This window comes from Vicia villosa, linkage group LG6, assembly GCF_029867415.1.
Source record: "Vicia villosa cultivar HV-30 ecotype Madison, WI linkage group LG6, Vvil1.0, whole genome shotgun sequence".
In the NCBI taxonomy this organism is placed as follows: domain Eukaryota; kingdom Viridiplantae; phylum Streptophyta; class Magnoliopsida; order Fabales; family Fabaceae; genus Vicia; species Vicia villosa.
Genome location: NC_081185.1, coordinates 108,294,763 through 108,366,851, shown reverse-complemented (window position 1 = coordinate 108,366,851; position 72,089 = coordinate 108,294,763). Strand labels below are relative to the sequence as shown.

The 72,089-nt window shown below is 38.7% G+C and overlaps 1 protein-coding gene across 1 annotated transcript; it reads left to right on the top strand.

Moving 5' to 3' along the window:
* Window positions 1–27,108: 27,108 nt before the first annotated feature.
* On the top strand, window positions 27,109–46,679 carry LOC131614320 (uncharacterized). Its single transcript, XM_058885921.1, has 7 exons — window positions 27,109–29,082; window positions 29,185–30,203; window positions 30,470–30,570; window positions 30,778–30,992; window positions 43,657–43,866; window positions 44,041–44,407; window positions 46,591–46,679. Exons 1-7 carry the CDS (start codon window positions 27,109–27,111, stop codon window positions 46,677–46,679), a joined length of 3,975 nt encoding a protein of 1,324 aa, XP_058741904.1.
* The last annotated feature ends 25,410 nt before the right edge of the window (window positions 46,680–72,089 follow it).

The following is a 72,089-nucleotide window of genomic DNA, read 5'->3' as shown; positions in this document are numbered from 1 at the left end:
ATAGAATGAAATGCAAACAGGAAAATATGCAAAGAATTAAAACACGCAAAGATAAACACACAAGCGCTAGGATTGACTCGCTAAGTCCGGACCCGCAATAGGTCAAGACGTCCCAGCAGAGTCGCCAGTTGTCTCTACCACGAAATTCAACAGGGTCGCCACTAACATATTTATCCTGAAAAGGAAGGGAATGCCAGCAAACCACGAAACAAAACAACGGTCTCACGACCAGAGAAAAAGGGTAAGGGAGTCGGTTACGCGGGGAGAAGGTATTAGCACCCCTCGCGCCCATCGTACTCGATCGTATCCAGGCTTGTGTCTAAAACTAAGGGTGTATAACAAATCTACGCCTAAACTGGACTAGTATACATGCCAAATGTAGGGAAAAGAAAGAGTTATACTCGCATGGGCCCTACCCCGCTGCCTACGTATCCTTTTTGAGGAATCAGAGGTTCCGTAGCTTGGCTAACTAGTTTCTGTTTATTTATTTTTTTTAGGTGAACGAGTTACATTCGCACTCCGCTGCTCGACCTTTGGAGGCTTATGCTTGGGAATGGAGCAGAAATAACAGGCTCTTAAGAAAAGAAAATCAAAGAGTTTGGTTTGTGTTTTAAAGAATGCATGAGGAAGACCTAAGCTAAGGGGGGGAAGATTGCTACCTATGTTATCATACAAAGGGTACAAGTCTAAACTAAACTAACAACATACGAGGAGAAAGCGAAAGCAAACAAGAGTATCACACAAACGAGCTCCGCTCGTAAAGCAAACAACCTGCTGGCACTGGCCAAGTAATAGAAAAGCGGTCCCGTCATCGCCAAGGGGAGCGGATCACCCGAGTCAACCAAGCATTAGACCTCGCAAAAATGATCGGGTCATAGACAAGAGGAGCAAGTCCCTCTCAGCAACCAAGCCGTCACGGATCCAAAAGAAAAATGGTGCGTGCGTACGCCGAGCATCAACGTCGAGCGACGTGAGCTATATGAAAGGCGGGAGTCTGATTGCATGAACCCTTTTCCTGACATACTCGATAACAAGATCTTGTGCTGGTTCAGAAGCAAGCAACGCGTAGCGTGCGCATACTGAACGGACTCGATGAGACTGGGCGGGGGTTAATTGCTAACCCTTTGCGCATGCCTTCCATGAGGACTTAACGAAGTGCCATGTAGGTCTTATTACACCGTGACTCCCTACTGTAAAGCACAAATATAAACACACCAACAAAAACAGAGCCTCTTTCGAGGGCTTGGTCAGATGAATGTCTAAGTCCTACTTCTCATGTTAAAGGATGATGCGAAAAAGCAATAAAGTGCAAGAAATATAAAATGAAACGAGATCAATACCAAACGGATTATGATTCGTAAACTGCAGCGAAGAGAGAAAGAAAGCTAGGGATCCCGCGAGCGAGCTAGCAAAGCCAAGAGCAAATGGTCAGCACACTGATTAGCCATGTAAGCAAACAAAGGTCGACGTCGTGAAAATAAATCACACGTCGACGTATGTGTCGAGCATAATCACAATACACCTGCAAGAGGAAACAAACAATCCAGACAAACAAGTATAAAGTGAAAGGCGTGTCTCCGAGATGAGAACACGACACGAGGAAGTGGAGTTGTGTCCCGCAAATAAAGCGGAACACAAATGAAATAAGCATCATCGGTAAGCTCCTTTCCAAATGCCTTGCATACTAGCATACAAGTTAGAGATAACAAAACATCGCAATCGGAATTGCATTATTGCATTCTAATCTAAGAGAAAATGAATAACTAATGCAAACATGAAATGAACAACAAAATGTCAAGAGGAAAACAAAGATGAATAACCCAAAATCAATCAATACCAATCATCTCACAAGATAGCACATTTCACAAGCTTTCCAACAATATAAAGAACGTGCAAATCGGAGTTACGAGTAAAAAGATGTGAAAGATTGAAGTTAGGAAGTAAAAGAAGCAAAAAAAACAACTCTAGGTCGACCTAAATGGCCCAGAAACGAAGGAAACAACTCCAGGTCGACCTAAACTCATCCTGGGTCGACCTAAATTGTCCAGAAACGAACATGAAAGTTTTAGGTCGACCTAAACTCATCCTGGGTCGACCTAAATGGTCCAGAATAAAAAAAAAACAGCTCTAGGTCGACCTAAACTCATCCTGGGTCGACCTAAATGGTCCAAAAGCAAACATGAAGGTTTTAGGTCGACCTAGCTTCAGCCTAGGTCGACCTACACAGGCAAAAACAGCAAAAAAACAGCTTTTCGAGAAAACGAACACAATGCGATCCATCGCCAATGGCCATCAAACGAACAACAATACGACATGCAATTTTAAAATCCAAGAGCATTTACATTATGCAACATGTAGGATTTAATTCATGCATGAACATTAACATCGAATGATACACAAACAATCGACGCGTCGGTGTCGCAACATGAGCATGAATTAGCAATTATGAGCATCGAAAGCAAGATCAAGCATTCACGATTAATCCATGACTTCACATATCAATGAATGCACAATTTAAACACCTTATTAACAAAAATTTCATGCTTTGGCAAATATAAACAATAGCAACGAGTCGACACACGACATGCCAACAAACATGAACAAGTATGGTGCAAGCGATGAAGAGAGATTTCGATCAATTCTAGACTTGATCATTATCAACAAGTAACAACAAATAAGGCTCAATAACAACAAGGCTCCGTGAATTCCCACTCGAAAACCTCAATTAAGCATTTCAACAAACACTTATCATGCAAGAATTGGAGCATAGGCATTATGAACAGAACATCAAGATTAACTCCTCACCGAAACTCAAATTTGTTCAATTAAGCACGATAGTCATGTATCATCAATCAACAACTCATTATCTCATGCTAAAACTCAAAATTAAGCACAAACACTTCACACACTCAAGTTATCAAACACTTAGCATGCGGTTTCTTGTATCATAAGTAACATGCATGTATCATCAACAACAATTCACCGGTAAATCTCGAATTCAATCAAATAATCAAGATCAACACGAATCATTCAATCAACAAACAATTATCATCATCAATTATCATAAATCCATCATCCGTAATTAAAAATCATCATGATCAATGTCGAATTAAGCAACAAAATCAATGAACTAGCAAGATTTGTAGTGAATTTACCGGATCAATCGACGAGAATGAGATCGGATGAACACGAACACGAACGCGAACATGACGCGAACACGAACGAGATCCAAGAGATGAGAGAGAGAGAGAGAGAGAGGCGTGAGATCCTTGGAGAGGGAGAGAGACGCGCGGTACTTCAATCGGAGGAGAAGATCTTGACTTGTGCTTTAATCTTCATTTGTTCTTGAGATTTGATCTTGAATTGATGAAGATTGATGAAGTTTTTATGAGTTTTTGTGGTTTTGATCCTATCACCTTCCAAATAAGACTTGTGAATTTTCTCGTATTTTCACCGTTTAAACCATTCTTCACGTTGCACTTCCTTAAAACCATAAGAAATCTTTATTATTTTTCTTCAATTTTTGAACGACGAAATAGACGTCGTTAATAACTTATAGCTCAAATAAATAGGGCAAATTTTGGGGTGCAACAGCTACATATCCGTAGTACTCTATGGGAACCTTCTCTATGTCTATGTCTATGTGTTTGTGTTGCTGCTTAATTGGGAAAGTTTCTCCTTTGTGTTAGGAGAAAGAATTGAATTGAAAGAGAGATGAACTCACTGTTTTTGGTTTTTGATTAGCTTGTTGAGATTCCTTGTGACTCTCATGCCTACATATCCCTAATGGAAGTCAGAGCTTTTTGTAGTTCGAGGAACTAATTAGGGAAATGAATTGATTTTGGGTGCCTTGTTTGAAGCTCAAGGTTGAAGCTTGAATTAAATCTCTATTTACAGGAAATAGACATGAAGTCATCTTTATAGAGAGGTATTTCTACTATTCCACCACAAACATTTGAAGTGACAGAAAAGGGGGTTCGTTTCATAAGAGAAGGACCCTACTTGTGTGTGTGCAAGTATGTACAGAAAAAAGTGTTGGGTCTTATACTCAGGGAGAGGCCCATGAAGATTTGAATTGATTACTGTTATGAAAACAGTTGATTAAAAAACGAAATTGAAGGTATTTTCAAAAAGAAAATGAAAAGGGTTGGGTCTTACACTCTCTAATATTCAATAGGCCCATTTGATTTATTTATTGTATTAAAAAAGGGTTGGGTCTTACACTCTATTAGAGGCCCATGAGATTTATTTACTGTTTATGAAAAATAGTTGAATAGATGAATGATGAGATGAAGAGAAGAGTTGGGACTTATACTCAAGGAGGCCCATGTGATTTAATGTTTATGAAAAACAGTTTGATGGAAAATGAAATGAGGGATACAAGGTTTTGTTGTTTGAAAACCTTGATCATTTGTTTAATCAAGTATTGAAAACTGTTTTGAAAATGACAACAGTCAACTTAATTAAGGTAAGGGCAAAGCCTACACTTAATTAAGACTTAAATGGTTAGGGTTTTATCACAAAAATATTTACAAGGGATTAGGTTTAGAAAATCAAATGAAAAACTATATTTAAAAGTATTAAAAAACTTATAAACATATGATTTTAAACCTAATTAAAATATGCCAAATAAATAATATTTTTTGTGATTTTTGAATATTCATAAAATAGATATATTAAATGAAACGTGTGTGAAAAATCAAGTGAAAATGATTTAATTTGAAGGGTGAATCAATTGGTTACAGTTGTGAAGAAAATGATGGAAAATAGTGGCAAAAAAAAGGTTTTGTCTCCACCAAGGTTTGAACTCACGCCCTTGTAACCAATGTTCAAAAGCTACACCAACTGAACCACGTGCGTGGTTTGTATAATAAATACAACCAAAACATAATATTTCAAAATGATCTGGGAAATTTAAAAATACGCGTGCACCATAGTCGTCTTCTTCCTTGAGCTCAAGGAAATTTGAATTTCTAACTCTCTAGCTTCTCAACCAAATGGTATGATGTAAACATCAATCTTGCTCATTTTTGGACGAGGAACATGATTATGGGCTCTGAATTTATCTATTCTAAGTGTATCTAAAGAATTTCAGTATGAACACGAAGAACACATAAACCCTAATTTTAAAATTAAATGATGATGAAGATGAATAAATGAATGATGACAGAGGGTTTTTTATCCTCTAATGATGCTGAACAAACTGGTATCGAGATATATTGAAAAGGGTACTTGAATGAGAGTGTTAGAGTTTGAAAAAATACCTCTAAAAATGGAGGTCGATGGCTATGGTGAAGGACTCTCAACAATGAATTGATGATTGTAAAAGCTTCATGGTAGCTCAGTGATGCTAACTGAATTCTTATTTCAACTTGAACACTTCAGGATTGCTCTGCTCGACACCTCTTATTTGAGCTTCAAGTGAACATGGAGAATGATGATTCTTCACTTACAGATGTGTTGCAGGCATCTGGATAGCTCCACTACACCCCTAGGAACATGTTGATGTGCTTAGATTTGATTGACACCCTCTGAATTGTTCTATAGACCTCCAACTGCTTAGGCTCAAAATTGAAAATGGCTATGGTGTTGCTCCACTTCCAGAAGTGTTCCAGGTGCTTGGATCACTTCTAATGGACCTCCTTGAGATGATAGAAGGCTTACTTTCAAAAGAAAAGCTCTGGTTTGAAGAACTCGATTCTTCTTGCCAAAGAACTTTTGAAAAACATAAGTATGAAGGAGAGAAGGAGAAAGCAAGAATTTAATGTTGCTTTGGTGTGATTAATATTGAGGAAGAAACTTCTATTTATAGGCAAATAGCTCAGAGTAATTGAAGGGAGTGAGCTTGCTTAGTGAAGTCATTTTAGTTTCTTGGCCATGAAGAAATTTCAAAAATATCCAAATGCAATGATGAGCAATTCAGATTCCTCTTGGATCAGTCCCTAGCCATTGATCCTTTCTGATCTTAGGGGACATTTATAATGTGTAGAACCATTCCATTGGCTTTGGAGAAGATTCCTTTGGTGAATCGCCACTTGGCCATAAATTCACAAATGTAATCATTACATAATCACATGTTTTGGTTTTTTGGAATATTCTCAAATATTTGTGCAATGATGCAATTGATCCTATCCTATCTCTTATGATATTTTTGAATTTTAGAGGCATCAATTAGTGAAGGCATTTGCATAAAATTGGCAAAATAAAAGTAGGTTATGTCTTGGATTTTCACTTCATGTGCCTTACTTTGATCAATCATAACTTCTAGCTCAAAATGAATTTGAAGATGGTTGAACATAATTTGGAAAGCCCTTGGCATGTAATTCAATCCATATGTTTTGTGTTTTCTCAAAATCCTTAAGGAAATTAGTGAAAATGACCCATAAAATTTGAAGAAAATTAGGGTTTTTTCACCATTTTTGGTTATGCAGCAACTTTGAAGCTCCATATCTCTTCAATGGTTGATTTTTTGCAAAAAAAAATTATACGTCACAAAGATTTTCATTGGATCAAAATCTACAACTTTGATGTTGAAAGTTTTTTTTTTAGTTTGTACTTGAAACTTTGAGATATTCCCTTCCAAAGTTTTGGAAAAAACCTTAAAACACTTAGAAAAATTTTCTAAGTATGAAAAATCAAACTTTGACTTTTTTATTCTTGATTGATTTTCTTGCTTTTTCTTGGTCAGATGACTTCAATAACCATATATTGATGATTTCAATCTTCAAAAGTCCATGTTTGACCAAAAATCCAAAAAGTCAAAGGTGATGTTGTACAATTGACTTTTTCAGGTGAATTGTGATTCTGGATATTTCAGGTGAATCAAGCTATCCTCATCAAAATAATGATATGAGTGGGTAATAGAGGACCTTGAGCCATGGTTTGAGTTGTGGAACCATGTCCTGATGAAAAGTCAACTGCCCAGGTGAATCAGGTCAAAAACCCTAATTGTGGGCCAGATGAAATTGATGATTGTGGCTCCTGAATTGAAGTACAGTTTCCATTGGATATTGACATAGGGATTATTTGAAGATGGTTAGGACCTTTGATTAATGCCCTGGAGCTTTTCAGGGTTTCCCAAATATGGGCCCTGAATTCAGTCCCTGATAGGCTCAAAACCCTAGTTTGGTGACCTGAGCAAGTCTGAGTCCTGATGTCTGATGTTTGAACATCATAGGTGGATGGATGAATCACCCTGAGTCCTATGATTGTGTTGACAATCATTTTCTCACTGATTGATCCTTTGTCTGAACTTCTTGTCCTTTGAAAACCCTAGTCTGAGTACTTGGTGAGCAAGTGACTGCTCTGGGTATTTGTCTTGAGTTGATGAAATAAAATGGAGATGTGACATCTCAGGGGGGTCAAAAATTAGGGTATGACACATTCCATTAATAAAATTTGAGCCTTATCTCATTTCTTGGAATTCTTATATTTATTCTATCTTGCAAAATTTTGCTTTTAAAATTAAAAAGATTTGAAACAAAGACAAAGTTATTTTTCAAAATAAATAAAAAGATAGAATGTTTTCTTAAAACTCTTAAACACAGAGGTAAATGTTGACCCTGAATTCCCAAGAGATTTGGTCCTCGAAACGAGAAACAAGAATACCAAATTTTCCCCACAGAGCAGCTAGGTCTTGACACAAATTGTCTCCAACCAAAGTGACGGATTTTCTTCTCGAAATGTGTTCCCCTGTTCAACGGGATTTCTTCTCGGAATGAATCATTTTGATAATAAAGAGTGATTTGAAGAGTAATCTCTTCCCCAGCAAGATTTGCATCCCCAACAGAAGATGTTATTGACAATTGGTCGAGTATATACTCCGGTGTTGTCATCCCCAGCGTGGTCATCTATATTACATGTTTGTTTCATTAGTATACACATAAAACTCATTCATACATTCATATTTATGCACATCATATGCATCTTGTTAATGTAATAAAATTATTATTCCCTAAGCAATGTCTTTACTCCTTCCATTTAAGCGTCAGCTTTAGGCAGAAAGGCTCATATCCTGGTGTTCCCCAATGAGTTTGTTCCTCATGGGAAGTTCTTGTTTCAAATTATTCATCCATCTATAGATAAGGTGAATCTTCACTTTGAACTTGTTCCTCATTTCGGAGTGTCTTGTTTGGTGTCTCTTTCCAACTCCGCCTTGGATTGAATTTCGTCTCCAACAGATATAATCATTTGGATCAACAAATCCTAGAGTGCATTTATTTTGCACAACTGAAGACTTGGTATCTTCAAGCCAGAACCTACTTATGGTTCCCTAAAGATTTGAATTTATATCCCCGGCATTTGTTATTGCAATCTACATGACGACAAGTAATGGTCTCTTTATTTGAGCAGCTTGTATGTCCCCGACTTCCTTCTTGAAAGAAGATGACAGTTTCTACGGAGCAATCAAAGAAACTTATGAATGGTCGGTCTCTCCAGCGTCGAGACAGTTCATGTTGAAGTTATCATGAATGGTCGGTCTCTTCAGCGTCGAGAAAGTTCATGTTGAAGTTATTAAGAATGGTTAGTCTCTCCGGCGTCGAGACAGTTCATGTTGAAGTTATTATGAATGGTTGGTCTCTCCAGCGTCGAGACAGTTCATGTTGAAGTTATTATGAATGGTTCGTCTCTCCAGCGTCGAGACAGTTCATATTAAAGTTGGTTCTTTCCTTTGTGAATGGTGAGTCTCCCTGGCGTATGAGACAGTTCATTGAGAAAGCCCATTGATTTCCCTTCCCCAGCATGTGAAAGCAGCCCTTGGAGAAGAATGACCTTGTTATGTGTGAACCCATAACATTATCTTTGTCATTGCGAGAGAATCCATAATCGACCCCTTTTGTTCTGAGAGAATCCAGAACCCCTTTTAAACCTTGTTATGTGAGAACCTATAGCTTGGTGACGTGTTGTGTGCGAACCCATAATATCTTTTTGTCATTGCGAGAGAATCCGTAATTGACACTTTTTGTTTTGAGAGAACCCAAAACGCTTTAATATTTGTTATGAGAGAATCCATAACACACCTTTTTCCAAAAAAATCACCAGAATTTTTGTTGTTCTATGAGAATCTAGAACTGTTAAAGCCATAACCCTTTCTTTGTGTTACAAAGATTTCCATTTACACCTGGTTCATTATGTGAGAATCCTGAATTTACCAAAGTATGTTGCATTGTTCATCTCCCCAAGTGTCCGGGACTGTTTATTGTATATCCCCAATAGAGTCGTTTCTCCTAATCTGAAGGAAGGATGCTGTCTATCTGTTTATAAAAAAAAATCAAAAAAATATGTATCTGCATTCAAATCATATCATGCATGTGGTCTCTCAGGGTCCAAAATTGTGCTATCATTTTGTATTTAAGTCCCTCCTATCGTGTTGAGACGAAGATTCTATCTTCTCCTCATTAGGTATCAGGAACTTAAATAGGGGCAACTGTTGTACCCCAAATTTTGACCACTGAGATCCCACCATATTCCTAATAGTAGAATCATCATTATCATCATGCATATATCATTTGCTAACCCAAAATACAAAAAATTGTTGTTTGTTGCCTGTGTCCTAAGACAAGAGACTGATCAAGAGGAGACTCGGCAAATTAGGGTTTTAAGGCCCACAAGGAAGTTCAACATTCTCTTATGATTCAAAGGGTTCTCCCATCAATATCGAATTCCAAGGATCGCCCAACTCAAGATCAACAACTCTCAAGATCACTTGAGGCCCCAAATTAGGGTTTTGACCTAATTCCACTAGAGGGTTGACTTTTAATTAGGACATGGCTCCAAGGCTCAAACCATGATTCAAGGGTATCCAAATAAATATTATAACCCATTCACATCATTCATTTGAAGAGGGTACCTTGATTCATATGGAATCCACAAAACTGCAGTTCATTTGGAAAAAGTCAACTATGTGGGCCAACCTTTGACTTTTGAGAAAAATGGTCAACCATGAACTTTTAAGGATTCAAAGCATCATCATATGATTATAGAAGACATTTGAATAAGAGAAATCAAGAAAACTCATCAAGAATCAAAAAGTCAACAAAAGTCAAAATTAGGATTTTAAGTGATTTTAACCTAATTTTTGGAACTTCAAATTTTGCCTACACACTCAAAAATCTCCCAACATGAAAGTTGTAGATCTTAATCAAATAAGCAACTTTGTCTCTATTCATGGTTTCATCAAAAATGATTATTTTGAGAGATATGGAATTTTGAAGATTATGTTCAAAAAACTTATAGAAATTTTAAGTGTTTTCACTTAGATTTTTCTTAACTTTGTGGCCATCTTTCTCCATGATCCCAAAAGAGTTTGAGAAAACTTTTAAAAAGTGACTTGAAGTATGTTGCAAGGGCTTTCCAAAGAGATCAATAGCATGAAAATCCATGGCTTGACCTAAGAGATATGATTTTGCAAAGAAGGCTCCATGAACACTTGAAAAATGAAGATGAACATGAAGAACAAGTTTGAATTTGGTTCAAGTCTGAAAGAATCTTCAAAGTACGACCCCTTTAACTTGTTTAAGATGCCAAGCTCAGAAGGTTACACAATCTTTTGAGCTATGAACCAAGTGATTTAAGCTTTGTCCAAATTAGAATTCCATTTCAAGATTAAAGGCACCACTTCCATTTTAGAAAAGCATTGCTTTTGCAAAGTCCAATCTCCTTGAGCTTCTCCCATGTTTCCTTTGCAGTAAAAGCAAGTTAAAATCAACAAGCAAAGTCTCTAAGATCAGATCAAATCCTCCCAAGCATGCTTAAAGCTATGTACCTTGCTATGGAAAACCAAAATTCACATAACTTCACAAATAAGCAACCAAGTACATCCTTCACATGGGAGCTCAATTCTCTGAGATTTTTCCCTCCAAAACCCCTAAATTGTGCCTATAAATAGAGGCCTTTGCTTATGAAATGAGACACACAAAAATTCTCAAAGTCACCCTTCATTCCAAATTCATTTTTTTGTGTCATTTGCATTTTTATAGCAATTTTGAGTTAGAGAGATTCTGAGTGAAAACCAACCTTTCTAACAACTTCCATACATCATTTGGAAGTTGTTGATCATCTCCAAACACTTCCCAAACACCCCTAACTCAAAATCACCCTTAAACCTCCATTAAAACTTCATTAAGAGCCTTATCCTTCCAAACTTTGTTCCATAAGCTTACTAACCAAAACAACCATTCAAACACCTTCACTATACCATATGGAAGTTGTTTGAACCATTGAATCATAACTGAAACACTTGGAACATAGTTTTCCACTTTTATTTTTCTATTTTGCAGTTGGAGTCGAGCAAGAGGTTCAAGAAGAATTTAATCAATTACAAGTGCCCAGATAGCTTCCTTGGGAGGTACTGAAGCTATCCAGATCAAGCCAGAAATTTTGTAACACCTCCAGGTTCAGATTCACCTCCATTTTCAGAGGTATCAAACTCACACTCGATCTTACTTGTTTGAGCATCATTTTGTTCAGTTCTTGTCACAATCCACTCAGAAATATGTGAGGAACAATAGCCCTAAGGTTTTAGGGCCTAATTGTGTGTATCCAAAATTTAATTTAAAAAATGAGTTTTGGGGTTCATGCGTGTTTTCCAGAAATTCTCTTGTTTGAAGATGAATAAATTGTTGTTAATAATGTGTCTGGATTCGTGGTTTCATGCTGATCATGTTACTGTCTTGTTTTGTTAAAATTGATTGAGTTTAGAAGGAATTCAAATTTGACGCCATTGATGTTCATGGTTGTTGTTCAGTGAAGAAGATGAAGTCTGAAATTCCATTTAAAACACGTTTTAAAATATAATGTAATGGAGTTGTTTGCTTAACGAATTCATTGTTACAGCTCAATTGGTCATGGTGTGTGTACTTAGCGCGTGTCCCAGGTCTGGGGTTCGAATCCCCCTCGCCCCAGACCTTTTGCTTTTATTTTTTTTCCTATTTTCACTACTTGCTTTGCATTATGTTGAACTGAAGCTATTTCTTGACTGGGCCAAGCGCATGGCCCGGTGGTGTATGTTTTGTGAAATCAGTTAAAGGGCCTGGGTTCAAACCCTAGTAGCAACAAAACCTCTTTTTTTTATCACTAATTTATTTTAATTTCTTCACAACTTTGAAAAATCATAAAAAATAGAAAAATTAATCTTTTTAACTTGTTCTTTTTTGTGTAGTTTATTTAACTTTTGTATTTTCATATCAAGTTTAAAAAAATCAAAAATATTAAATATTTTATCATTTAAAAATTAAAACAAAATATGTCTTTTTATGTATGAAAAATCAACCAAAAATCATTTTATTTTGAATATTTCTTCAAAAGTAGCTTTGTATAATTTCTTATTCTTTCCAAAAAAAAAAAGTAGTTTTGTATCTCTTTGTGAATATTTGTTTAGGATTAGGATATCATATCTTTGACTTTTCCATGTACCCTTAGACCAATCCTCTTTTAAGATTTGGTATTTAATCATTAAAATTAATCCAGTGTAGGTGTTAATTTCAAAACCCTAATTTCAAAAACCCTAGGTTTAAAACCCTAATCCAAAAAGAAACATGTTGATCTTTGCTTATCCATGAACTTGTTAACTTGTACATATACTTGTTGATTTCAATCCTTGTATTTTATACTTATTTGTTTATCTTAACCATTATCCTTTGTACACACTTGTTGATTTTCACCATTGTGTTTATATATTTATCATCCATTGTATTATCATTTGTATATACTTTGCTTATCTAACCCACATGCATGAGTTTCATATTCATCATCCATCATTCATTCGTATATGAATCCATTCAAAAGGTATAACATCTTTGCTCATTATCATTGATGATTGTTATACTTACTTGTTTGTCCTTTTGTGACACATATCATCACACACGCACTTGAGGTATCCATTGTTTGATTGTTTAAGTTGTTTATTGAAAATCCAAAGGAATGGGAATGGTATTGACTAAAATTGTCAAGGTACTCAAACTCTTTTCCAATCTCTTTTATTTTATGTTAAAGTATTTTTAAAGATTTTCACTTGTTTTATAGTTTTGTATTGATAAAGCTTAACCAAACCCTTGTGTTTTTAAAACCTTGGTACTAAGAGGAGAATTATTCCCGGTGAAACTACTCTTAGTCCATTGACCTTGTATTGTTAAAGCTTGGTCCTTTTTTATTGGTTTTGTATTTTTAAAGCTCAATCACCCTTTTTGTTTTAAAACCTTGGTACTAAGAGAAGAATTATTTTCGATGAAACTACTCTTAGTCCATTGACCTTGTATTGTTAAAGCTTGGTCCCTTTTTAAAAAAACTTGTTGAGTATTGTTAAAGCTTAACACCCAAAAAGATTTTGGCCACTTTGGCCCCCTTTTATTTTTTCTTTTTAAGAGGAACTATAAAAGCTCTGACTTCCCTTTGTTTAAGGGGTATGTAGGCCTAAGATGCGATGTTTTATCGAGCTCACTTTCAAAAACTTCTTTTTCACATCCCCACACTTTTTTTAAACAATCTCACATATGTTTTTTCAAATTAATGTACATAAAAACAATAATATTTTCAAAGAGGTTCCCATGGGATACAATGGATATGAAGGGTGCTTAAAACTTTCCCCATGTATAACAAACCCTCCGTACCCAAATCTCTGATAAGCTTATTAGTTGTGATTTTAAAAACTTCTGTGGGTTTTATTCGCTCTTTCTCCCATTCCTTTTGGAAAGAATAAAGCGCGGTGGCGACTCTGTTTAAAATAAATGAGCTAAGCCTTTCCCACGACTTTAGTCTCACCAATTTCACCGCTACAAAAATACCTCAATGAACTTTCGGTAATAATTAGCTAATCCAAGAAATTTTCAATTTTCGGTGACAAAATTCGGAGTCTCCCACTACAACACAGTCTCGACTTTTGAAGGATCAACAACAACACCTCCACAAGAGATCGCATGATCGAGGAAACCCACTTCTCTTAACAAAAACTTACATTTGGACAGCTTAGCATATAATTGCTTCTCTTTCAAGAGTTCCAATATAACTCGTAGTGTTCGACATGCTCTTCATCATTCTTTGAATAAATTAGAATATCATCGATAAACACTACCCCAAACTTATCTAGACACACATGAAAGAATTTATTCATATATTCCATGAACACACTAAACGCATTAGACACACCAAATGACATCACTGGGTACTTATAATGATTATACCTCGTTCTGAATACAGTCTTTGGAATATCCCTAGCCTTCACACGAATTTGATGATATCCCAATCTCAAATCAATCTTGCTGAAGACACAAGCACCTACTAGTTGATCCATCAAATCATCAATCCTCAGAAGTAGATACTTGTTCTTGATAGTGACTTTATTCATTTGTCGATAATCGACACATAAACGCATACTTTCATCCTTCTTTTTTACCAACAACACTAGTGCATCCCACGGTGAGACACTATGTCTAATAAACTTCTTCTCGAGTAAGTCCTCTAGTTGTTTTTCAATTCACTTAACTCTACAACATACATTTGATACAGAGCCGTGGACACCGAACTCGTACTTGGTACTAAGTCAACCGCGAACTCTACCTCACGCTCTGGCAGCAAATCATTGATGTCTTCAAGAAACACTTATGGAAATTCACAAACAACTTGCAACTCACTAACTACTCCTTTACTATCAATATTCAGCGAAGCCAACACCATAAATACCATCATTTCATTCCTCACAGATTCATCTACCTTCTTAGTAGACACAAATAGATCTATCTCACCCACGAACTCTTAAAATGACATTATCTTGTTAAAACAATTAATATGGGCATGGTTGAACTCCAATTAGTTCTTACCAAGGATAAAATCAAGTTTTCTCAAAGGTAGACAGACATACTAGGTCCATCCCAAAGTCCCTACCAAAGACAAATAACAGATGATTCAAGCAAACCCAAGACGTCCTTACCGGTCCTATGGCAGAAGTATCAACAACCATACTCCTATTCATAGAGGTAAATTCAATACTCAAACTCTTAGCACAATCCTCATAAATAAAATAATATGATGCTCATATGTCAATAATAGCAATCAAGTGTGTACTATTAATAAAACACGTACCTCTGATCAACCTGTCCTCACTAGTGGTCTCCGAACCAAACAAAGCAAAGAATTTTACTTCAAACAGAACCTTCTTTGGCTTCTAATAATTAGTATTGATATGTCCATGTTCACCACGATTGAAACAAGTTAGACTGTCGTTCTTGCACTAAAAAACACGGTGACCTATCTTCCCACATTTGAAATATCTCAAAACTTTATTGTTGCATTCATTAGCACAGTGGCCTTACTCGGCACACTTAAAGCACTTGACAGAAATGGGAGTCCCTCCCCCACTTGGCTTTTTCCCATGTGAAGTCTTCTGTTTTCCTTTGTCAACAAGAGTCACATACAACTTCCCTCTAAATTGTCTCTTCCCTTTCTTCTCATTGAGATTCTTATAATAAGAAGATTCTCTACTATCTTCATAAAAAATTCTACACTTGTTCACTAGCACAGGAAACTAGCGAACCTCCTGATACCCAATACCCTGCTTAATCTTAGGACACAATTTGTTTTCAAACTTGATGCACTAAGACACTTTAGCTGCCGAATTATTATAGTGCAAACAAAAATTCACTAATCCCTCAAACCTGGAAGCATATTGAGCAACAACAAAATTCCCTTGTTTCAGCTCAAAGAATTCAATCTCCTTCTTACCACGCACATCCTCAGAAAAGTACTTATCCATAAATACAACTTTGAACAGAGCCCAAGTGGTCTCTGTACCTACAATTTCCATCCTATGGCGTGCATTATCCCACCAGTCCTTAGCTTCTTCTTCCAGCATACGAGTACCAAAATGTACCTCCTGATTCTCTAAGCAAGCCATCGCCCTGAAGATCTTCTTAATCCCTTTGAGCCACATATGTGTGAAGGATAGAAAAACACTTAGAAAGGGGGGGTTTGAATAAGTGTAGTCTAAAAACTTGAACGATAAAAACAATTTGCACAGTTATTTTTATCCTGGTTCGTTGTTAACTAAACTACTCCAGTCCACCCCCACTGAGTGATTTACCTCACCTGAGGATTTAATCCACTAATCGCAACAGATTACAATGGTTTTCCACTTAGCCCACGACTAAGTCTTCTAGAGTATCCTGATCACAACCTGATCACTTTAGGAACAAATGCTTAGACACAAGCTAAGACTTTCTTAGAGTATCCTGACCACCACGTGATCACTCTAATTACAACTGCTTAGACACAAGCTAAGACTTCCTAGAGTATCCTGATCAACACTTGATCACTCTAGTTACTTACAAATTAATGTAATCAATTATAAGAGTATTACAAATGCTTCTGAAAAGCTATAATCACAACAGTGATATTTCTCTTAAAGTTTAAGCTTAATCTCACTAATATATTACAACAACAATGTAGTGAGCTTTGATGAAGATGAAGTTTCTGAGCTTTGAGTTGAACAGCGTTTCAACAAGTTTTTCAGAATAAGTTTGTTCAGAATTGGTAACCTTGCTTCTCATCAGAACTTCATATTTATAGGCACTTGAGAAGATGACCGTTGGGAGCATTTAATGCTTTGCGTATTCCGTACAGCATTGCATTTAATGTTTCACGCTTTTGTCAACTGCCTCGAGCCTTGTTCACGCTGTGTCTACTGACGTTGCCTTTAATAGCTTCCAACGTTCCTTTTGTCAGTCAGCGTAGCCTGCCACCTGTACTTTCTTCTGATCTGATGTTTGTGTATACAACGTTTGAATATCATCAGAGTAAAATAGCTTGGTGCATAGCATCTTCTTGTCTTCTGACCTTGAAGTGCTTCTGAGCGTGATACCATGAGAACTTCAGTGCTTCTGCTTCTGAACTCAAGTTCTTCTGATGCTTCCATAGACCCATGTTCTGATTCTGCCTTGACCATCTTCTGATGTCTTGCCAGACCATGTTCTGATGTTGCATGCTGAACCTTCTGAGTCAAAGCTTCTGAGCGCTGATTTGTGCATACTCTTTATATATTTCCTGAAAAGGAAATTGCAATGTATTAGAGTACCACATTATCTCACACAAAATTCATATCCTTGTTATCATTAAAACTAAGAATATTGATCAGAACAAATCTTGTTCTAACAATCTCCCCCTTTTTGATGATGATAAAAACATATATAAATGATATGAATTTGCGATCAGAAAGAGCAGACGGCTAAAGACAATTTACACAGCTATAGCATAAGCATGTGAATATGTCTCCCCCTGGGATTAACAATCTCCCCCTGAGATGAATAATCTCCCCCTGAAATTAATACTAGAAGAATTTTATAAATAAAAGACTTCCCTGAGTATTTCAGTAGAGACGTTCACAGTGCTTGATCTTCAGAACATTCATGACTTCTGATTTCTGCTTCCATAGGACAGCTTCAGAACATTGAATTTCTTTAGATCCTCAGAACATTCACAGCTTCTGATTCCTGCTTCCATCGGACAGCTTCAGAACTTGAATTTCTTTGATCTTCAGAACATTCACAGCTTTTGACTTCTGCTTCCATCGGACAGCTTCAGAACTTGAATTTCTTTAGATCTTCAGAACATACACAGCTTCTGATTCTTGCTTCCATTGGGACAGCTTCAGAGCTTGAATTTCTTCTTCCATTGGGACAGCTTCAGAGCTTGAATTTCTTCTTTCATCACTTCATGCTAGATTGTATCAGAACATTGTTTAATGTACCAGAGCATCATCAGAGCATCTCTACATCCTGAAATGTTACAGAACAAAACTAAACGACAAAAGTCAGCATGAATGAGTCAGAACATAGAATATGTTTCAGAACACATAATATGTATCAGAGCCATATAAAATGTATCAGAACAAATAGCCATAATGTTTCAGAGCATATTCTATCATTAGAATATCTGAACATTCTTCCTTCTTGCTTCTTGCTTCTGATTCTGAAGCTTCATAGCACTCAGCTTGCTTCAAGAATCCAAGAACTTGATTCATCTTGTTGCTTCTTATATTGATCTTGAATCTTCAATTCCTGCAACAACACAACTTAAAGCATAGAACTTTGCAAGTTCTGTTAGTAATGTGGGGCCTTTTTACCCGGTAACTGATAATATTAATCAGATCATTTATCATATATTTTCTCCCCCTTTTTGTCATAACATCAAAAAGAATATAAAAGATTCAGATGTATAAAACGACAAAGGAAAGAAACTTTTCATTGATTAAGCTAACAGAATTACAAAAGATGTATGCAGAATAACAGATGCAACAAAGAAAGAAAACTACAAAGACTTAAGGACTACAACCCTAGCTTAGACATAATCTTAGCTAACATATCATGAATCCCTGCGGTGTTCTCAGTTTTCTAGCCATGAAAGCTTGAAACTCTGCATGCCTGTCCAGACTAGAACCTCCACTGTAAGAGAATACATGAATTCAAGGAGGAAGTGAGAGACAGTTCACAGGAAGAGAGCTAAAGTCTCAAACGGGGCTTTCCCTTAACATAGAAGTCAAGAACATGATCCTTAACTTCATCCAATATCTCAAGAAAGTCTTCTTCCTTTGGATAAATGTTGATAACAGCATCACAGAAGAGATCTGACTTGAGACTTCTTGGAATCTTGAGAGATCCGTCTTGAAATCAATGTCAGCAATCCCCGAGATTTGTTTCTCAACCTGGAACCAGACAACCCTTCCAACCGTTCTATTCAAATAGATCGACCACCCTTGAGCCTTCGTCTTCGTTTTTGGTTTGAAACCATAAGCACCCAAGTCATCAGAGTCCACAGAATATTTACACAAAACTTCCATTTCTGATGGAGGAATGTAGCGAGTTTTCAGTGGAGAAACCTCTTGAGAGGAACTTGAAGACGGATTCATGGTGAATGCTTGGTTGAAGATGAATAAACTAGGGTTTATGCAAAATGCAGATAAAGAGAGAGAGAGAGAGAGAGAGAGAGAGAGAGAGAGAGAGAGAGAGAGAGAGAGAGAGAGAGAGAGAGAGAGAGAGAGAGAGAGAGAGAGAGAGAAATAAATAGAGGGAAAAGAAACGTTTGAAGAGTATAAAAAGAAAAAGAAATAAACTGAAGTGATGAATGGCATTTAATGTTACGTGACGTGAGGAGAGATAATAATGACACAAGAAGTGATTAGCACAGTTACCTAAGTAGGCGTCCCCTCAATTGCACGCACGCTTGTCCAGAATTAGTGAACACGTGTTTACCATCTGGATAGCCAGTTACAGCTGTTTTACTTTTAAAGAGATTCTGAATCAACTTAGACAATGAAACGTTAGTAATAACAGAATCACTACTTCTAATTGATCACAATCAGAACTTCTTATAAAATACTAATCCAATCTCATTTCAGAAGATACTCATACATAAGATCTTCTCATCTTCTCATTCTGGGCATAAATCCATACTGATATTCTTCAGAATGAACTTAAACCTATCTTCAGCAAGGGGTTTTGTAAAGATATCAGCCCATTGATGGTCTGTATCCACAAAGTTTAAAGATATAACACCCTTCTGAACATAGTCCCTTATGAAATGATGTTTAATCTCAATATGTTTAGCTTTTGAATGTAAGATAGCTGTTGCACCACAAAATTTGCCCACATATTTATTCCTAACTGGCTTCCACGTCACATTCATATGCATACCTCACGTAGGTCATCCACTCAATACATTCATTCATATCATTGTTATTGTTCAAGAAAATTGATAAACAGAGCTCCTATTGAGAAAATTTCTTGGTTCAGAAGAAGGGATTTGAAGTCTGATTACAGAGGATCAATTCCATCAGCATACTCTTAAAGTCAGGGTTTTATTCTCTCCGAGTCAAAGCTCAGGTTAAAGGATACAAATCTCAGGTTCATCAGGGTCGTCAAATTAGGGTTTTTTACCAAAGTCAACCCTGTTGACTTTCTGGTCAAAATTTGGTCAGGAGTTGACTGTGGATACGAAAATATGGTTGCCCGGAAAAATATCATTCACTGGAGCTCCTTTGGTTGAGAGTTGATTGAGAATGGGATCAGTAATAATTTAATCGGGAAATGCGTCTGGAATCGGAGAAAATCAAAACAGTTGACTTTTTAGTCAAAATCAAGGTTAATATTCAGGTGTTGACTTTTGGTGGGAAAATCGGTCAAAGAAAAGTCAAAGAAATAAATGAAATCATGAGATAGCCAAGACTTTCCAAATGTGGAAAGTAGTTAAAAAATGAAATTTCTAAAAGAGGAAACTTTGATACTTAGAGAAATTTTGAAGACTTTGGCAATGGCTGAACAGCTGACTTCATGGCTATTTTACACATGGAACTGGGCATAATTTCATAAAGATTTCAACATGAAAAATCCTCAGATCATAGCATGCTACAACTCTCTAGTTGGAAGTTTTCTCATTTGAGACCTGGTTAGAGAGATAAAAGGATGGGAAGTTGGAAGAAACACATTGAATCTATGTTCAATACTTAGAAAAATTTTGGGGTCTTGAGATTGATTGAACAGTTGACTTTATGGCACATTTACACGTGGCATTTGGCATCATTTCAGAAAAATGTCAACATCAATGTTGTTCATCTCATGGGGATGAACAACTTTGTAGTTGGACATTTCTCCAATTGAGGTTTGGATCAAGAGATATATTCATTAGGAATTTGCAAATTGTCATTGATCATGAGCCATAACCTAAGTCATGTGCCAGGCCCCACGCAGGCAATAGGTCGAGCACATGGTGGGTCATTTTTTAAACTAATTTGTGAGCACTTCAAAAATGCTATAAGTACAAACTTGGTATTCACCTCTTCATCCCCATGTCCTCTATGCACTGAAACGAGAATCAAGCAAATTGGATGTTTATTGAATCATTTGTGGAGCCTTAAAGTCATGATTTCATGAAGTCACATTCTGGCATATGGCTGGGCAGAAAGATGCTGGGCACGCGAAGCATATGATCGAACACATGGTGAGCCATTTTCAAGTCTAATCTTAGAGAGCTACAGGGACTTTTAGAATCCAACCTAAGAATCAAAGTGTTGTATTCCACACCCTCTTTCATTTGACACCAGTATCACTCTTTTTGGTTGGGGGTGGAATAAAATATGAGGCCTCAAAGTCACGCCTCGACCCAGTCATGTCCTCGCTGAAGGTGCAAGCCAAAAAGCTGTGGGCACGTGACACATATGACTGCACGCGTTACTCCAATTGCCCATGCAAAAATGCTGCACACGAAAAAGCCAAGGAAACCATACTACAACTGGCCATACTTGTTCATTAAGCATAGAGAAAGTTATCAAATGCAACACCCTCATCATAAGTCCCACTCCAACAAAACTCACACTATGCACACTCACCTCACCCTATAAAACCCCTCACCCCTCACTCTCAAGAGATCACGATTCATTTCCTTCTCACATTCAACTCTCCCATTCTCTCATCACTCTCTTCTCTATACTCCACCCTCTCTCATCTTCATCTTCAACCAGCCACCATAACCAACTCCGGCGCCACCATAACCAACTCCGGCGCCACCCTAACCGACTACACCGGCAAACTCCGGCCACTTTCAACAACCTTCGTCATCCTCCACCTAATTCTGCAACCGTCACCACCACAATAATCGTTACATTTCGGTCTTCATCAAGAACTCCACATAATCATCATCATCGTCCTTCAATCACCATAGAAACCTCCATTGTTTCTGCATCATCTTTCATCTCCTATATACTCTCAACCTTCAAGCCTCCATTGATCCTTGCCATCGTTTTCAATTGTTCTTGAGAGGAACGCAATATCCAGTGTCAACTTCAAGAGGAGGAGAACGCTGCAACTTGTAGATCGGTTCATCCTCTCCATTAGAAGTTCACCGATTCAGGTATACATTGTGATCCTTCTTTGCATAATCAATTGCATGTTACAAAGTAGTGAACACCGGATGTGGATGTGCATATGCTTGTGTTTGTGCGTGCACCGTTTTGAAGTTAATTGCCTTTCTTGAACTTGATTTCGTTCTACATGAAAGATTTGTTGTCTGGATGTTATGTCATATGTTTGAGTTTGAGACTCGATTCTGAGTAGTTTGAGACATTCGGAAGTAGTTTCGATGAAGGTTACCGAGTTAGAGTTTGTAAAGTGATTCGGTTTGCGTGTTAGGGTTAGAATCGGAGAGATCTAATGGGAGATTCGGATTCGGGGAGAGATTCCGAGTCGAGAGAGGTTATTGTTTTGTTTTTCTGGAAAATTTATTGAAACTCCGCCGTGAGAACGGCCGGAGAAAATGACCGGAGTCCGTCTCCGGTGGCTGATTAAACTTAGGTGTCCGTTATCGTTGATGGGACGTGGCTTAGCGCCATTGGTTCATGACCATGCAGTATTCTTGCTTTTGTCTTATTCAAATGATTAATATGAGATGTGGCGCGTCTTGATTGGCTGTGGATGGTTTTTGTCTTTTAGTCACTTAAATAAAGATGACCAATTGATGCTGATGTATATTAATTCCCATGTCACGTTATCTCAAAACCATAGTCTGAATAATTAATAATCGCACATGCTGAATAAAAAATGGAAAATGGAACAAATTAATGTGATTGATCATTGGGCCTAGCGTTTTCTGGTTCACACCCCCATACTATAATGCCCATGTTTTGTTACTTCTTAGTCTAGTTTATTTTGAATGTTACTGCTGCACCCCTACCAGCTTTCTTTTTTAGTATACAAATTGTTTTCCTTATATTTTAGCTTGTTAATTGATTTTTTTGCTTAAATAAAAAATAATAAAAATGTTTTTTTACTCAATTAGAATTTTAGGAATAATGTTTTTTATTAGAATTTTAATTGGTGTTTTTTTGAATTTTGATCGGTAAATAAAAATAAGTAGTTATTTTAGTCTTAATTCTAAAAATAGTTTTAACATGAATAAAAATAGTATTGTTTGTGAATATTTTCTTTAATAGTTTAGAGTTTTATTCCTCTTATTTTTGTGAGTATCTTTTATATTTGTGAAACGCCAAAAACGCCCTTAGTTGTTAAAACAACTCTTTTTAGTTAATCTCCTTTAGATTTAGTTTAGATTTTAAATAGAAATTAGAATAACTCTAGGTTTAGAAAATAGGCTAGTCCCCCTCTTTTTCATTCTTTTTCTTTTCAACATTAAAACACTAATAAATAGTTGAATAAAATCCCTTTAAAAAATACCAAGAAAACACTTAAAACATTAATAATCAAAGTGAAAATTCTCAAAAAGGGAATGGAAGCTTGAACCTCCCTTGCTTAAGGGAACGTTCGAGTGCTTGGATCTCCCTTGCTTAAGGGTCCCATTCAGGCGTAAGTTCCCAACTTCTAAAAAACACAAACCAAAGAGTAACTCGAGTTTCCCTTGCTTAAGGGATTTCCTCGAAACGCTCAAACTCTCTTCTATCTCTCGCCCTCGTGGCATTCTTAAGAACATGTTGAATCCATTCCATAATTAGGCGTATAAGTCTCCAAGGGTCGAGCATCGTGGAGTGCGACTTTAACCTCTGTTCAACTAAAAAACACAAAAACATAGAAAATCTTGAGCCGAACTACGGTCGCTCTGATTCCTTGTAAGGGATACGTAGGCATTGGGTCGCGGGGCCTAAGCGAGCACACTTGTAAATAATTCCTTCTTTTCCCTGTATTTCTTTTGCATTCATTCGCATTTAGGTTTAGACATAGATACACCCTTTAGATAGAAACAAACATAGGTGGATACCATCGAGTACGATGGGCGTGAGGGGTGCTAACACCTTCCCCTTGCGTAACCGACTCCCGTGCCCTATTCTCTGGTCGAAAGACCTTGTTCTTATTCTGAGTTAGGTTTCCTGGTATTCCTTTCCCTTGTGGGATGAATATATTAGTGGCGACTCTGATCCATTTTTCGCGATAGCGACAGCTGGCGACTCTGCTGGGGATGTTGATAGACCTGTGCTGGTCCATTCCTAGCGAGTCGATCCTAGCCTTTGTTTGTTTCTTTTATTGGGTGTTTCTTTGTTTGTTTTTATATTTACATCTTGTATATATGTTTGCATATCATGTTTATTTCCGCTTGCACATCATGCATCTGGACTATATTATGGGTCCCCGTGGGGGCCACATATTTTTCTGCTTTGTTTTGCAGGTGGGGGGTTTTTGTGAGGTAAAAGGCCCACTACCCAGGCCAGTGACATATAGGATTAGCGTGGATGCTCATGTTGACTCCCGTGGCTCTTGCTACGATCGAGCTTGACATGGGGTACCACAACTGGGCGAGGTTCTTTCATGGAACACTGTGTCTGGCACGCTTGTTGCCTCAAACACTTTGTACCCCATGGGAACTGTAGACCCTAGTGACCATTAGGGACCACCTGTCCGTGTCTAGAATTCATACCTGTGAGTTTGGGGTGGGACAGGATACTAGCCTTCATCATACCCTGATTTCCATTTTGCAATCTGAAGCCGGAATTTTGAACCTGTTACATTCAGTGTTACCCAGATATCCAGAGCTGCGAGGGACATTCAGTCTCTCACCACATCACGCACATGACACATCATGTTATTGCATCCACCTCACTTCATTAGCAGAGAATCCTAAAGTCTATTTCCAAAAATAGTGACAAAAATGTATATACTTTTTGCAAAAAAAAAATGTATAGAAGAAAAGAAAAGGAAAGAAAAGAAATAATGAAAAGACTTTAGGATTCTCCCAATGAAATGCATTCCACCATATCATTTAACATGCATGTTCATTTATTTTCAGGAATATTTGGCTTTGTCTCCGACCAACACATGGCTCCACCATTGAAGACTGGTAGTCGCAACATCTCCTATACATTTCCAAATCCGAATTTGGATTCTCTTGAGTGTTTAGCAAAGAAGATCACACCGGATGAGTCAACCAAGTTCCGCGAAAAATATGGGTATATTCTGAGTCTTCTCAAGATGCCGTTCACCAAGTACGAGCAAGAGGGAGTTCATACCTTGCTTCAGTTCTATAATCCTTCCCTCCGCTGCTTTACGTTCCCCGACTATCTTTTGGTTCCTACATTAGAGGAATATTCTCTTTTCCTCGGTGTTCCGATCAAGAAGGGAGAAGTTCCGTACTATGGCGCCATGGAGGCTCCCACTTCCATTGAAATCTCCAAGGCTCTTTATTTGAGCAAGTCAGTTGTCGATGCAAATCTCTCCAAGAAAGGAGGATGTCATGGTTTTCGCATGGAGTTTCTGGTTAAAAGGGGGTGTGATGCTGCTGAAGCAAAAGAATGGGACACTTTTAGGGCTATCTTGGCTCTAAGTATCTATGGTATCATGATGTTTTCAAATGTACCTGACTTTGTTGATATGAATGCCGTTCGCATATTCATTCTGCAGAATCCTGTTCCTACACTTCTGGGAGATGTTTATCACTCCATTCATCACAAGAATAATCAAAAGGGAGGTTTGGTCAGATGTTGTGCTCCGTTGTTATACCGTTGGTTCAGATCACATTTGCCTGAGCGTGGGGATTTCGTTGATAATAGGCATACATCTAAATGGGCTGAGAGGATCATGGGGCTTAGGGCCAAGGACATTGTCTGGTATAACAGATCTTTAGATGACATGGAAATTGTTATGAGTTGTGGAAAGTTCAATAATGTGCCTCTCATGGGTATTAGAGGCGGGATCAATTATAATCCCGTCTTGGCTAGGAGAACTTATGGATATGCTTTTATCAATCCTCCTGAGCAAACTGAGATTGCTGAGAACATTTTCTATCATGCAGCCACCAACATTGGACAAATGGCAGAAGCTGTGCAAGCCTGGAAGAGTATTTGTTGGAGAGATAAGAAGCATTTTGGACAGAGAGACAATGCAACTTATGGAGACTATACTGAGTGGGTCAAAACTGTGGCCAATACCCAAGGGATGCCCTTCCCTCCTAAAGATCCTTTGTACCCCCCTGCAGGTGAACAACCCAACATTGTCTCCATGCCTCGTTATAACCAAACTGTGGATGAGAATCGAAGATTGACTGAACAGGTGGAAACAATGCGTGTTAAGATGAATACTGCTCGGCAAGAGAAGCTTTCCGCACTCCATAAGTTGAAATTAAGAGAAATAGAGCTCGAAGAATTGTATGCTAGAGGGAGCACATCTCAAAAGAGGCCAAGAACGACTATGGGCTCTAAATCTACCGAAGCCCAAGATAAGAAGATGAAAGAGCATTATGAGGCTCAGTTGGCTGAATTGACTGAAAGGCTCCGCATTCAGACTGAAGAAGCTAGCTCAGAAAAGGCTCGCCGTAAGAAAGCGGACAAGCTCCTGCTGGAACGCCAAGGAAAGATAGAGAAATGTTATGAAGAGATCCGAAAGTTGACAAGTCAGGTGAGAGAAAAGGATCAGAGTAATGCTCAAGCTCAAGAGGAAGCCAGGTATTGGGAGCTGAAGAATCGCCACATGGAGACAATGCACTTCAGAAAAGACCTGCTGATTCAAGAAATCGTTAAGAGGCCAAACCGTGTTGAGACCAAGAAGCTCTTTGAAGAAATGAAGACATGGAGTGATAAGAACATCGGAGAGAGCCCCCTCCGTCATGTGGACATGGGGGATCCCGCTTAGTGATGGCTTTGTTATTTGGATCACCACCAGACTTGTTGGATGGGGTTCTTGGTTCCATTTATTTGTTTTGTTGGCCCATGAGAGCGGATTGGTTTGTGATTCTGATTATGTCAAGAACTTGGTTATAAATCTAATGGAGTTTTCTTATTCATTTTGGTGGTATCTCAGTTCATTCTATTATTTTGTGTTGTTGGTTTGAGACAAAGCTAAAGTTTCCTAAAAATAATAGAACATGACATATCCATGCACACATGCATTTCATGCATTCATACACATGACAGGTACATCGGATGGTTTTCTTGCTTAACTGACCAGGTTTTCTCTTTCAGCAATTGCACCTCCACCTACACATCGCTACTACACAAGGGCTAATCATTCACTGCAAATGGATCAGTTAAGGGACGATCTTATCCAGATGAGAACTCAGGTCACTGCTCAGATGGCTCAGTTCATGGAAGTCATGCAAAACATGGATGATCGCCAAGAATAGCTCAGAATCAGGATGGACACAGTTGCTCAGGCTATTGCGGACCCCCCGCAAAGAAATCCTGCTGATATTCGTGTCAATGGCGAGCCTGTGAATGGAGGACCTGGTGTAATTCCCCCTGCTGCTAATCAAGGTAATCCCCGTGGGCCTCCCCAGCCTACTCCTGAAGGACAAACCACACAACAAATCAGAAGGGCTGCTGCTATCCCCGTGTTGGAAGAGGACCGACATGAGGACTTGTTTCCTGAAAGTGAATGGGGATTTCCGCATGATGCTGGACGGATGTTTAGAGGTTTGGAAGAAAGGATGAGGGCAATGGAAGGCCAAAGACTGGGTATGGATATCAATGACTTGGGTTTAGTTCCTGGCGTCCGTGTGCCACCAAAATTCAAAGTACCTGATTTTGAGAAATACAAGGGGAACACTTGCCCTAAGACACATGTCCGAGCTTACTATCGCAAAATGCATGTATACTTTGAGGACGAAGGACTGTTGATGCAATTTTTCCAAGATAGCCTGACTGGGGCATCCTTGGAATGGTATATGAGGTTGGAGAGAACTCACATCCGAAGTTGGAGGGACCTAGTTGAGGCCTTCGTGAAGCAGTATCAGTATAATGTCGACATGGCCCCGAATCGCACTCAGTTACAGAATCTAGCCCAGAAAGCCAATGAGTCCTTCAAAGAATATGCGCAAAAATGGCGCGAGTTGGCGGCTAGGGTCCAGCCACCAATGATGGAAAGAGAGATGATGGACTTGTTCACCAACACTCTGGAGGGCCAATACTACTCCGCCTGCTCTGCATCCTCAAGTTTTGCCGAGTTGGTTATGATTGGTGAGCGAATTGAAAGTGGAATTAAGGCTGGTAGAATACAAAATCCAAGTACTGCTAGTTCCTCCTCTGGGGCAGGGGGGAAGAAACCTTATAACGGATTTGCTAAGAAGAGAGAGGGTGAGACTAGTGCTGCTTACTATGGTAGTGGCAGAAATCAGGCTCATCAACAAGTAGCCGTTGTGACTATCCCAAATGCTCCCTTCCAACATCAACAACAAGGGTATCAGCCGCGTCAGTATCAGCAACGGCCGAAATTGCCAGAAAGAGTTTTTGATCCGATCCCAATGACATACGCACAAGTATTGCCATATCTCCTCGATTTGAACTTGGTCCAATTGAGGACTTTGGCCACTCCTGCTAAGTTGCCTGCCAATTGGGATGCCAATGCAAGATGTGAGTTCCACTCTGGATCACCTGGACATAATATTGAAAACTGTAAAGCATTGAAGCATAAAGTCCAGGATCTTCTCGACTCTAAAGCCATCGAGTTTACTCCTACTCAAGGACCTAATGTTGTTCAGAATCTTATGCCTCCCCATGGAACCCATGCGGCAAATGCTATTGAGGTTGTTGAAGACACTCACCCGGTTAAGGATGTGATCGAATTGGGTTCATTGTTGCCATTATTGAAGAAGGAATTGTTGAGGATGAGTCTATATGCTGGTTGTGGAGAATTCTGTACTAATTGCATGGACACTTCCTCAGTTTGTGATAAGGTGAAAGATGGGATTCAACAGTTGATGGATAGTGGGTATCTACAGTTTGAGCGTGTGCGACGTCCTGAAATGGTTGAAAACACAGTTAATGTGGCATCTATCCCGTATACTCCTGCCAAGATTCCAATTCCTGCCAGAGCACCTCCTTTGGTTATTACACTTCCTGGTCCCGTCCCATATAACAGTGAAAAAGCAATTCCATGGAATTATGGGGGAGAAGTTTTCTACCAAGGGGCCAAGTATGAGGTTAAAGCGCCGGTTGAGAAAGAAGATGTTGACAATGTTGTGGGCAGTGGAAGAATGACGAGAAGTGGTCGTATTTTCAATCCTCCCCAGAATACTCGCGATGACAATGCAGAAGCTTTAGCTCAAGCAAAAGGTAAAAGAGTGGTAGAAGATGCAGTAGATCAAGGGCAAAGCTCTAATTCCGGTGATACTGTGGCCAAAGAGATGGAAGAGTTCCTAAAGATCATCAAGAAAAGTGAGTATAAAGTGGTTGACCAACTGAGTCAAACTCAATCAAGGATTTCGATCTTGCAGTTGCTCTTGTGTTCGGAGACACATCGAAACGCGTTGTTGAGACTCTTAAGTACTGCTTTCGTCCCTCCAGAGATCTCAGTAAATCAACTCGAAGGAGTGGTGTCAAACATCAACGCTGGTAATGGATTGGGGTTCACTGACGCTGATCTGCCTCCTGAGGGCAGAAACCACAATAGAGCTTTGCATATATCGGTGGAGTGTAAAGGGACTATGTTATCACGTGTTCTCGTGGATAATGGATCTTCTTTGAATGTATTACCGAAGTCGTCTTTGATGAGGCTGGATTACTCTGGTGTTGAGATAAGGCCAAGTGAATTGACGGTGAGAGCCTTTGATGGCTCGAAGAGATCAGTATTTGGGGAGGTCAACTTGTCGATAATGATAGGTCCTCAACTCTTCACTATTACTTTCTTCGTGATGGATATCCACCCGTCTTACAGTTGTCTCCTGGGACGTCCATGGATCCATGCTGCTGGGGCCGTGACTTCCACATTGCATCAGAAACTTAAATTCGCGACTCAAGGGAAGATAGTCACAATATGTGGGGAGGAAGAACACGTGGTAAGCCATCTTGCGTCCTTCAGGTATATTGATGTGGAAGGAGAGGTCCACGAGACGCCTTGCCAAGCCTTTGAGGCTGTCCAGACCATCAAGATCCCTTATGTTGAAAATAAGAAGTTGGAGGCCCCCATGTCTTCATTAAAGGAAGCTAAAGTTGTGGTTGAATCTGGTCATCCTGAAGGATGGGGCCGAGTCTTAGACCTGTCGGTTAAGCAGGATAAATGTGGGATTGGATATCAGTTGGGTCAGAGTTCATCTAATGAGGCCTCCAAGAAGCCCGGAACCTTCGTTCCGATCAAGTTCTCTAGTGCCGGCATCGTCAAGGATCATATTTGTGCTGCTGATGATGATATGGATAGCGATTATGACATCGAGGAATGGATCAAGCCGTGTGTCCCAGGACAGAAGCTTCTCAACTGGTCGTCCGAGGACATCATCTCAATTGCTTCTGATCAAGAGTAATACTGTCTGTTTTTGTTTATCATACAATAATTCATGTGTTCTGCCCAAGACACAGTGAACACAAGTAGGGCATCATTTGTTGTTTTTCAATGTTAAAATCATTAATAAAAGGACGTTTTTGCATTCAAATATTTCGTTCCCTGTCTTTCATTTTTACTTTTACATTTGTGTTAAACAAAAAAATATATATATAAATGGCAACGTTTCTTATTCATAATCATCCCTCCATTCTAAAATAAAGCATAAATCATAATCCATGTAGATCCACCCCTCCTCCAGATTCTATTGATAACGATCTTGCTATGCCTCATTATGACTTCGACAATCCTATCTACACCGCCGAAGAAGGGGATGAAGAAGATTGTGAGCTCCCTGATGAGTTGGCCAGATTATTGAAACAAGAAGAGAAAGTGATCGAACCGCATCAAGAGCCTATTGAGACGGTGAATCTTGGCACCGAAGAGATGAGAAGGGAGGTTAAAATAGGGGCTTCTTTGAATGAGAATGTGAAAGAAAAGTTGATTGGAATGTTGAAAGAGTATTCTGATATCTTCGCTTGGTCTTACGAAGATATGCCTGGATTAGATAGTGATATTGTTGTGCACAGGTTACCTCTTAAAGAGAACTCGCCGCCTGTCAAACAGAAACTCAGGAGAACACGTCCTGACATGTCCAAGAAAATCCAGGAAGAGGTTCAGAAACAGTTTGATGTCGGCTTTCTTGCTGTAACAGTTTATCCACCATGGGTCGCCAACATTGTACCTGTACCTAAGAAAGATGGGAAGGTACGAATGTGTGTTGACTATCGAGATCTGAATAGAGCAAGCCCGAAGGATGATTTCCCGCTTCCTCACATTGATGTATTGGTAGATAACACTGCTCAGTTCTCGGTTTTCTCCTTCATGGATGGTTTTTCTGGTTACAATCAAATAAAGATGGCACCCGAGGACATGGAAAAGACAACATTCATTACGCCTTAGGGCACCTTTTGTTACAAGGTCATGCCGTTTGGGTTGAAGAATGCTGGGGCAACTTATCAAAGAGCTATGGTGACTTTGTTTCACGACATGATTCATAAAGAGATCGAGGTCTATGTGGACGACATGATTGCGAAGTCCCATACTGAGGAGGAGCACCTTGTCCACCTGAAGAAATTGTTTGAAAGGCTAAGAAAGTTCAGGTTAAGGTTGAATCCCAATAAATGCACCTTCGGAGTGAGATCGGGAAAGTTGCTTGGTTTCATCGTGAGTGAAAAAGGTATTGAGGTCGATCCCGCCAAGGTAAAAGCTATACAAGAGATGCCTGAGCCAAGGAATGAGAAGCAGGTTCGTGGGTTCCTGGGAAGGTTGAATTATATTGCAAGGTTCATCTCACACCTTACCGCCACGTGTGAACCCATTTTCAAGCTGTTGAGAAAGAGTCAGGCAATAAAGTGGGATGACAATTGTCAAAAGGCATTTGATAAAGTTAAAGAGTATTTGCAAGAGCCTCCAATCCTCATGCCTCCAGTGGAAGGTAGACCATTGATTATGTACTTGACGGTCCTCGAGAATTCAATGGGGTGTGTGCTGGGGCAGCATGACGAGTCCGGTCGAAAAGAGCACGCAATTTATTACCTTAGCAAAAAGTTTACCGATTGTGAATCAAGATACTCACTACTCGAGAAAACTTGCTGTGCTTTGGCATGGGCTGCTGTCATACCCCAAAATTTGCCCATACTGTTTCTCTTGTCCAAAGTCAAATCAAGACATAAAGCTCCAAGACACTCTCCTAAACAAAGCTCAAGGAAATTCAATTTTGAGGAGTATTACGAAGGATACATTGAGCAATTTTGAGTTTTTTTTACGCTAATGGACCTAAGTTTGAATCTCTAAACATAATCATGAGTGCACTAGAAACCCATAATCCCATGCCTTCATTCTATTATTCTTTTCTTTATTTTTACTACATTATCATTTTTATATTGGATTTTCATTCATAAAAATTCAATTAAAAAATAAATAATTGGTGAAAATAATCAAAGAGTTAATTAAGATTATACTTCTATTAAAGATCGAGAAATTTAGTCAAAGTCAATCAAGTGGAAACATAGAAGTAAATTTGAGTAATTTGAAAAGATGTGACTGTTGGGCCTATCATTTGGATTCTAGGCAAGCCCATGACTTTAAGAGAAATCTCTAAGCCCACCTTTTATTTTTATGAATTTATTAATATTTATTTGAGTTTCATTCATTTAAAAATATTAAATAAATCATAAAAATAATGGGATGAAAATATAAAATTCATTTAAATTCTTTTTAGAGACCAAAAACGTGTGGGGATTTGGTTGGTAGCTTGATTGGCTTTATTGAACACCAAAATAGAAACTTGTGATATCTTTCAAGATCTTTCCAAAATCAAACACCAATCTTGTGATTTGAAGAGATTTGAATCTAAATTGCCTGACCTAATTGGTGTTATATATATAAATGATTCGTGACCAAAGCATGACAAGGATGGCAGCCTCCCAAAAATATTGATATAAACCGCAAAATTGGAGAAAAAGCAGATAAGGGTTTTAAGGATTGGAGGTCGACTCAATGAATTTTAAAGATCAAACCAAGATCCTGGCAGTATCCCGATGAAGCCCCAATCGTTCCCAAGTCGTAGAACATCAAGAATCACGCTCTATACTCAAGGTTTGCGTCTCACCTTCTTTAAATTCGGTTTCATTCACTCACTCATTATAAATATGTTTTGACTGCTATTTCGTGTTAGTAACGATGTGTAGAACGCATTTGAATGGTTTGATTTGAGTTTAAGTGCAGGAGCCTTGATTCGCCATTGTTAGGTCATAGAAGCTCTGATTTGGGGCTATGAGTTGCAGGCTAAATTGGTGAAAATTAATGTGACTGTTGAATTCATGATGGATTTATTAGTTGATGTTATTTGCGATTTGGTTTGTGGAGCTTTTTTTAAAAACGCAGGAATCGGCCACGAAATCGTTCGTAGCAAAAACGCGGCTGTATCGTGGGCAAAAATTCAGTCTTCCTGAAGAAGACGAAGCTGGACGCGCAGGTTCCGTTTTAAAATTTTAATTCACGATAGTTACATATATTATGATGTGGATGTGTATTGTTAACAGCATGCGAACCTGGCGCGGTTGGTAAAGAGAAGATACTCTTAATATAAGGGGCGTGAGTTCGAAACTTGCCTAGCGCAAGTATTGTTTTTTAATTGCGTGTTACGCAGCATTCGTAGATCCGGTGTACCTCATGCACATAGGCACACGATACACCTTCGTCCTTCTCCAGAAGATCCCCACCAATACAGATCCAAAGGCCAGCACATACAGATCCACCATGCACTTGCAAGAACCAAACCACATCGGATCGAAGCTAAGTTTCTCCGCTTTTCCTTTTATTTATTTTTATTCTTTTAATTGTTATAATTAAAATAAAAACTCTTTCAAAGAAGTTCTTTTTTTTAATCAAAATCCTTCTAAAAAATAACAAGTTTTTGTAATTAATTTAATTTAGTTATTAATTTTATTTTTTAGTTTTAATTAATAAATTAGAAAAAATAATTAAGACCAATTTAGGATAATTATTTTAGGGTAATTAAATTTAGCCTATGTTTTAAACCCTGATTTCATCATGGTCACTAATCACTGCTATGGTAAGTGTTATTCACTAAATGCATTTTTAGCCTTACTAACCTTGTAGGTCACGATAGGTTTTCTTAAAAAAAACCCTTTAGGGTTTGTAAACTTTTTAGGGTTTGTAGAACATTCATACACTAAAATATGTTCCCATGTCTTTCTCAGGGTTAATCTTAAGATACCTTCCGACTACGCGTCATGCCTTCCCTAAAGCTAAGTCCTGATTAACTTTATTATTTCTTTTATATTCAATACAATATTATTTTGTCATACACTCATTGCTTCCTTTTTCTTTTGCCAACTCCTTAATGGTCAGGGTCAATGCTTCATGCTTCAAGGCAAACCTCTGCCCATCAACCTTCATCAGTCAAAGCCAAAGGTTTGTCAGCTGGCCAAAGCTACGAATATTGGTAAACCTAAACCCTATTTTTATTACTTATGTCAAACCCTACTAAGGGATCCGCTGGTTTCATTGTCCCCTTCCCCTATTATTATGTAACTATTTATTGGTTGTATTGATTGGCCTTGAAGGCACTTAAACTGTTATATTGTTTTTACTGCGTGGTTAGTAATTTAGGGAGTGACAAGACTAATTAATCAAACGTTAGATCACTAACTCAAGATAAATGTAATCGAAGTTAACCACGTGAATGCTGCACCCACACACCTTTAGGGTAATCCCTCTGGTTGCCTTTGTTGCCTGTTGCCTTGTTGCCTTTAATTGTTAAAATAGTCAAGTCCCTCGATTCCGAGGATACCTAAAGCAAGGTTGCCTTAAAGAATAAAAATCATCTAGTCCCTCGATGTTGCCTCGGAAAAATAAAGATGATTGTCCTATTGCTAAGGTATCCTCGCATGATGCCTAAAAAGATTAATGACTATTCTATCCTTTCCTTAGACTACCTGCCCTCTTTATGGCAAGGGACAGTCTTATGGCGAACGATTACTCGATGACCCTTTCAACATCCAATTGAAAGACTTCCTGCCCTCTTATGGTATGGATAGACCCTTTCGCCTGAAAAGCTAAAAGAACGAACTTTCAAACTTAGGGTAGTTGCTACTAATTGCTTGCTCTAAGAATCAAATTACACTCATTTTCAAATACTTTTCAAAAAGACTACGCTTATTTACAAGCTAAAGTTCTTATCCGAATTTCTATTCATACACTACTTTTCAAACAAATCAAACATTTTTAAAGTGAGCTGAGCAATTAAGAGCCCATGGATAACCATGGATGCAAAGGGTGCCTTACACCTTCCCTTTGTATAACTTACCCCCCGAACTCAAAATCTTTTTAAGGTCTTTTTCTGTTCTTTTAGCCTTTCTATAAATTGGATAAAATAAAAGTCGGTGGCGACTCTTGCCTAACCGCGACATTTCGATATAAAAGTCAGTTCACCGTATTACAGAACTGGCGACTCTGCTGGGGATACTTTCGAATTAAAAGAGGGGTTACCTTAGAGTTTAGGACTCACTTTAATTGTTTGATTTGTCTGCTTTATATTTCAAAGGCTGTTTTGGGTATTTACTTGTGTGAAAGATCCTAACCCAGATCTGAGAACCTTAGGTAAATGGCATGAGACCAAGGAGACTGCACAGCGTATACTGATGTGGTTGATCTGGTGGCCATCGTTAGTGTGACACATTTGTTTGTCCTGGTGTTCCTTGGGATCCGACTTAAGGAAACACTTGGCTGCTGCGTGGTGTCATTAAGCACTAATTTGCCCTAGAACCCTAGTTGAACTTGACTTTGGCCTATTAGAAAGTAGCGAGATGGCTGGCTTTGGTTCCGACTGAAGTTGGTTGATACTCGAAGCTACACTCATATGGACTGGACTTTCAGGACCTTCTCGGTTGGTGATTCGATTGCCAAACTGAGATAAGCGCCTTCGAGAAAGGTCAATGATATGAGCTCCCTAGAACCCGATCTTTATGCAGGACAGGTTGAACCAACTTAACTTCAGTGGGAGGGTACTTACCTACAAACTTCATGCATGCCTTTAAACCTAAGGACGCTTGTGTGACTTGTCTGTGCTTGCTACTAACCCTTTGGTTTTTCTTGCAGGTTTTTCTGGTGGGACTCACTCGTCCTTACTATCTTACGCTGTGCTTAATGCATTGCACTCGCATAACATCATGACATCATAACATCATAACATAGCATGTTAACTAACCCTTTCAAGGATCTTAAGGAATTTAGGGCGCACAGTTTCAGGTACTCTTATCAAGGACCGAATTCCTAATCAAGGGGCAAGAGGATTTATTTTCCTTTGGCCACATACCTTCCAATTCAGAGACTCAGTACCTATCAAGGGGCAAGAGGATTTATTTTCCTCTAGCCATATACTTTCAAACTCAGAAACGAGTATCCCGAATCAGAGGCGATGACCCACTGGATATGGTGAGCTTGGTTCTCAAAGAAAGACGTTCAAAGACAAAATTCAGAATTCTTCAGACAAAGACGCGACCAAATTATTTTCTAATGTTGCTAACTAAATTCCCAAAGATCCTTGAAAACATTTCATTTGCATTCATAACATTGCATCACAGGTTTCCACCACAGGTTTCTCATCCTTCCTCGCTGCCTATTTCAGCATCATGAATCTCGAGCAATCAGTCAAAAATCTTCAGAATCAGAACAACCGGTTCCAAGAGATGATCCTTAACTTGGCCAAGGGGCAAGAAGAGTTGAAGGCACTCCTATTCTTGGGGTACAATTACAATGCGAGATGCGCTTATTATTCGAACAATCCTGGTTATGGTGTAAAGGATGGTAGACCATTGAGGCGTGCGATTAAAGATTTAATCATGACACTCAAATCAGAAAAGACCACGACAACAAAGTCACGACAACTGAGTCACGACAGCAAAGTCAAGACAACTTAGTCACGATAATGGAATCACGACAACTGAGTCACGATAATGGAATCACGACAACAAAGTCACGACAACTGAGTCACGATGATGGAATCACGACAACTGAGTCACGATGATGGAATCACGACAACTGAGTCACGATAATGGAATCACGACAACTGAGTCACGATGATGGAATCACGACAACTGAGTCACGATAATGGAATCACGACAACTGAGTCACAACAATCACTTCACCCATATGATCCAGATGCTCAGGATAATCGAGCCAACGAATTCTAACACCACCCTTCTGAAACCCCTGTGGTGATTACCGCTCCTATGCCTAGTCATGACAAGACTGAGTAATGTCTAAATGGATGAACTTTTAATCATTAGCTTTACTTTCATTTGCAATTTCTATTCCGTTTGTTTAAACATTCGACTTATGATAGACATTATCTGTCTTAATAATCATCATCAGTGCATTGCATATGTTTGTCTTGAATAAATTATTTCGCTATCACTCATTTAAACTGCATCTTTACTTTGCATATGTTTTATGATACTCAACTCCTGCTAAAGCTGTACACCTTTTAAGGGAGGATGACGAAAACGATACCGCAACCTCATACAGTATACTTTTGAGCGGACTATGCTGACGATGTACAGGCATTGTTTCAATTCCTAAATAGCGGAGATATAAGGATGTTAATCCCTCGTCAACCCCTTTGAGCCTAAGGAGTAGAAGTTTCTTTTGTACGAAACACCCGCATTTTTAACCTGGGGCAGGGTAGTTCTCAGTTATTTTGGCTGTGCATTCTATTTTAAGAGAATCACTCTGTACACCTTTCAACAAAGGTTTCAATCACAAGCGTTCATCCGTACACATCAAAGAAGTGTTGGAGATGTCAATCAAAAGCCAATGATGGTTCATCAATCATTAAGCAAGGCAGTCAATATCTTTCAAAAAAAAAATGGAAGGAACATATATACAAAGAAAAGCCTGCTAAGTCAAAAAAGACTTAGGCAAAAATCAAGGCGTCCCGCTGACTGTAAGCTCAAAAGAGATAGTTCAGGCAAAAGTTAGGGATATCAAAAAGATGAAAAAAGAAGTCAATAAATTCTTGAACAACTCAAAGTTATGACCACCAAAAGGAAGAAGTGACTGCCATCTCAAAAGTTCTCTCTGCTTGTGAACCATCATCATTATCAAAGGTGCAAATCCAAAAGTCTCTTGGAACCTGAATGCGTAAGTTGAATTAACTAAGCTTAGGACTGAAGATCATCACGAAGAGGGGTGGGTACAATCAAATTTTGAGCCTTTATCCTTTGTTTCTTAAACCGTGAACCAAGCCACGTTACAACCCTTGAAAGTCCTAACTGAAGCATGGTTAGTTCGAAAGCATACTGTCACCAAAAAAGGTATCCTGACTCCTTAAGGTTTACCACAAATGCTGAGTCGACACTTCGCTTTTACAAACATCGCGTTTTTATAAACATCATGTTTTTACATATCCAGTTTCAATGTTTTTCAAAAACTCAAGACAAATGTATGCATTGCATCTCATGAATTCTTTATTAAGCATATTCTGCTACATAATTTCAAATGTTAGTATCAGAAAGAACTTGCACAGGGTACAACTAATGATTGAAAGTTACCCCGACAGACAAGATTACTCCGAGAAGCCATGTCTCCTACGTATACAAGGGGCATGACACGTTTTGCTCAATCAATCTGAGGCCATCAAGTCAAAATTCCAAGAAACTCTCAAATGCCTATATCAAGTGAGTTTCAAACTATTTCCCGATCAATTTGGGATAATCAGGTCAAAATACAAAAATCTCTCAAAAATGCCAAACAATCAGGGGCATCTCACCCATAATACACATCTCATAAAGTCCTCGCGAGGCGAATCTTTCCAAAGTCCCTACTAGCAGGGGCAAATCTATGCAAGTCCAGCTTGACATCTTGATCAATACTCAGTGGTGTGTCCTAACCAATACAAATCACTAGGGGCAATATTCAAAGCATTCATGCCTTTCCACAAAGTCGGTTACACAGGATCATATCCCCACAGAGTAATCATTAAGAAGATACCTTCAAATGTTCTTGTCCAACAAAAGACATGGCTCCCCAACAGAGTTTACATCTTCAACACTACCGGTTCTCCAACACTTTGCTCTTCTCCAACATGGTTTATCAATATCTTTATCACCAATCAGGGAACATCAAGTCACTGCTCATCTCCAAGCAGAAATCATAAATTCCCAGCTGAGCATCTTCAAGACAAGATCAGACAGTACAATTACAAGGACATAAAGATCTACTTTCTTAATCAAAGACAACATAAATCATATTCACATATCATATGTCATAAACATGTTCATACACTGCATACATTACCTCATAATGAACTCATACATAACATGCAAAAGCTCTCATTTATTTTGAGGGATTCATTACATAACCCATGCATCATGACATTGCATAAAGATTAACCTTACCTTTTTTAGAATACAGGTACCGACAAATGAACGAAATCTCCAACTTTCCAAGATCTAATTCAGCTACTACGAATGGTACTGACACGATCAACGCTCGAAGATCTAATTCATTTACCACGAACGGTAATGACACGATCACTTTCAAAGTCTAATTCAGCTACTACGAACAGTACTGACACGACAAAAGATCTAATTCGGTTACTACGAACGGTACTGACACGGTCAACTCTCAGAGATCTAATTCTATCATCACGAACGGTGTAGACACGGTCACTGACCTTCTCAGTCTAATTCAGCTACTACGAACGGTACTGACACGACAGAAGATCTAATTCAGATACTACGAACGGTACTGACACGATCAAATTTCAGAGGTCTAAGTCTATCATCACGAACGGTGTAGACACGGTCACTGACCTTCTCAGTCTAATTCAGCTACTACGAACGGTACTGACACGACAGAAGATCTAATTCAGATACTACGAACGGTACTGACACGATCAAATTTCAGAGGTCTAAGTCTATCATCACGAACGGTGTGGACACGATCACTGGCCTTCCCAGTCTAATTCAGTCACTACGAACGGTGCTGACACGACAAGAGAATCTAATTCTATCATCACGAACGATGAAGACACGATCATCTTTCCAAGATCTAATTCAAGTATCACGAACGATACTGACACGATCAATTCCCAAGGATCTAATTCATCTACCACGAACGGTAATGACACGGTCAACGCACAAACAACATCTTCTCAAAATTCAACTACCAGATGGCATCCACAAGCCCATCTCCGACAAAAGTCCCTACTTCAAATAGGGCAAATTTCTTGGTATTCTTATGTTCAATCATCTTCCACCTTCAGATACCGACTGGCGTGCAGACCACTCTACATCTTCAGGTTTAAGATAATTGAACAGGGGCAGCTGTCATACCCCAAAATTTGCCCATACTGTTTCTCTTGTCCAAAGTCAAATCAAGACATAAAGCTCCAAGACACTCTCCTAAACAAAGCTCAAGGAAATTCAATTTTGAGGAGTATTACGAAGGATACATTGAGCAATTTTGAGTTTTTTTTACGCTAATGGACCTAAGTTTGAATCTCTAAACATAATCATGAGTGCACTAGAAACCCATAATCCCATGCCTTCATTCTATTATTCTTTTCTTTATTTTTACTACATTATCATTTTTATATTGGATTTTCATTCATAAAAATTCAATTAAAAAATAAATAATTGGTGAAAATAATCAAAGAGTTAATTAAGATTATACTTCTATTAAAGATCGAGAAATTTAGTCAAAGTCAATCAAGTGGAAACATAGAAGTAAATTTGAGTAATTTGAAAAGATGTGACTGTTGGGCCTATCATTTGGATTCTAGGCAAGCCCATGACTTTAAGAGAAATCTCTAAGCCCACCTTTTATTTTTATGAATTTATTAATATTTATTTGAGTTTCATTCATTTAAAAATATTAAATAAATCATAAAAATAATGGGATGAAAATATAAAATTCATTTAAATTCTTTTTAGAGACCAAAAACGTGTGGGGATTTGGTTGGTAGCTTGATTGGCTTTATTGAACACCAAAATAGAAACTTGTGATATCTTTCAAGATCTTTCCAAAATCAAACACCAATCTTGTGATTTGAAGAGATTTGAATCTAAATTGCCTGACCTAATTGGTGTTATATATATAAATGATTCGTGACCAAAGCATGACAAGGATGGCAGCCTCCCAAAAATATTGATATAAACCGCAAAATTGGAGAAAAAGCAGATAAGGGTTTTAAGGATTGGAGGTCGACTCAATGAATTTTAAAGATCAAACCAAGATCCTGGCAGTATCCCGATGAAGCCCCAATCGTTCCCAAGTCGTAGAACATCAAGAATCACGCTCTATACTCAAGGTTTGCGTCTCACCTTCTTTAAATTCGGTTTCATTCACTCACTCATTATAAATATGTTTTGACTGCTATTTCGTGTTAGTAACGATGTGTAGAACGCATTTGAATGGTTTGATTTGAGTTTAAGTGCAGGAGCCTTGATTCGCCATTGTTAGGTCATAGAAGCTCTGATTTGGGGCTATGAGTTGCAGGCTAAATTGGTGAAAATTAATGTGACTGTTGAATTCATGATGGATTTATTAGTTGATGTTATTTGCGATTTGGTTTGTGGAGCTTTTTTTAAAAACGCAGGAATCGGCCACGAAATCGTTCGTAGCAAAAACGCGGCTGTATCGTGGGCAAAAATTCAGTCTTCCTGAAGAAGACGAAGCTGGACGCGCAGGTTCCGTTTTAAAATTTTAATTCACGATAGTTACATATATTATGATGTGGATGTGTATTGTTAACAGCATGCGAACCTGGCGCGGTTGGTAAAGAGAAGATACTCTTAATATAAGGGGCGTGAGTTCGAAACTTGCCTAGCGCAAGTATTGTTTTTTAATTGCGTGTTACGCAGCATTCGTAGATCCGGTGTACCTCATGCACATAGGCACACGATACACCTTCGTCCTTCTCCAGAAGATCCCCACCAATACAGATCCAAAGGCCAGCACATACAGATCCACCATGCACTTGCAAGAACCAAACCACATCGGATCGAAGCTAAGTTTCTCCGCTTTTCCTTTTATTTATTTTTATTCTTTTAATTGTTATAATTAAAATAAAAACTCTTTCAAAGAAGTTCTTTTTTTTAATCAAAATCCTTCTAAAAAATAACAAGTTTTTGTAATTAATTTAATTTAGTTATTAATTTTATTTTTTAGTTTTAATTAATAAATTAGAAAAAATAATTAAGACCAATTTAGGATAATTATTTTAGGGTAATTAAATTTAGCCTATGTTTTAAACCCTGATTTCATCATGGTCACTAATCACTGCTATGGTAAGTGTTATTCACTAAATGCATTTTTAGCCTTACTAACCTTGTAGGTCACGATAGGTTTTCTTAAAAAAAACCCTTTAGGGTTTGTAAACTTTTTAGGGTTTGTAGAACATTCATACACTAAAATATGTTCCCATGTCTTTCTCAGGGTTAATCTTAAGATACCTTCCGACTACGCGTCATGCCTTCCCTAAAGCTAAGTCCTGATTAACTTTATTATTTCTTTTATATTCAATACAATATTATTTTGTCATACACTCATTGCTTCCTTTTTCTTTTGCCAACTCCTTAATGGTCAGGGTCAATGCTTCATGCTTCAAGGCAAACCTCTGCCCATCAACCTTCATCAGTCAAAGCCAAAGGTTTGTCAGCTGGCCAAAGCTACGAATATTGGTAAACCTAAACCCTATTTTTATTACTTATGTCAAACCCTACTAAGGGATCCGCTGGTTTCATTGTCCCCTTCCCCTATTATTATGTAACTATTTATTGGTTGTATTGATTGGCCTTGAAGGCACTTAAACTGTTATATTGTTTTTACTGCGTGGTTAGTAATTTAGGGAGTGACAAGACTAATTAATCAAACGTTAGATCACTAACTCAAGATAAATGTAATCGAAGTTAACCACGTGAATGCTGCACCCACACACCTTTAGGGTAATCCCTCTGGTTGCCTTTGTTGCCTGTTGCCTTGTTGCCTTTAATTGTTAAAATAGTCAAGTCCCTCGATTCCGAGGATACCTAAAGCAAGGTTGCCTTAAAGAATAAAAATCATCTAGTCCCTCGATGTTGCCTCGGAAAAATAAAGATGATTGTCCTATTGCTAAGGTATCCTCGCATGATGCCTAAAAAGATTAATGACTATTCTATCCTTTCCTTAGACTACCTGCCCTCTTTATGGCAAGGGACAGTCTTATGGCGAACGATTACTCGATGACCCTTTCAACATCCAATTGAAAGACTTCCTGCCCTCTTATGGTATGGATAGACCCTTTCGCCTGAAAAGCTAAAAGAACGAACTTTCAAACTTAGGGTAGTTGCTACTAATTGCTTGCTCTAAGAATCAAATTACACTCATTTTCAAATACTTTTCAAAAAGACTACGCTTATTTACAAGCTAAAGTTCTTATCCGAATTTCTATTCATACACTACTTTTCAAACAAATCAAACATTTTTAAAGTGAGCTGAGCAATTAAGAGCCCATGGATAACCATGGATGCAAAGGGTGCCTTACACCTTCCCTTTGTATAACTTACCCCCCGAACTCAAAATCTTTTTAAGGTCTTTTTCTGTTCTTTTAGCCTTTCTATAAATTGGATAAAATAAAAGTCGGTGGCGACTCTTGCCTAACCGCGACATTTCGATATAAAAGTCAGTTCACCGTATTACAGCTGCTCGCCGACTGAGACAGTATATGTTGACTCACACCACTCTATTGATTTCAAAGATGGATCCGATCAAATATATATTTGAGAAACCAGCATTGACAGGAAGGATCGCCCGTTGGCAAATGATCTTGACAGAGTATGACATACAATACACTACTCAGAAGGCCATTAAGAGCAGTGTGATTGCTGATTATCTCGCGCATCAACCTGTGGACGATTACCAGTCTATGTACTTTGAGTTCCCTGATGAGGATATAATATGTGTGGCAGAGACGTCCAAAAGTCAAGATCAAGAGGAGGGACCTGAACCAGGGGCGCGATGGACGCTCGTGTTCGATGGTGCCTCGAATGCATTGGGTAATGGTATTGGGGTTGTGCTCACTTCTCCGACAGGTTTTCATATTCCATTCACGACCAGGATTTGTTTTGATTGTACTAATAATGTGGCCGAATATGAGGCGTGCATATATGGTATTGAGGCCGCCATTGATTTGAGGATCAAGAATCTCGCAGTGTATGGAGATTCTGCTTTGGTGATTAGTCAGATCAATGGAGATTGGGAAACGCGCCATCCCAACTTGATTCCTTATAGAGAACATGTTGTGAAACTGGCTCAATATTTCGATGAGATCACTTTTGATCATATCCCTCGAGAGGAAAATCATTTGGCTGATGCCTTGGCCACTTTAGCGTCCATGTTCAAAGTCAAATGGGACAACGAAGCGCCCTCAATCGTGATCAAAAGGTTGGATGAGCCTGCATTCTGTGGTGTTATTGATAATGTGCCGGATGAGAAACCATGGTTTCATGACATCAAGAAATTTCTGGAGACCCGAGAGTATTCTAAGGGTGCTTCCCTTACGGATAGGAAAACTCTAAAGAGACTATCTGCCAAGTTCTTCATTGCTGGAGGTGTGTTGTATAAGAGGAATTTCGATTCTGTGTTGCTCAGATGCGTGGATAGTGTCGCTACCGCGAAAAATGGAATCAGAGTCGCCACTAATATATTCATCCCATCGCGGGAAAGGAATACCAGGAAACCTAACTCAGAACAAGGACAAGGTCTTTCGACCAGAGAACGGGGTACGGGAGTCGGTTACGCAAGGGGAAGGTGCTAGCACCCCTCACGCCCATCGTACTCGATGGTATCCACCTATGTTTGTTTCTATCTAAAGGGTGTCTAATGTCTAAAACCTAAATGCGAATGAATGCAAAAGAAATACGGGGAAAAGAATGAATTATTTACAAGTGTGTTCGCTTAGGCCCCGCGACCCAATGCCTACGTATCCTTTTCAGGAATCAGAATGACCGTAGTTCGGCTCCATAGTTTCCATTTGTTTTGTGTTTTTTAGTTGAACAGCGGTTAAGGTCACAATCCACGATGCTCGACCTTTGGAGACTTATACGCCTACTTTGGAAAGGACTTAACTTGTTCTTAAGCGCCTAACAAGGCAAAAGAGTGAACTTGGGTTTGTGTTTTTTATGTAACTACATGATGAACAAAACCCAATACAAGGTTTCGCACCACTTCGTCACTTTGTTTTAATTCGAGCCTTTATTAAATGTTTTTGGTTGGGTATTTTTTAAGGGGATTTACTTTGCGATTTGAATCACATAAAAATGTATAATGATCGAGAAGCAGATTAGGGAATGAATCCCACTCACTTCTATCCCATTATGTAATGTTCGAGAAACAGATTAGGGAATGAATCCCACTCATTTCTATCCCATTAATTAATGTTTGAGAAACAGATTAGGGAATGAATCCCACTCATTTCTCTCCCATTAAGTAGTGACCGAGAAACAGATTAGGGAATGAATCCCACTCATTTCTATGCCACTAAGTGATTGAGAAACAGATTAGGGAATGAATCCCACTCATTTCTCTATCACTTTCTTAATGTGATTCGCATCTTTATTCATTAGTGTTTTAATGTTGAAAAAGAAAAAGAATGAAAGAGGGGAGACTAACCTATTTTCTAGCCTAATGATTGTTATTCTAATTCTAAATCTAGTGTTAACATGGTGACTAAATTCTAAAAGGAGCATTAAAATGGTATTAACAAAGTAGCCAAAATATAGTCAAAATAAGTAACAAAATCACACAACAATTACACAAAAATAACATGGAAGTAGTACAAGAGCAATTCAAGCATTAGTGCGAAATTAAACTAAAAAAACTACTATTTTTATGAGTTTTCATGTCAAAACTAACCTAAAAAATCTACTATTTTTATGAGCCTTTTTTAATGTCAACGATTACCTAAAAGTCTAACAAAAATAGTGATTATTTAATCTCTAAAACTTAACAAAATCTTATTGTTTTTATATGTCCTTTTATTACCTAAAATCTAACAAAATTATGATTCTAACTATTGTTATTATCTAAAAATCTAATGGGAAAGCTATGATTTTTATATGCTTTTAATTATCTAAAAAAAAGGTAGTAAAATGAACTAAGTAAAAAACTAAAAACTACTAATTATACATGTGAGTCAGGGGGGTTAATATGTGAAAGGCTGGTATGAAGGGTAATTCGTCCCTCTCTCTGTCTCACTCTCTCATTCCTCCCAACTCAGACTCTCATCCCTATTTCATCCTCAAGAACCCTAAATCTAAGAAACCGAATTAAACGCTCTAAGAGTCGTGAATCAATCGGACGCTATGGGGTTATCATTCAAAAGATCTCAGGCAACGTCATAGCATCAAGAAAAGAAGAAAAAGATAGAGGATTGTGAAGAATCGTGGTGAAGCCTACCTACGGAACGGAGGCTTGTTCCGGAATTTGTTGAATCATGAAGATGAAGCTGAACCAAAGAGAAACCCAGAGATGAGGTAATAACGCGCGTCCAATTATCTTCTTCTTCCTCTTTTCCTTTTACTTTGTCACGTTTTCTTTCTTCTTCTTCTTGCTGCAACGGTCTTGATGATAAAAGGTTCCTTCGCTGAGACCTCGGAGGCGCAAAATAAACGCGATAAGGAAGGAAGTGAATGCTTCGGATGAAGTTCTTTTATTCAGATGCTATCACTCTTTGCGAATTTTCCTTCTCTTTGAATTTTCTGAAGTTTTGCTGTTGCGTTGTTGTTGTTTGCAGGTGAAGATGATGAAGAAGAAGATTCGGCGTTGCATATTGAAGATTGGTTGATGATGAAGGTGAATTGTGGAGATGGTGATGAAGAATGAAGAAGATGATTCGAGAGAGATGGTTGAAGAGTGTGTGAAGGTAATGAAGAAGATGAAGAATGAAGGTAGAGTGAAGATGATGGAGAGTGGATGATGGTGGTGATCAAGTGAAGAGAGAAACTGAAGAATGGATCACTGCGTGGTTATATAGAGATTGCAGGTTAGCTTACCCTCTGAATTTCTGTTAGATTTCTGTTGAATTCTGTTAGGATTGGTTAGTAACTAGACTAGGTTGTTAGAGGTTGTTAGGAGTTAGTTAGGAGTTAGGTATAAATCTGTTTGGACAGTTAGGAATTAGTTAGGTTTGTTAGGTAGTTACAAGTTTGGTTAGAGATAGCTTAGTAGACAGTTAGTTTCAAACTGTTAGAAACTGCTAGGGTTGGTTACAAAGTAGTTGTTAGTTGGTTAGATATAGAAAGGTTAGTTATGTTATATGCTGACTGTTTTGCGGTTTAATTGTTTTCTTTTGAACTGGGACTGGTGTAAATTGGCTTTGAACTTTGAATGTTGTGTTATTTTGAACATGGCTTTATGAATGTGTGTATTTGATTCTGACTGGTTTTGTATTGATATGCAGGGCTATATGGCTAGTTGGCATGTATGAAAACGATGAAGCTTAGATCGGTGTTTGAATTAGCTTCAAAAGTGAGTTGCAATCCCGTTATGAGGCAGTCAGTAGGTAAATCTGTTGGTGTTTATGCTTGAATTGAACATGATGAAGATAATGATGATGATAGATATAGGTGCAAAACTGTATGTGTACTTGTACTGATATGGATGATGAATACTGTCAATAATGTTCAGTTAAAGCTGATATGAACATCTTAGTTAGTTGCGGAATTGTCACGGAAATTAGAAGGAACTGTTAGTGACATGTAGGCTGTCAGCTGAGTGGTTTTGTTGAATGTACCTCTGGTTTTCTCTCTTTTTTTCTGATGTAAATTGGTCACAACATGCTGTGGTTTGAATGGGTGTAAATTGGTGATGAGATTTGGATTCCATTTGCCTCAGTTTTAGTTCTCTTTTGAATTGAATGGTGGTGATTTTTGTATGCAGGTTTTGTAATGGGACAACTGCCTTGTTTTGGCTTAAATCATGAAGATGGGATTTTTGAAGACTAGGATGATAACACTTTTAAGAGCAGTAGGCTGAAAGTTACAATGCTTGTGTAATATTGAACGTGACTACACTTTGAATGTATTTTCCTTGAGAATTTTGATTGTAGCTTTTGGACATTTGGATCTTCTAATGAGTTTTTGTAATAGCATTTGAATGATTTTTGAATTGAATGGACATTGTAACTTTTTATGTAATTCTATTTGGATTTTTGTAATAGATTTTGAATGGAACTTGAATGGATAATTGATAGTATGATTCAAACACTTGAATGGTGATTGGTGTTCATATGACTTAGGCTTGAAATTCGGATGAAAATGTATGGTTGAATGAATTTGAATAGAATTGCGCCAATGCTTAGCACCTCTTTTTGATGAATAACCATGCACGCCTTAGTCTTGTAACAGGAATACCAAGCACTTCCGATTACTCTCTTTTTATTTATCTACGCAAACCCACTTCAGGTTTTAATGAATAATCTCAAGTCCACTTAATAAACCTTCACTTCCAAATTTCAACGACAAGTCTTGAATCATTAATTCTCGAAATCTCAATTAACCCATAATAAATGAACAGGTCAACCTCTTTTGCCATTGCCCTTGTATTTCAACCCACCACAACAGTAATGCCTTGAGGAATTCTTGAAGAAGATAAGAATTGAAGCGCATAAGAACATATCGACATGAAATCCGATGAATCTCAGTCGAATTAATGATTGCAGACACCACATATAAAACCCATATTCCTCTTACCCTTGGTGAATCTTCATAGAGGAAAACCTTGTAGCTTTAGGAGAAAGAAACCCTCAATGACCATATAAAACCCTAGCTTCCAAGATCCTTGATCCAATGCAAAGTTATTGATTAATGATGCATGATGTTATGTTGATGCCCTAATGGAGAGATGCATATGAAATGAGAAGTATAAGCCAGTTAGGAATAAATAAATGGGCAAATTTTGGGGTGCAACAGCTGCCCCTATTTAATCGTCTTAAACCTGAATGTGAGATTGACGCCAGCCTTTCGAACATTCGAGGTAGAGGAAGATTAAATACCAAAGTACCAGAAAATTTGCGCCCCAGATGACGGATGTTTGTATTATTTCTTTTTTTCATTTTGGTTGCCTCCACTTAACAAGCTTCGGCAAGTAACAGTATGATATTCCCATTGGATTTCCTTAAAAGAAGGAAGAATTTGTGATGCCTATATGCAACAGGCAAGTGCAAGAGATTGGTTTGCCATGACACTTTTTGGGGAGTATATGACAAACGTCCACCACTCGAGGGTTTGAACACTTATGACTCGTAAGTCGGGAACTCAGAACTGACAACTCGATGGTTGGAAAACTCAAAACTAAAAGTCAGAAACTCAGAATTCACAACACGAGGGTTGGAAAACTGACGACTCGAAGGCCGAAAAGCAAAGGATTCACAACACGAGGGTTGGAAAGCTGACGACTCGAGGGTCGGAAAGCAAAGGATTCACAACTCGAGGGTTGAAAAGCTGACGACTCGAGGGTCGGAAAGCAAAGGATTCTCAACTCGAGGGTTGAAAAGCTGACGACTCGAGGGTCGGAAAGCAAAGGATTCTCAACTCGAGGGTTGAAAAGCTGACGACTCGAGGGTCGGAAAGCAAAGGATTCACAACACGAGGGTTGGAAAGCTGATGACTCGAAGGTAGGACAACAAAGGATTCGCAACACGAGGGTTGGAAAACTCAACTGGATCTGAAGGAGTATGCCGATAACCACCGGACTTGAATGGGGAGGACTAATCAAAATTAGACCTGACCGAAGGATGCCCATAACCACGGGACTTGAAAGGGATGCCAATAATCATTGGACTTGACCAAAGAAGGCCTGCAGTGGCTAGACTCTATTGGGGATGTTATTAAACACTGGGTTTGCAAGGAAACATTGATGCTTGCGAAGCATAAGAACTACATGGATCCCACAGGCCGAAAGGCGGGGTGTAATTCTACAAGAGTGACAACCATTCGAATTGCCACACACCAAGTATGGATCATCCAAGCGATTGAACTTGACAAACGGGAAATAACCACAGATAATGATCTTGACGGAAAAAGACATCGTATCCAATCCACTCTAGAGAGAGAATGTGAGACTTCTTCTGGGAATATATTACCTTGTGCTTTTGGAGCACATACAAACTTGGCTTATGCATTGATGCATGTTTGATTTTTCCATGGCGTAATGCTCCATATTCATGGAAATGCTACGCATTTTTGTAGATGCGATGTGAATGCAATGAAACTATATGCAAAGCGCCAAATAAAGGCGTTGGTGTGATAGAGAGCAAAATCATTGGGGTCCCTTCAGGGAATATTCCATTATCTTTTCAATCGAATATCATCTTCGACCTCGGGCGAGATAAACACCAGGGAGAATTCCCTTAGAGTTGAAAACTCTGTGGGGATGCCAATCTTTCAAGATACCCCTTCTGGTTATTGACTTGCGAAGCAAAGCGTAACTTCTGACTTCTCACCTTGTGCCATTGCTTGGAGAATTTTTCAACTTGGGGCGATTCCCTCTTTCCACCATGGTGGGGATTAGAAATCCAGATAAGGAACCACGGTTTGGAGAAGCAGAACAACTCCTAGGAGAAATAAACTCCTGTGCTCGGGGAATGGAACAAACTCTCAGGAGAAATAAACTCCTATACTCGGGGGGAAATTTTCAGGGAGAAACAAACTCCTATGCTCGGGGAGAGAGTAACTTGCTGGGGAAGAGCATTATGATACTTCTCCATTATGTGATGGTCAACTGCACTTTACACGTGAATGACAGTTCTTCAATACAAACTGAAAGATTATGCCCCAGGCTTCCTGACCTACGAAGATATTTGCCTCGAAAGGATCCTTACACCATGCTTACTTGAGGTAATTCTGCCCCAGCATATTCAATTATTTGAAATGGTCCTTCTTGATCAACGGGTCCTTGAAGAGATTTGTCAAATCTCGACATAATTGCCCCAAATTGAGTGAGCTTGAGAGATTCCTCAACGTCACTACCTCAGATTGATTGAAATCAAGAGAGAGATTCCTCGACTTGATTAACCCTGATTGGTCGAATTTGAGATGTCAAACCTTGATTTGCTTGCCCCAGATGGGCTGAACTCACGAGAGAGATTCCTCGTCGTGACTACTTCTGATTATGTACATCTTATCGGAATCCTTGAGTTTTACTTCCCTTAAGATCCCACAAATCGTGGAAGTAACTTTACCACACTCAATAGAGTTTTCAAAACCTTCAGGGTAATCAATCAAAGAAGGTATAAACTCATTATGCTCACTGGAGTCTTCAGACAACATGCCCCTTGATATCAATTTCTGAAATGACTTCTTTTTTTCTCTACGGAGTTCTCAAGTCTCTTTTACTTTAACATGATCAAGCTCTTCATGGATTCTCATCATGGAAACTTCCTTGATGTTTAAGCAAATGTTTTTTTATGCAAAAGAATGTTAATTATGATAATGTCAATCCTAATTCAAAGCCTATGCTAGTCTTGAAGCTTACACAAACTTTTTATAAAATGAGGTTGCAACCTCTTGCGAATGAAAGATAGAGCGAGCATACGATACCAACATATATGTGTTACGCTTCATTGGGAGTCAGTAAACACTATCTCATGGGAGTGCGTCTTCGAAATAAACCCTACTTCAATTAGGACTTTTAAGGGTTGTAACTTGGCCTGGTTCATGGTTTTCAGAAACAAAGGATTTTTAGGCTCAAAATTATTTGGTGCCCACCCCCTTCGTGATGTTCTCCATTCCTATATTCAGTTAACTCAACATGAGTGTTCGTCCCTCACAAGGAATTTTAAGATGGTTGAGGAATCAATGAGGTTTTTTTCGGACATGACAGTCGCTCACCTTTTATTCTTTTGATTCATTATCACACGACTTTGTTCTTGCTTTATTTTCACCATCATTTTCTTTTTATTGCTATTTTTCTTTCATCCTTTTTTCTTTTCATTATTTTTTTTGCCAATTTTTTTGAACAAGTCGTGTGACCTCGCATTGTCTTTGATTCGTTGGAAGTGATTGTGACTGCCTCATTCCATGATTGACGAAGGATTACCATTGTGGTATCGTCATCTTTTGTCCTCTTGGTAGGTGAAGGATAGCCATCACGGTCTTGACTTTCCTCATCCTTTTGAAGGATAACCATTGTTGTATCCTTAGATGCATATTATTTGTGAGTTTTGAACACTTGATCAAGTTAAATGAACACTACCCTGCCCCAGGGTTAAAATTAAAGGTTTTTTTTTAGAAAGGAAACTCCTACTTCAAGGCTCAAAGGGGTTTAACGAGGGTCTATCTCCCTTATATCTCCAGTGTTTGGGGATATGAAACAATGCCTGTACATCCTCAGTAGGGTTTTATTCAAAAACACACAATTAGGGATTTTTGCATTTTTTTATCATCATTCTCCCTCCGCTCGTTGCCTAAGCAAGCGATTAATAAAGTTGGTATCGTAATGCCAAAACATTTTTTTTTGAGTGAAAACGAATGGATTACTTCAAGACGAACATGAACAATGTATTATGATTTTCATTCAAAAATTAACAAGTTTTTACATACTAGCAATGCTTAAACAAACAAAGAAAGATTACAAATGAAAATGCAATAGAGAACTAAATGAATGCCATTGTTGAGGAGACTTGACTCCGTATGGACTTATTGCTTCAGAAGATCCACTGAGTCATAGGAGAACTTCAATTTTGGCCCTCAGGTGTGAAAGTGATAGCCTGGGCATCAATCAGGTCTTGAACCTTGTCTCTGAATGGCTGACAGTCTTCAATCGAATGCCCAGGTGCCCCAGCATGGTAGCCACAACTAACATTAGGGTCAAATCCCTCAGGATACGGGAAAGAAACAGGCTTCAACTGCTTTGGTTCTACCAAGGAAAGATTGATCAAGTGAGAAAACAACTTATCACGAGTCATAGGAATGGGATCAAATACTCTTTTTGGCCTTCTATGCTTCTGTTTACCTTGTTGGTGACGGATCTGCTGATAATTCTGCCTTTGTGGCACATATTGACCTGATTGATCATTTGGGATAGGCCTCTGTTGACCAAACTGAGTGTGAGGCTGACTGAGAGTTGCAGCACAAATTTGCGGGTCATTCGGAATAGGAGTTAGTGCCACTGCTTCTTGACAAGAGATATGATCAGGAGAATAATCAAGAGATTCCTCTTCATAATCGGACACTTCATTGGTCTCTTCACCCATTTGCTTAGGGACTTCAGAAGGAGTATCAACAACTTGGACATTACCATTCCTAATACCACGCTCCATTCGTTCTCCGACAAGAACCAATTCTGCGAAATCAAAAGCTTTACATGCAGTCAAACATTGGTAGTACGGACTTTCCATCACATCCTTAAACATATCCATGAGCTCTTTCTCTAAGAGTGGAGGTTGAACTCTAGCAGCTAATTCTCTCCATCTTCGGGCATATTCTCTGAATGATTCGTCAGTTTTCTGAGTCAAAGCTTGGAGTTGCATTCTGGTCGGAGCCATGTTACTATTGTGCTTGTAACGCTTGACAAAGGCTTCTGCTAGTTCTTTCCAAGTTCGGACATTGGTTCTTTCGAGTTGATTATACCACTCAAGAGATGTGCCACTGAGGCTATCTTGAAAGAAATGCATTAACAGCTTGTCATTCTCAGCATAAGGAGCCATTTTGTTGCAAAATGCCTTAACATGAGCTATTGGACACGTGGTACACTTGTACTTCTCGAAGTTGGGGACTTTGAACTTAGCAGGAATCTTAATACCAGGCACTAGGCACAAACTAGCAGCATCTAGGTCAATGGAGTCACGACCTTCCATGGCTTTCAACCTTTCATCCAGGATGTGGAACCTTTTGTCAAACTCGTCAATCGGGAACCTGAAGGCTTCAAGTTCTGAATTATTCTCATGATGCGAAGTCTCCTTAACAGGAATTGGAATCTCAACAGTATTTCTGACATTCTGATTCACAAGACCTTCTTCTATGTTGAGATTAACATTTGCATCCGGTCTCTGAAGAACCTGTCTCAACTCTTCGTGTCTAGCAGCAAGGGCTTGAATAGCCTCCATACAATGATTCAGGTTAATCCCCATTTCTGTTCTCATTTGAATTAAGTCCTCACGGAGTTGTTCCATTGTTAATCTTTGAGCACGTAGCGGTGAGAAGTCAATTTGTTGTTGAAATCAAAATCTGAGTAGAAAGGGCCCCCATAAGCTTCTGATAGAACCATGAAATGTATGATAGTGTGAATGCATGTTTCATTTCTAAGGGATCCTAAAGTCTTTTCATCAACTTTTGTTTCTCTTTTATTCTCTTTTTCTTTTTTTTGCATATAATATCTTTTCTTTTTTTCTTTTCCATCTTTTTTGTTTTTCTACTTTTTTGTTTTTTTCTACTTTTTTCGTTTCCTCTTTTTTTTTTGGAAATAGACCTTAGAATCCCCCACAAATGAAATGGATAAAGTAATGATGCTATGCAATGCAAAAGCTTGGGATCAAGGTCCATATAATCCAAGTAACCACTATACAATCCTCTGAATAACTGTTATAGGTCAGATGTCATGAGATCAAAGTTCCGACACCTTTTTGAATACCAGGAGAACCAATAGTCACCAACAGAATAGAATAGTCACCAACGGTACCTGTCATGTATATCCCACCCCACTCACAGGTGAATCTAGGTCAAGGTAGGTCAAAAAGGTCTCCAGCGTTAACAACTCTCCTGAAACACCATCATTGTTGCAAATACATGCCAACAACGGTATCCCATTCGAGTCTCGGCTGGTCGTGGGTCTCATGATCGCAATCAACAGAACCTGACATTCTGTTGGCGTCATGACTATCCACTCTATCCTAGGTATCCTATGTGTCAACTCTGGCCTGGGTATTGGGCCTTTTACCTCATAAAACATCCCACCCAACCTGCAAGACAAAGCAGAAAAATATGTGGTCCCCACGGGGACCCATAATATAGTCTAGATGCATGATATGCAAGCGGAAAATAAACATGATGTGCAAGCATATATACAACATGTAAACATATAAGCAAACAAACAAAGAAACACCCAATAAACAAACAAACAAAGGCTAGGATCGACTCGCTAAGAACGGACCAGCACAGGTCTAGCAACGTCCCCAGCAGAGTCGCCAGCTGTCGCTACCGCGAAAAATGGAATCAGAGTCGCCACTAATATATTCATCCCATCGCGGGAAAGGAATACCAGGAAACCTAACTCAGAACAAGGACAAGGTCTTTCGACCAGAGAACGGGGTACGGGAGTCGGTTACGCAAGGGGAAGGTGCTAGCACCCCTCACGCCCATCGTACTCGATGGTATCCACCTATGTTTGTTTCTATCTAAAGGGTGTCTAATGTCTAAAACCTAAATGCGAATGAATGCAAAAGAAATACGGGGAAAAGAATGAATTATTTACAAGTGTGTTCGCTTAGGCCCCGCGACCCAATGCCTACGTATCCTTTTCAGGAATCAGAACGACCGTAGTTCGGCTCCATAGTTTCCATTTGTTTTGTGTTTTTTAGTTGAACAGCGGTTAAGGTCACAATCCACGATGCTCGACCTTTGGAGACTTATACGCCTACTTTGGAAAGGACTTAACTTGTTCTTAAGCGCCTAACAAGGCAAAAGAGTGAACTTGGGTTTGTGTTTTTTATGTAACTACATGATGAACAAAACCCAATACAAGGTTTCGCACCACTTCGTCACTTTGTTTTAATTCGAGCCTTTATTAAATGTTTTAAATGTTTTTGGTTGGGTATTTTTTAAGGGGATTTACTTTGCGATTTGAATCACATAAAAATGTATAATGATCGAGAAGCAGATTAGGGAATGAATCCCACTCACTTCTATCCCATTATGTAATGTTCGAGAAACAGATCAGGGAATGAATCCCACTCATTTCTATCCCATTAATTAATGTTTGAGAAACAGATTAGGGAATGAATCCCACTCATTTCTCTCCCATTAAGTAGTGACCGAGAAACAGATTAGGGAATGAATCCCACTCATTTCTATGCCACTAAGTGATTGAGAAACAGATTAGGGAATGAATCCCACTCATTTCTCTATCACTTTCTTAATGTGATTCGCATCTTTATTCATTAGTGTTTTAATGTTGAAAAAGAAAAAGAATGAAAGAGGGGAGACTAACCTATTTTCTAGCCTAATGATTGTTATTCTAATTCTAAATCTAGTGTTAACATGGTGACTAAATTCTAAAAGGAGCATTAAAATGGTATTAACAAAGTAGCCAAAATATAGTCAAAATAAGTAACAAAATCACACAACAATTACACAAAAATAACATGGAAGTAGTACAAGAGCAATTCAAGCATTAGTGCGAAATTAAACTAAAAAAACTACTATTTTTATGAGTTTTCATGTCAAAACTAACCTAAAAAATCTACTATTTTTATGAGCCTTTTTTAATGTCAACGATTACCTAAAAGTCTAACAAAATAGTGATTATTTAATCTCTAAAACTTAACAAAATCTTATTGTTTTTATATGTCCTTTTATTACCTAAAATCTAACAAAATTATGGTTCTAACTATTGTTATTATCTAAAAATCTAATGGGAAAGCTATGATTTTTATATGCTTTTAATTATCTAAAAAAAAAGGTAGTAAAATGAACTAAGTAAAAAACTAAAAACTACTAATTATACATGTGAGTCAGGGGGGTTAATATGTGAAAGGCTGGTATGAAGGGTAATTCGTCAAGCCTGGCACAGAGTTGGCCCAAGAGGTTTTTTGTTGTTGTTCAGATTTTCTTGTATGTCACAAACAGTGGTAATGGGCCACAGGGGGTGCATACGCAGAATGGCCCAAGAATGGTTCTATTTGTTAGCTTTTCTCTTGCCAAAAATGGCAGTGTAACGGGCCTACATGGGTTGTGAACATAATTCGGCCCAAGGAGCTTTTTCTGTGATCCATATCGTTTTTATTATTCAGAATTAGAATTAAAATAGAAAAACAATTAATTAAAAGAAAATTGAAAGGGGAAATTAGGGTAATACAATGTGACGATTCAGATTCATCCCTCAGACTCTCGTTTCCCCTTCTCTCCCAACGGCGGCGGTGACCTCCCTCTCTCTCCGATCAAAGAAATCAAACTCCACCATGAACCCCGGCTCCATCACCAACGTACCTCTCTCTGTCTCACTCTCTCATTCCTCCCAACTCAGACTCTCATCCCTATTTCATCCTCAAGAACCCTAAATCTAAGAAACCGAATTAAACGCTCTAAGAGTCGTGAATCAATCGGACGCTATGGGGTTATCATTCAAAAGATCTCAGGCAACGTCATAGCATCAAGAAAAGAAGAAAAAGATAGAGGATTGTGAAGAATCGTGGTGAAGCCTACCTACGGAACGGAGGCTTGTTCCGGAATTTGTTGAATCATGAAGATGAAGCTGAACCAAAGAGAAACCCAGAGATGAGGTAATAACGCGCGTCCAATTATCTTCTTCTTCCTCTTTTCCTTTTACTTTGTCACGTTTTCTTTCTTCTTCTTCTTGCTGCAACGGTCTTGATGATAAAAGGTTCCTTCGCTGAGACCTCGGAGGCGCAAAATAAACGCGATAAGGAAGGAAGTGAATGCTTCGGATGAAGTTCTTTTATTCAGATGCTATCACTCTTTGCGAATTTTCCTTCTCTTTGAATTTTCTGAAGTTTTGCTGTTGCGTTGTTGTTGTTTGCAGGTGAAGATGATGAAGAAGAAGATTCGGCGTTGCATATTGAAGATTGGTTGATGATGAAGGTGAATTGTGGAGATGGTGATGAAGAATGAAGAAGATGATTCGAGAGAGATGGTTGAAGAGTGTGTGAAGGTAATGAAGAAGATGAAGAATGAAGGTAGAGTGAAGATGATGGAGAGTGGATGATGGTGGTGATCAAGTGAAGAGAGAAACTGAAGAATGGATCACTGCGTGGTTATATAGAGATTGCAGGTTAGCTTACCCTCTGAATTTCTGTTAGATTTCTGTTGAATTCTGTTAGGATTGGTTAGTAACTAGACTAGGTTGTTAGAGGTTGTTAGAAGTTAGTTAGGAGTTAGGTATAAATCTGTTTGGACAGTTAGGAATTAGTTAGGTTTGTTAGGTAGTTACAAGTTTGGTTAGAGATAGCTTAGTAGACAGTTAGTTTCAAACTGTTAGAAACTGCTAGGGTTGGTTACAAAGTAGTTGTTAGTTGGTTAGATATAGAAAGGTTAGTTATGTTATATGCTGACTGTTTTGCGGTTTAATTGTTTTCTTTTGAACTGGGACTGGTGTAAATTGGCTTTGAACTTTGAATGTTGTGTTATTTTGAACATGGCTTTATGAATGTGTGTATTTGATTCTGACTGGTTTTGTATTGATATGCAGGGCTATATGGCTAGTTGGCATGTATGAAAACGATGAAGCTTAGATCGGTGTTTGAATTAGCTTCAAAAGTGAGTTGCAATCCCGTTATGAGGCAGTCAGTAGGTAAATCTGTTGGTGTTTATGCTTGAATTGAACATGATGAAGATAATGATGATGATAGATATAGGTGCAAAACTGTATGTGTACTTGTACTGATATGGATGATGAATACTGTCAATAATGTTCAGTTAAAGCTGATATGAACATCTTAGTTAGTTGCGGAATTGTCACGGAAATTAGAAGGAACTGTTAGTGACATGTAGGCTGTCAGCTGAGTGGTTTTGTTGAATGTACCTCTGGTTTTCTCTCTTTTTTTCTGATGTAAATTGGTCACAACATGCTGTGGTTTGAATGGGTGTAAATTGGTGATGAGATTTGGATTCCATTTGCCTCAGTTTTAGTTCTCTTTTGAATTGAATGGTGGTGATTTTTGTATGCAGGTTTTGTAATGGGACAACTGCCTTGTTTTGGCTTAAATCATGAAGATGGGATTTTTGAAGACTAGGATGATAACACTTTTAAGAGCAGTAGGCTGAAAGTTACAATGCTTGTGTAATATTGAACGTGACTACACTTTGAATGTATTTTCCTTGAGAATTTTGATTGTAGCTTTTGGACATTTGGATCTTCTAATGAGTTTTTGTAATAGCATTTGAATGATTTTTGAATTGAATGGACATTGTAACTTTTTATGTAATTCTATTTGGATTTTTGTAATAGATTTTGAATGGAACTTGAATGGATAATTGATAGTATGATTCAAACACTTGAATGGTGATTGGTGTTCATATGACTTAGGCTTGAAATTCGGATGAAAATGTATGGTTGAATGAATTTGAATAGAATTGCGCCAATGCTTAGCACCTCTTTTTGATGAATAACCATGCACGCCTTAGTCTTGTAACAGGAATACCAAGCACTTCCGATTACTCTCTTTTTATTTATCTACGCAAACCCACTTCAGGTTTTAATGAATAATCTCAAGTCCACTTAATAAACCTTCACTTCCAAATTTCAACGACAAGTCTTGAATCATTAATTCTCGAAATCTCAATTAACCCATAATAAATGAACAGGTCAACCTCTTTTGCCATTGCCCTTGTATTTCAACCCACCACAACAGTAATGCCTTGAGGAATTCTTGAAGAAGATAAGAATTGAAGCGCATAAGAACATATCGACATGAAATCCGATGAATCTCAGTCGAATTAATGATTGCAGACACCACATATAAAACCCATCCTCTTACCCTTGGTGAATCTTCATAGAGGAAAACCTTGTAGCTTTAGGAGAAAGAAACCCTCAATGACCATATAAAACCCTAGCTTCCAAGATCCTTGATCCAATGCAAAGTTATTGATTAATGATGCATGATGTTATGTTGATGCCCTAATGGAGAGATGCATATGAAATGAGAAGTATAAGCCAGTTAGGAATAAATAAATGGGCAAATTTTGGGGTGCAACAGATAGACACGAAGCAGCGAAGATCATGCAAGAGGTACATGAAGGGTCCTTTGGTACACATGCAAGTGGGCACACCATGGCTAGAAAAATATTGAGAGCAGGTTATTATTGGTCGACCTTGGAACACGATTGTTTCAACCATGTGGTGGTATGTTACAAATGTCAAGTGTACGCAGATAGGGTTCATGTACCTCCGGTTCCTCTGAATGTGTTGACATCCCCTTGGCCGTTTGCTATGTGGGGCATCGATATGATTGGAGAAATTAAGCCCACCGCCTCTAATGGACATCGTCTTATCCTCGTCGCTATTGACTATTTCACCAAGTGGGTTGAAGCTGCTTCTTATGCAAATGTATCCAAACAAGTAGTGACTCGTTTCATCAAGCACCATATAATTTGTCGTTATGGGGTTCCCGAGAGAATTATCACTGATAATGGATCCAACCTCAATAATAAGATGATGAAGGAATTATGCGAGAATTTCAAGATCACGCATCATAACTCCTCCCCGTATAGGCCAAAGATGAATGGCGCAGTTGAAGCGGCCAATAAGAATATCAAGAAGATTGTGCAAAAGATGGTGGTCACTTATAAGGATTGGCATGAGATGTTTCCCTTCGCTTTACATGGATATCGTACTTCGGTACGTACTTCCACAGGGGCAACTCCCTTCTCGTTGGTATATGGCATGGAGGCGATTCTTCCGGTTGAGGTCGAGATTCCCTCACTAAGAGTATTGACGGATGTGAAGCTCAGTGAAGCTGATTGGGTTCAGACCAGATTTGATCAACTGAACCTCATCGAGGAAAAAAGACTAGCAGCCATATGCCATGGGCAAGCCTATCAGAAGAAGATGAAGAGAGCCTTCGACAAGAAGATTCGTCCTCGACACTTTCAGGTTGGTGACCTTGTGCTCAAGAAGATCCTGCCTATTCACAATGATCCTAGGGGAAAGTGGACCCCGAATTACGAAGGGCCTTATGTCGTAAAGAAAGTCTTCTCAGGTGGTGCCATGATCCTCTCAACTATGGATGGCGAAGACTTCCCACTTCCCGTAAATGCCGACGCAGTTAAAAAATACTTCGCATAGACCTGATCAAGATAAAATAAAAGAAAAGGAAAGCTCAGGAAAAAGAATGAAAAAGAAATAAAGTACACCCGCTAAGTTGAAAACCCGAAAGGGCGACTTAGGCAAAAAAGGGGTCCTGGTGGATTGAAAACCCGAAAGGGCGATCCAGGCAAAAGAGGGACAAAAAGCGAATGACTGCGTCGTGCATTGGATCCTTGAGTATAACTAGTCACCACAATTGGAGGGCTCAGAAGGGTAAAGGACCAATTCATTCATCCATTTCGGAAGGCAAAATAGAAGGAATTTTGAAGATCTGCAAGGCATAGCAAGATTGGAATCCAATGGAATCTTTCCTTACGTTGCCATATTTGTAAAGGCTATTTGTTTTCCCTTTTTTGGTGGTCACCTCCTTAAGGAGGCCACTTCCTGATGTACCCGCCTATGTTAGGCATTTCTTTTCATTAATAAAAAGATATTTCACTCAAAAATTCTTACATCGTTTTATTTTTACCGTTTTGTTTACAAAAACGTCCAATTATTTTGGTAAGCATTGCATTTCTAACATCGAAGTCCTACAAAGAACATGATCTAAAACAGATAGAATTGCTTAAAGATCTTGAGTACTTGGGATGGTGGACGAGGTAAAGCCATCATACCTGGGGCATACTTGTTTGACTTGTTTTACAGGAATCTCCTATCGTTCAACATAGTTAGATGCCAGTACCTACGCCTCAAGAAGTGTCAACCAGACGTCTCTTTCGAGATGGAGCTCAAAGGTCTCCTTTCCTGAGTACCAGAGTTTATTTCTCTGAGGAGCCCTCATCCAGGTTCCAAATGCTCTGCAGTGCTGATTAGATTCCCTTGTTCTTCGACAAAGATGTGGAAGTTAAAAAAGGGGAGGTGCAATCTTCAAGCTTCAAAACAAGATGACGGTACCGCCTCTCAAAAGTGCCATCGTGCTTCCTTCCTCATAAATCTTCTGGTGCAAGTCTTCCCCTGCAGAAGTGACACATTGGGGGACGGTCGAGAAACTATCTGGTGTGGCCTCGCAAAATCAGGGCACCAAAAAGAATCCCCACAGAATTCTTCAGACAAAAGGCTCTCTCCAATGTTCATTCGTCCTCTTTTGCATATAGAAACCATTGCATTCGCATTGCATCAACAAAAAGCGTAGCATTTCCATGAATATGGAGCATTACGCCATGAAAAAATCAAACATGCATAAGCCAGGTTTGTTTGTGCCCCAAAGGCACAAGGTAATATATATCCCCAGAAGAAGTCTCACTTTCTCTCTCCAGTGTGGATTGGATACAGAGTCATTCTTCGTTAAGATCATTGTCTATATGGTTATTTCCCGTTTCCCGAGCTCAATCGTTTGGATAACCCATACTTGGTGTGTGGCAATTCGAATGATTGCCAATCTTGTAGAATTACACCCCGCCTTTTGGCCTGAGGGAACCATGTAGTTCTTATGTTCCGTAAATAATCAATACTTCCCTCAAAGTCCAGTGTCTACTGGCATCATCTAACAGAGTCTGGTCGTCACCAGTCTTCTCTTTGTATTCACTTTTTGTGAGTCCCCTTACTGCCTTGTGCATTAGGGATACCTCTTGCTTCTTGCAAGTCTTGTTTTGGTCATTTTCCCGTATGTTGCGTGCAGATTAGAGTGCGAATGAGGGTGGGCATTCAACCCATATCATTTTTCAATCATTTGAAATCCATACTATGTGTGTGGCAACTCGAATGAATGCCACTCTTGAAGATTACACCCCGCCTTTGGCTTGAGGGATCCATGTAATTCTTATGCTTCGCAAGCACCAATACTTTCTTAAAAGCCCAGTGTTCACTGGCATCCCCTGATTGGTTCTAGTTGTCACTAGCCTTTCTTTCAGTCAAGCCCAATAGTTATTGGCATACCTTTTCAGATCTAGAGTCACCCTTCGGCTGTGTCTCTTGTTAAAGTCTAACCGAGGTTAGCAAATAGGATCGGTTTCCCCTTCGGCTGGTTACATCCTTTATCGAGTCACCCTTCGGCTGTGTCTCTTTTTAAAGTCTAACTGAGGTTAGCAAATTAGGATCGGTTTCCCCTTCGGCTGGTTACATCCTTTATCGAATCACCCTTCGGCTGTGTCTCTTTTTTAAGTCTAACTGAGGTTAGCAAAATAGGATCGGTTTCCCCTTCGGCTGGTTACATCCTTTATCGAATCACCCTTCGGCTGTGTCTCTTTTTGAAGTCTAACTGAGGTTAGCAAAATAGGATCGGTTTCCCCTTCGGCTGGTTACATCCTTTTTCTACTCACCCTTCGGCGGTGTCTCTCTTTGAAGTCTGACTGATGTTAGCAATTAGGATCGGATTCCCCTTCGGCTGGTTTCATCCTTTATCAAGTCACGCTTAGATTGCGCCTCTTTTTGAAGTCTAACTAAGGTTAGCAATCTATTTAAGATCCACCTTCGGCTGGTATCCTTTGATAATACTCATCACTCTTTGTTGTACCACAGAATGCAAATTTTGATGGTACTTTCGGGTATTCAATCCACTCGCACCTCAAATGTCCAGAACTTGTGTCGTTCGTACATTCGGGTTCAAGAAGATTGAATAGGGGCAGCTGTTACACACCAAAATTTGCCCACATATTTATTCCTAACTGGCTTCCACATCACATTCATATGCATACCTCACATAGGTCATCCACTCAATACATTCATTCATATCATTGTTATTGTTCAAGAAAATTGATAAACAGAGCTCCTATTGAGAAAATTTCTTGGTTCAGAAGAAGGGATTTGAAGTCTGATTACAGAGGATCAATTCCATCAGCATACTCTTAAAGTCAGGGTTTTATTCTCTCCGAGTCAAAGCTCAGGTTAAAGGATACAAATCTCAGGTTCATCAGGGTCGTCAAATTAGGGTTTTTTACCAAAGTCAACCCTGTTGACTTTCTGGTCAAAATTTGGTCAGGAGTTGACTGTGGATACGAAAATATGGTTGCCCGGAAAAATATCATTCACTGGAGCTCCTTTGGTTGAGAGTTGATTGAGAATGGGATCAGAAATAATTTAATCGGGAAATGCGTCTGGAATCGGAGAAAATCAGAACAGTTGACTTTTTAGTCAAAATCAAGGTTAATATTCAGGTGTTGACTTTTGGTGGGAAAATTGGTCAAAGAAAAGTCAAAGAAGTAAATGAAATCATGAGATAGCCAAGACTTTCCAAATGTGGAAAGTAGTTAAAAAATGAAATTTCTAAAAGAGGAAACTTTGATACTTAGAGAAATTTTGAAGACTTTGGCAATGGTTGAACAGCTGACTTCATGGCTATTTTACACATGGAACTGGGCATAATTTCAGAAAGATTTCAACATGAAAAATCCTCAGATCATAGCATGCTACAACTCTCTAGTTGGAAGTTTTCTCATTTGAGACCTGGTTAGAGAGATAAAAGGATGGGAAGTTGGAAGAAACACATTGAATCTATGTTCAATACTTAGAAAAATTTTGGGGTCTTGAGATTGATTGAACAGTTGACTTTATGGCACATTTACACGTGGCATTTGGCATCATTTCAGAAAAATGTCAACATCAATGTTGTTCATCTCATGGGGATGAACAACTTTGTAGTTGGACATTTCTCCAATTGAGGTTTGGATCAAGAGATATATTCATTAGGAATTTGCAAATTGTCATTGATCATGAGCCATAACCTAAGTCATGTGCCAGGCCCCACGCAGGCAATAGGTCGAGCACATGGTGGGTCATTTTTGAAACTAATTTGTGAGCACTTCAAAAATGCTATAAGTACAAACTTGGTATTCACCTCTTCATCCCCATGTCCTCTATGCACTGAAACGAGAATCAAGCAAATTGGATGTTTATTGAATCATTTGTGGAGCCTTAAAGTCATGATTTCATGAAGTCACATTCTGGCATATGGCTGGGCAGAAAGATGCTGGGCCACGAAGCATACGATCGAACACATGGTGAGCCATTTTCAAGTCTAATCTTAGAGAGCTACAGGGACAATTAGAATCCAACCTAAGAATCAAAGTGTTGTATTCCACACCCTCTTTCATTTGACACCAGTATCACTCTTTTTGGTTGGGGGTGGAATAAAATATGAGGCCTCAAAGTTACGCCTCGACCCAGTCATGTCCTCGCTGAAGGTGCAAGCCAAAAAGCTGTGGGCACGTGACACATATGACTGCACGCGTTACTCCAATTGCCCATGCAAAAATGCTGCACACGAAAAAGCCAAGGAAACCATACTACAACTGGCCATACTTGTTCATTAAGCATAGAGAAAGTTATCAAATGCAACACCCTCACCATAAGTCCCACTCCAACAAAACTCACACTATGCACACTCACCTCACCCTATAAAACCCCTCACCCCTCACTCTCAAGAGATCACGATTCATTTCCTTCTCACATTCAACTCTCCCATTCTCTCATCACTCTCTTCTCTCTACTCCACCCTCTCTCATCTTCATCTTCAACCAACCACAATAACCAACTCCGGCGCCACCATAACCAACTTCGGCGCCACCCTAACCGACTACACCGACAAACTCCGGCCACTTTCAACAACCTTCGTCATCCTCCACCTAATTCTGCAACCGTCACCGCCACAATAATCGTTACGTTTCGGTCTTCATCAAGAACTCCACATAATCATCATCATCGTCCTTCAATCACCATAGCAACCTCCATTGTTTCTGCATCATCTTTCATCTCCTATATACTCTCAACCTTCAAGCCTCCATTGATCCTTGCCATCATTTTCAATTGTTCTTGAGAGGAACGCAATATCCAGTGTCAACTTCAAGAGGAGGAGAACGCTGCAACTTGTAGATCGGTTCATCCTCTCCATTCGAAGTTCACCGATTCAGGTATACATTGTGATCCTTCTTTGCATAATCAATTGCATGTTACAAAGTAGTGAACACCGGATGTGGATGTGCATATGCTTGTGTTTGTGCGTGCACCGTTTTGAAGTTAATTGCGTTTCTTGAACTTGATTTCGTTCTACATGAAAGATTTGTTGTCTGGATGTTATGTCATATGTTTGAGTTTGAGACTCGATTCTGAGTAGTTTGAGACATTCGGAAGTAGTTCCGATGAAGGTTACCGAGTTAGAGTTTGTAAAGTGATTCGGTTTGCGTGTTAGGGTTAGAATCGGAGAGATCTAATGGGAGATTCGGATTCGGGGAGAGATTCCGAGTCGAGAGAGGTTATTGTTTTGTTTTTCTGGAAAATTTATTGAAACTCCGCCGTGAGAACGGCCGGAGAAGATGACCGGAGTCCGTCTCCGGTGGCTGATTAAACTTAGGTGTCCGTTATCGTTGATGGGACGTGGCTTAGCGCCATTGGTTCATGACCATGCAGTATTCTTTTTTTTGTCTTATTCAAATGATTAATATGAGATGTGGCGCGTCTTGATTGGCTGTGGATGCTTTTTGTCTTTTAGTCACTTAAATAAAGATGACCAATTGATGCTGATGTATATTAATTCCCATGTCACGTTATCTCAAAACCATAGTCTGAATAATTAATAATTGCACATGCTAAATAAAAAATGGAAAATGGAACAAATTAATGTGATTGATCATTGGGCCTAGCGTTTTCTGGTTCACACCCCCATACTATAATGCCCATGTTTTGTTACTTCTTAGTCTAGTTTATTTTGAATGTTACTGCTGCACCCCTACCAGTTTTCTTTTTTAGTATACAAATTGTTTTCCTTATATTTTAGCTTGTTAATTGATTTTTTTGCTTAAATAAAAAATAATAAAAATGTTTTTTTACTCAATTAGAATTTTAGGAATAATGTTTTTTATTAGAATTTTAATTGGTGTTTTTTTGAATTTTGATCGGTAAATAAAAATAAGTAGTTCTTTTAGTCTTAATTCTAAAAATAGTTTTAACATGAATAAAAATAGTATTGTTTGTGAATATTTTCTTTAATAGTTTAGAGTTTTATTCCTCTTATTTTTGTGAGTATCTTTTATATTTGTGAAACGCCAAAAACGCCCTTAGTTGTTAAAACAACTCTTTTTAGTTAATCTCCTTTAGATTTAGTTTAGATTTTAAATAGGAATTAGAATAACTCTAGGTTTAGAAAATAGGCTAGTCCCCCTCTTTTTCATTCTTTTTCTTTTCAACATTAAAACACTAATAAATAGTTGAATAAAATCCCTTTAAAAAATACCAAGAAAACACTTAAAACATTAATAATCAAAGTGAAAATTCTCAAAAAGGGAATGGAAGCTTGAACTTCCCTTGCTTAAGGGAACGTTCGAGTGCTTGGATCTCCCTTGCTTAAGGGTCCCATTCAGGCGTAAGTTCCCAACTTCTAAAAAACACAAACCAAAGAGTAACTCGAGTTTCCCTTGCTTAAGGGATTTCCTCGAAACGCTCAAACTCTCTTCTATCTCCCGCCCTCGTGGCATTCTTAAGAACATGTTGAATCCATTCCATAATTAGGCGTATAAGTCTCCAAGGGTCGAGCATCGTGGAGTGCGACTTTAACCTCTGTTCAACTAAAAAACACAAAAACATAGAAAATCTTGAGCCGAACTACGGTCGCTCTGATTCCTTGTAAGGGATACGTAGTCATTGGGTCGCGGGGCCTAAGCGAGCACACTTGTAAATAATTCCTTCTTTTCCCCGTATTTCTTTTGCATTCATTCGCATTTAGGTTTAGACATAGATACACCCTTTAGATAGAAACAAACGTAGGTGGATACCATCGGGTACGATGGGCGTGAGGGGTGCTAACACCTTCCCCTTGCATAACCGACTCCCGTGCCCTATTCTCTGGTCGAAAGACCTTGTTCTTGTTCTGAGTTAGGTTTCCTGGTATTCCTTTCCCTTATGGGATGAATATATTAGTGGCGACTCTGATCCATTTTTCGCGACAGCGACAATAGGATTCTTAGATAAACATATAGCAGAAGTATTATCACAGAAAATAGGAATGTTACTCTCATATATCTGATAATCTTCTAGCTGACTTCTCATCCAGAGCATTTGTGTGCTACAACCAGCAGCAGCAACATATTCTGCTTCTGTTGTTGAGAGGGCAATAGTAGCTTGCTTCTTGCTGTACCATGAGATCAGGTGACTTCCAAGAAATTGACAACTTCCAGAAGTACTCTTCCTTTCAATTCTATCTCCAGCATAGTCAGCATCACAGAATCCTACTAAGTTGTAATCTTTGGATCTTCTGTAAACTAAACCAACATTAGTAGTACCTTTCAGATACCTCAGAATTCTCTTAACCGCAGTTAAATGAGATTCTCTCGGATCTGATTGGAATCTAGCACATAAACAAACACTGAAGAGAATGTCAGGTCTATAAGCAGTTAGGTATAGAAGAGATCCAATCATACCTCTGTACAACTTCTGATCTACCTTCTTACTTACCTCATCCTTACCTAGGACACATGTTGGATGCATAGGAGTTTTGGCTTCTTTGCTTTCAGAAAGATTAAACTTCTTCAAAAGTTCTTTCACATACTTCGTTTGATGAACATAGGTTCCATCAGAAGTTTGGTTGATTTGAATCCCAAGGAAATACTTGAGTTCTCCCATCATGCTCATTTCAAATTCAGCCTGCATAGACTCAGCAAACTCCTTTCCAAGTGTAGCATTAGATGTTCCAAAGATGATATCATCAACATATATTTGACATATTAAAATATCCTTTTTAAAGGTTTTACAAAAGAGAGTAGTGTCCACTTTTCCTCTAGTGAAACCATTTTCCAGAAGGAAAGAACTTAAACGTTCACACCAAGCTCTAGGAGCTTGCTTCATTCCATATAATGATTTCTTTAATTTAAAAACATGATTTGGAGACTTGGAGTCTTCAAAACCAGGAGATTGATGGACATAAACTTCTTCATCTATATAACCATTTAAGAAGGCACTCTTGACATCCATCTGATAAAGAGTGATGTTATGTTGAGTGGCAAAAGAAATTAATAGACGAATAGATTCTAACCTGGCCACTGGTGCAAAGGTTTCTGTGTAGTCAATCCCTTCTTGCTGACTATAACCTTGAGCAACCAGTCTGGCTTTGTTTCTTACCACTTCTCCTTTCTCGCTTAGCTTGTTTATGAAAACCCACTTAGTGCCGATGATGTTAAATCCTTTTGGTCTAGGAACCAAGTCCCATACATCATTCCTCGTAAACTGATTTAGTTCTTCTTGCATGGCAATTATCCAGTCTGGATCTTCTAGAGCTTGATCAACAGAAGTTGGCTCGATTAAAGAAACAAGACCTAATTGACATTCAGCGTTGTTCTTAAGGAATGCCCTTGTTCTGATGGGATCATCTTTCTTTCCAAGGATCGCGTCTTCTGAATGAGTTGAAGCAAGTCTAGGTGATCTTCTGACTGTTGGCTCTTCAGAAATCCTGAGATTCTCTAAGGATGCAGCAACTTGATCTTCTGATCCATTGCTTCTGAAACTGCCAGCTTCTGCAGCTTTGCTTCTTGGTTCTACTGCTTCTGATATATCAATATCAAAATCTGCAAAATTCTCAAACTGCTTTGGTTTTTCAAGACCAAGCTTATCATCAAACCTGATATTGATTGATTCTTCTACAATCAATGTTTCAGTATTGTATACTCTGTAGCCTTTAGAGCGTTCAGAATATCCAAGAAGGAAACACTTTTGTGCTTTAGAATCAAACTTACCAAGATGATCTTTAGTATTCAGAATAAAACATACACATCCAAAAGGATGGAAATAAGAAATGTTGGGCTTTCTGTTCTTCCACAATTCATAAGGAGTCTTATTTAGAATAGGTCTGATAGAGATTCTATTCTGAATATAACACGCAGTGTTTATTGCTTCTGCCCAAAAATGCTTAGCCATATTGGTTTCATTGATCATGGTTCTGGCCATTTCTTGTAGAGTCCTAGGGCAAGAGAAATCATGGGCAATACCATTTTCTTTGAAGATCTCCTCAAAGAATCTGTTCTCAAATTCGCCACCATGATCACTTCTGACCTTTATGATCTTGCACTCCTTCTCAGATTGGATCTGAGTGCAGAATTCAAAGAACACTGAATGAGACTCATCCTTGTGTTTTAAGAACTTTACCCATGTCCAGCGGCTATAATCATCAACGATGACTAATCCATATTTCTTCCTTCTGACAGATGCTGTTTTGACTGGGCCAAACAGATCAATGTGCAAGAGTTCTAACGGCCTTGAGGTAGACACAACATTCTTAGACTTGAATGCAGGTTTGGAGAACTTGCCCTTCTGACATGCTTCACAAAGAGCATCTGATTTGTATTTTAGATTTGGGAGTCCTCTGACCAGATTTAGTTTGTTAATCTGAGAAATCTTTCTCAAACTAGCATGACCTAATCTTCTGTGCCAGACCCATTGCTCCTCAGAGACAGACATAAGACAAGTCACCTTCTGCTTCTCAAGATCAGAAAGATCAATCTTATAAATGTTGTTCTTCCTCTTGCCTGTAAATAGGATTGAGCCATCCTTCTGACTTACAGCCTTGCAAGACTTTTGATTGAAGATTATATCATAACCATTGTCACTTAATTGACTTATGGACAATAAGTTATGCTTTAATCCTTCTACAAGAAGTACATTAGTTATGGAAGGAGAGTTACCAAGACTTATGGTTCCAGAGCCAGTGATTTTGCCCTTCTGATCTCCTCCAAACTTGACTTCTCCACCTGGTTTAAGCACCAGGTCTTGGAATGTAGACCTTCTTCCCGTCATGTGTCGCGAGCACCCAGAGTCCAGGTACCATGACATTTTGCTTTTTGTCCTCTTTGCCGCCGAGGATATCTGCAACAGAAATTATCTTCTCCTTAGGTACCCACAATTTCTTGGGTCCTTTCTTGTTAGTTCTCCTCAAGTTCTGATTGAACTTGGGTTTAGCAAAATATTTAACAGGAGGAACAGCATGATATTCTTTAGGTTTGTCAGCATGATATTTCTTAGGATGTGTCACATGCTTCTTGGTGTGAACAGTGTTAAACTTCTGTGCATGTGAAGTGAGCCTAATATCATGAGCATGACCATATTTGAACTGATCATACAATGGCTTGTATGTGATCTTCAGATCATCAACAGGTTCAAATTTATGTGAGGTATCACCCTCATAGCCAAAACCAAACCTTCTGTTTCAAGAAACACCATATATCATAGAAGCAAGATGACTTCTGCCAATACTTCTAGATAAGAACTTTCTGAAGCTCGAGTCATATTCTTTCAGAATATGATTCATGCTAGGAATGGATTTTTCTGTTTCAAAAGGAGATCCACTATCTTTGGATAGATTTAAAACTTTTTCCTTCAGTTCAGAATTTTCCAATTCCAGCTTCTTAGTTTCAAATTCAAACTGCTTCTTCAGCTTTTTGTATTTGATACTAAGATGAGCCTTGAGTTCCAGAAGTTCTGTTAAACTGGAAACTAACTCTTCTCTAGATAGTTCAGAAAATACCTCTTCAAAATCTGATTCTGATGTAGATTCTGATCCATCATCTTCTGTAGCCATCAGCGCGAAGTTGGCTTGCTCTTCTTCAGAGTCTGATTCTGATTCTGATTCAGAATCATCCCATGTTGCCATAAGACCTTTCTTCTTATGAAACTTCTTCTTGGGATTCTCCTTCTGAAGTTTTGGACACTCGTTCTTGTAATGTCCAGGCTCATTGCACTCATAGCAGACAACCTTCTTCTTGTCAGATCTTCTGTCACCAGAAGATTCTCCTCGTTCAAATCTCTTTAAACTTCTAAAGCCTCTGAACTTCCTTTGCTTGCTCTTCCAGAGTTGGTTTACCCTTCTGGAGATCATGGACAGTTCATCTTCTTCTTCAGATTCTGATTCTTCAGGATCTTCTTCTCTAGCCTGAAAAGCGTTAGTGCATTTTTTAACATTAGATTTTAATGCAATAGACTTACCTTTCTTCTGAGGCTCGTTTGCATCCAGCTCTATTTCATGGCTTCTCAAGGCACTGATAAGCTCTTCCAAAGAAACTTCATTCAGATTCTTTGCAATCTTGAATGCTGTTACCATTGGACCCCATCTTCTGGGTAAGCTTCTGATAATCTTCTTTACATGATCAGCCTTGGTGTAGCCTTTATCCAGAACTCTTAATCCAGCAGTTAGCGTTTGAAATCTCGAGAACATCTTCTCAATGTTTTCATCATCCTCCATCTTGAAGGCTTCATATTTCTGGATTAGAGCAAGAGCTTTAGTCTCCTTGACTTGAGCATTTCCCTCATGGGTCATTTTCAATGACTCATATATATCATAGGCCG

Coding starts and splice junctions, on each gene's coding strand:
- LOC131614320 (XM_058885921.1), top strand. CDS start 27,109: ATGGACACAGTTGCTCAGGCTATTGCGGACCCCCCGCAAAGAAATCCT. Junction 30,993..43,656: donor TACCTAAGAAAGATGGGAAG/GTACGAATGTGT, acceptor TACACTACTCAG/AAGGCCATTAAGAGCAGTGT. Junction 44,408..46,590: donor CAAGTTCTTCATTGCTGGAG/GTGTGTTGTATA, acceptor TGTTGTTTGCAG/GTGAAGATGATGAAGAAGAA.